The sequence below is a fragment of the Lygodium microphyllum genome, chromosome 2 (assembly GCF_053477565.2).
Source record: "Lygodium microphyllum isolate KBCC chromosome 2, Lygodium_microphyllum_v1.1.10, whole genome shotgun sequence".
NCBI classification, from domain to species: Eukaryota; Viridiplantae; Streptophyta; class Polypodiopsida; order Schizaeales; family Lygodiaceae; genus Lygodium; species Lygodium microphyllum.
Window position 1 is genome coordinate 149,391,750 of NC_141136.1, and position 72,089 is coordinate 149,463,838.

A 72,089-nucleotide genomic window follows, 5' to 3' on the forward strand; every position below is an offset into this window, starting at 1 on the left:
ATCTGAACTGGTTTTTATTTATTAAAAATCAAAAACAGTCGAAAACACTAAAAAATAACTCAAAATTATCATAAATAAAATTTTATAAAATTACTGACTGAAAATTTATAAGTTCTGATATTTTTCTTATAAAGCTTATGAGTCAGGGAATTTACTGAATTTCTATCAAGATTTTTAAAGATGTTTTGTTATATTTAAAAATTAGAAAAGAGTTATATTTAGGGAAAAAGCATAGTTTTCCTTTACGTAAAATGTGTTATTTATTGATATAAACTATGGATTCTTAGTGAAATATTGGAAATAAAATCTTTGATTGGTTAGTGCATTTTTGTTGTAAGGGTTAAAGTAAAGAAATAATGATTTAATAATATTTTACTTAAGAAATGCTCGTATAAAGATATGGTGTTTTGGTTTTGAAAGGAGAGATTATATGCGGTGTGAACATTTAGGAAACATTGGAAATTACAAATAAAAAGTTTGACAACACTTTATAATGATTTATAATGTTAGGTTGCAGTTATAAAATTTAGTTTAAATTAAAACCAAAATAAAATCAAATAATTTAATGATCGGATGGCATGGGGGAAAAAAACCTCAGCATCTATATTAAATTTTTATATGTTATTCATTTTAAAACCAATTTCTTAAATACACGGAGTGGAGGGCTACTAGGACTCATTGATAAATTAAAGGGTGATTTGGGAATTTAAAATAAATTATGAATGTGGACATGTGAGAGTATGGAAGAACTTGTTTTATTCTGGTTGATGTTTAATAATAGAAAAGAAGGAAAGGACGTTATATTCGCAAAATGAATTAAGTACTTAAAAACTAATAAGCAACGACGAAATTTATATACGGAGTGGGAAACGTCTACCAAGGGAGATTAAAATTTAGGGGTTTATGGTATGTCAGAAAATTTGATTTGAATGTTTGTTTAAAATTAAACAAATAAAAAGAATTAATTTTAATCAGGTGGAGAAAAACATAAAAAGGAATTTTAAACGGAGAGATACAAATAGATCTAAGAGATCTATATCCCTGAAACAACCTTTCCAAAGTCAAACATTAAAAACATTTCCTGGATAAACCGCTACTAGCATGGCAGGAGAACATTATGAGGAGCTGCCTCTGAGAGATGGGGAGAAACCATAGTTATCTTAGGTTTAGCAATTTAGTGCCCAGTATAATTTACTGAAGTTTAGAATCTTTGCAGTTGGACTACTACAAACAACGTTGTAGATTTTAGGGAAGGCTAAGTTGAGTCAAATTAAAACAATTAGTGAAATAATCACTTGTTTAGTGCAACAACTCTTAGGAGTTGGCTTGTTAACCTGGGTAAAAGTGGCTTGGTCTTTGGCCAGTCACTTTCACCATGGCAATCTCCCTCTCAAAAGTGTCAAGAATCACATGATGGGGGAATTTGCTTGAGCTGCTATGCCAAACACACACTGTATACACAAGAGGAAGCTCACTCAAGAACACAAGAAGAGAGATGGAAGCCAAAACGTTTTCTTGCTGGTTTCTTCTTCTTCTTCCACACCTTATACAATGTACACAAAGTATAGATAAGATATAACATAAAGGAAAGTGGCCTACTAAGTCAAACAATGCATAACCGACTACACTAATCGACTGGCGCTATATCTTTTCCAACTATAGGTAGGTGTAACAAACTAAATATAATAATTGATAAGTCAGTGGCCATGTGAGTATCATAATGACCACCAACGTGCTAAGTGTAGACGTGCGGACTCATCTAGCCAGGTGGTCCATCATTAATGTCTGCATGTATTGAGCTTACCATCTCAACAAAAAGTCCAAGCCACCCTACAGTCGATCACTCCTCATAATCTCCTAAGCTCTCTTGTACCCGACGTTAGTCAATTGACTGCTCTCTGTAGCTTTCTCATACTTAATAGGCCTGGATATGCAGATGCCTTCTCACAAACATGAACATGGCCAAAAGCACATTGATTGCCATAGTTGATTATCTCAATCAACTGATGGATTGCTTCTTGAACTAGCTACTTTTTGCGATGATTACAACCCTTAATTAGATCACAAAATTGAGCTTTTCATCATTAGTGACATCATGTTGATAAAAATGATCGAGTGTACATTCATACCCTGCTAGTCTCCATCTTTGTTTATGATTGTACTGCTATATTCTACTTTTTTCACCCAAAAGATGGGTAAATCCCCCTTCACATCCATCGCTCTCCTCCAAAAAAACTTGTTTCTCCTGAGCGCCCCCTTATGATCATGACACCCCCCCTCCTTTCCTCCTTGCCTTTACAATGTTTTTATGTTGATCCTCTTCCCAAAAAAGCTCCAAGCTTTTTCCTTTAGAAAAAGCTTAAGGCTATTAATAGCCACTGCTCTTTAAATAATGCCGCTTTCACTATGATATAGCAATCCACATTGAATGAGTAAAATAAATGGTTACCGTTGCTGATAGGATATATATTCAATGCCACAAACCCCCTTCAACTCATCCATCATCTTTTCCTGCCTCTTCATATCCTCTTTTCCTCCTCTTTGTTGAATATCACATTCAATTGCCATTCAATTTGGACATTCCACAGCTTGATTGCTTGTAATTCATCAACCAATGTTGTCAATCTGCTCTGCAATGTTGCAACCTATACTAATAATTTCTTTCTTGTTCAATCAGCTCTCCCAATGAATCCAAGTCATTTAGAGACGTACTCCAAGATGGATTTTTACTACCAAGACCAGTTGGCCGATTATCAAGAGAATGATCAAATGGGTTGATGTTCTTCATCAAGTTGATAGGCTTCTCTTTTAGCCCTTGTGTTCAAGCTTCTTCCTCCACTGTATGTTCCACTAGATTTGACTCCTTATCTTCTTCGTGTGAAAACTTTGGACTAGATCCTCAACAATAGAACAAACAAGCACTCATATAAAATACCACATAAATAGACATACGGTTATTTGCGCCTGAGTACTACTTAGAAAACACAAAAGATGGAATCAAGCAATCAAATTTTCAAACTCATAGTTCAAACTAAACAACAAACAAAAATACACACACAACGAAAAACAAATTCCTAATGATGCTGACTAATGAGTTCAAATTCCTGGTGAAAAACTCCACACCCTCAGATTTGCAGTGGTGGATGCACAACGTCATGACAAATGCATATACATACATAGATTATCTTAATCTCTAAATTCAAAACAAAATTGAAAATGTTGACATTGTTGTAGAGAGGAAAAAGAATGTGAACATTACATAGCTAAAGAAGAAAGAGTAAGAAATACCTCTTGCAAAAACCTCACTTCCTTTGAGAGTCTGGAAATGCTCTTTCCTCTTTAGCCTTTGCAAATACCAAACATTAGAAGAAGAAGAATATGAAGATAAAGAGAGATGAAGAGGAGGAGAGGAAGAATAGAAAAATAAACTTACCTTTGTGTGAGGAGAAGAATAGAGGGCAATATGCTCCTCCTGTGATGGCTCTCCTCCATGGGAGCTCATGCTGTTATCTAATGTCTTGTCAATCACTCAATCAAAGCTCTCAGCTTGTTCATTTTGTCATGAATAGCTCAAAAGAAGCTTAAATTTTGAAATGAATGATGTCCAATTCAAAAAATTGTGTGTGTTGGTAGTGCATTTATAAGCACATGAAAGTTGGAGTAAAAATCCACATTAGCTAGCACATGTGCATGTTTACAATAGTAAAAATTTTCTCACTTTAAACAGCATGTTGTATGCATCCATGTTCCTTACTAGTCCCCATCCATAAATAGTTGGGTACATGCATTATACCAACACACATCAATATTATGCATGGAAGCCTTGCATATTCCAAACCATTACTAGTTTGAGGTGTAGTTAGCTCTACGAGGAATTAGAGATTGGTGCACTTTAAATACTGAAGGGTTATTATATGTAGTTTATGAGCATGCTTTGAGGGTTTTTGGCCCTTTGAGGGTTTCTAAAGTTTTTGAGTTTTTTGGATTTTTGGTGTCTTCTTTCTTGGATTCCTCCTTACTTCTACTCTCCTCCATGTTATTATTCGAATCTAGATCATTGAAGTAAGATTTCCAGGTCTCGCTAGCCTTTTTGATGGAATTTGTAGACTTCTTCCCTTTGATACATTCTATGAGACCACATTTCTCTTATAGTTGATTTAATTATGTCAACTAATTGTAATGTCTCCATATTTGTGGTAGCCATGATATACCAAAGAATTTTGATCAAGCCCCACACATAAAATGAGTAAAGAACACTTATGGTGTAATCCATTGCAAGAGGATGTGGAAATTCACATTGTAAGTCTCCACACATTGATCTTCTTGGATGAGACTCTAGAAGCTTTCCACCCTCTATGCATACACTTTATCTAGCTGCCAAAATTGGCCCAATGATGTCACTCAAATAATCCATTATGCATAGGTCGAATTATTTCTAGTGGTCCTGGTCTTTAAATTACTCTTTACATGGCTTAAAAAGAAGAGGAGATAGAATGTAGCTTGTATAAACCCTAAACCCTTTACCAAATACCGTAAACCCTTGACATTTAATAGACCCTAAACCTTAAATACCAAATTCCAGGTCTTAAACCTTAAACCCTAGACTCTTTACCTTAAAGCTAAAATCCTAAAATTTTCACCATAAACCCAAAAACCTACACTACAAGGATATGGAGGTATAGCGACAGCACTTTGCGATGCAAAATAGCGGTGTCGCTATTTGTGAGCGACGGTACTCAGATGAAAAAAACGCGGGCCAAAACCTGAGCGCATTATTTTGCACGCATACACAAAAGAGAGAGCGAAAGGGAGATCGAACATCTTTCATTTGAGAGGGAGAGGGAGAGAAAGAGGGAGAAGGAAAGCTTCTCGCCGCTATTGCCGCCGTTTGCGAAGAAGAGGAGGAAGTGTATGGAGGGCAAAGAGGAGTCACCGTTGTGAAGAGGAGCCGTCGAACCCTTCTTTGAGCCTTTACAATGAGTGTGTTGTTCCTTCTTGCTTTGTTTTTGTGTTTTCTCTTTCTCTTTTACTTGTTTTTGTTAAAATTCATGTGTATTGAGAGAGGGAGAGGAAATGAGAGAGAAAGAGAGGGATAGGGAAAGGGAGAGAGAGGAAATGAGAGAGGGAGGGAGAGGAAATGAGAGAGGAAAGGAGAGGGAGAGGACAGAGAGGGAGAGGGAAACATTAAACATAATAGGAAAAGAGAGAAAGAGAGGGAGAGGGAGAGGGAGGGAGAGGAAATGAGAGAGGGAGAGGAAGAAAGAAAAAACATTAAACATAATAGGGAAATGGAGAAAGAGAGGGAGAGGGAGAGGGAGAGGGAGAAAGAGGAAATTAGGGAGGGAGAGGAAGAGAGAAAAGGAAATGAGAGAGGGAGAGGAAGAGAGAAAAAACATTAAATATAATAGGGAAATGGAGAAAGAGAGGGAGAGGGTGAGGGAGGGAGAGGAAATGAGAGATGGAGAGGAAGAGAGAAAAGGAAATGAGAGAGGGAGAGGAGAGAGAAAAAACATTAAACCGGTTTAGGGAAAGAGAGAAAGAGAGGGACAGGGACAGGGACAGGGACAGGGAGAGTAAGAGGGAGAATGAGGGAGAGGAGAGAGAGGGAGAGGAAAGAGAGGGAAACATTAACCATAATATGGAAAGAGAGAGAGAGGAAGAGAGAAAAAACATTAAACATAATAGGGAAAGAGAGAAAGAGAGGGAGAAGGTGAGGGAGGGAGAGGAAATGAGAGAGGGAGAGGAAGAGGGAGAGGGAGGGAGAGAAAAGAGAGGGAAACATTAAACATAATAGGGAAAGAGAGAAAGAGAGGGAGAGGGTGAGAGAGGGAGAGGAAGAGAGAAAAGGAAGCGAGAGAGGGAGAGGAGATAAGAGTAAAAACATTAAACATAATAGGGAAAGAGAAAGAGAGGGAAACATTAAACATAATAAGGAAAGAGAGAGGGAGAGGAAGAGAGAAAAAACATTAAACATAATAGGGAAAGAGAGAAAGAGAGGGAGAGTGTGAGGGGGGAGGGAGAGGAAATGAGAGAGGGAGGGAGAGGTTGCTATTTTCTTGTTTGTTGTAGTAGTAGTAGTTTTTTTTCTTTTCTTGTTTATTGTTGTTTGGTTTTCTTGTTTTTTGTTGTTGTTGTAGCAGTAGTAGTAGTTTTTTCTTCTTTTCTTGTTTATTATAGTGGTAGTGGTAGTGGTAGTGGTAGTGGTAGTCCTGGTCATTGTCATGGTCATAGTCGTAGTCGTAGTCGTAGTCGTAGTCGTGGTCGTAGTCGTAGTCATAGATATGGTTGTAGTAGTAGTGGTGGTTTTTTTGTTTGTTATTATTGTTGTTGTTGTTGTTGTAATAGTTTTTTTAATTTTCTTATTTATTGTTGTCTAGTTTTCTTATTTGGTATTGTTGTTGTAGTAGTGATAGTAGTAGTAGTTTTTTCTTCTTTTCTTATTTATTATAGTGGTAGTGGTAGTGGTAGTGGTAGTGGTAGTGATAGTGGTGGTCATGGTCATGGTCGTGGTCGTGGTCATAGTCACGATCATCGTCGTAGTCGTAGTCATAGTCGTAGTCGTCGTAGTCGTGGTTATGGTTGTGGTCATGGTTGTAGTCGTAATCGTAGTCGTGGTTGTAGTAGTACTGGTGGTTTTCTTGTTTGTTGTTGTTGTTGTTGTAGTAGTAGTAATAGTTTTTTTTTGTTTTCTTGTTTATTGTTGTCTATTTTTCTTATTTGTTGTTGTTCTTCTAGTAGTGGTAGTAATAGTAGTTTTTTTTTTTCTTTTCTTATTTGTAGTAGTAGTAGTAGTAGTAGTAGTAGAGAGGGAGAGAGAGATGTTTGGTTAAAGAAAATGAGAGGAGGGGAGGAAGAGAAAAAGGAAGAAGGAACGAGAGAGAGGGAATAAACATACAACATAATAAAGAAAGAGAAAGAGAGAGAGAGAGAGATGGAAGGAGAGGAGATAATGAATGGATAAAAAACAAAGAGAGAGTGGTGGCGAGATCCGGTGTAACACCACAAGATGGAAAACACTCCGACATACGTTAATCTGTGGATGGGTGGGTGGAGACTTTACATACGTTAATTTTTGCTGAGTTACAAGAGAAGAAATCCCTTCTCAAACAATTTAAAAAAGAAAAAAAGAATGATAACAAAAATAAATTGTTTGTTGTAACGTAGACAAAATGGAAAATGATGAAGGTCTTGATGTTCAAGATCACGAGGCGTATTTTAATCAGCGTGTCCCATGTCCTTACTCTCAATGTAAACTGGCAATTAGATGAAAGCATCGATTGTCTATAGAACACGTACGCCGCTTTGGCGAGTTTCACAATCTGAGATCATTGATCAGGCGATCTTGGATTTTCAGCAAACGGTAAGAAAAGTTAATATCAATCATTCATTGTTAACACAGGCTAATTGAATACCATATATAAAAAGATTAAGTATGGCTGGCAATGTGATCTCTCATCCCAAGGAGGAGTACATCCTTTGTAGCCAATTAGAAGAGTTTGTGGACGTACGATGGATGGAGTGTCTGAGCCAATCCACCACTTGGAATGTACTACACAATCTATACCGTCAATACTAGAGGAAACAAACAGCCTTTGAGACTTACCTACAATCTTGGAGCCTGAGATGGAGGAAATGATTGATGCATTGATTCCCATGGATGTTGAGACTTCTGATCCGCTTAGAGAGGAAGCATCCATACCATTATATGATGGGTGCTGAGTATCTCACCTGAAGACACTGCTTGCACTCCTAAGTGTGCAAGAAAAATATGGGTGGAGCGATGCGAGTGTGACTGAGTTGATCAGGTACCTTATATGTACGCTTCGTTAATTTCTTTTCGGCACTATCATTAAAAACATTTGTGCTTTTTCAAGGTATTTTATGTTTTTTTTCAGATTACTGAAGTATCATATATTACCACTTGCAAATACCATGCCTGAGTCGCATGATGATGTACAACATGTTTTATAAAAGCTTGGCATGGACTACAACAGCATCCATGCATGTATCAACGATTGCATACTATTTCGAGGAGAATACGAGACTATGGAGACATGTCCAAAGTGTGGTTCTCACAGGTATCGATAGGACTTGCAAGGGCAAGGCATCCCTAAAAATTTTCTTAAAAACTTTCCAATTATCCCCCGCATAAACCACATGTTTCGTACGTCCGGCATGGCAAGCTTGACAACGTGGCATGCACAGAATAGATCCACAGATGGAGTTCAACAAATATCAGTGGATTCACGTGCATGGAGCCACATTGACTCTACCTTCCTAGGCTTTGCCCGAGAGCCAATGAATCTTCGGCTCGGTCTTGCAATGGTGGATGGTGTGAACCCATTCGGTCTGCGCTCAACTTCTTACAGTGTGTGGCCTATAGTCCTTATCAGCTACAATATCCCTCCATGGCTTTCTACGAAGAAATGACATCTCATCCTTAGCTTACTCGTCCCCAACCGCTACAAAGTCAAAAATATGGAAGTGTATCTTCATCCATTAGTCGATGAGCTTAAGATTTTGTGGGAGGAGGGGGTCACCGTGCAAGATATGAGCAAGCACAATGGTCGACGGTCCGCCAATATTCAAGCAATTCTCATGTGGACCATGCATGAGTTTCTGGGATTCGGAGAGTGCTCATGTAAATAGGCTTCCGTTCTCATTGGTAATATCTATCATAGCTCGTTCAAGTTTGTATTCACTGGATAGAGGCGTTGGGACATGTCTGGTTACCTCACGTTATCATGCATGTCCATTTTGCGGGCCACAGTTAGACTTCTGAAGGTCACGAACCATGAAGAAGATAGTATATCAAGGACACGCCGCTTTCTTGCCAGAGGGTCATGAACTCAAGGAAGGTTTTCTTGGATGACCACCAACACGTATGAATGCCCAAAGCTGGTACGAGCTGAAAATGGTCCACGCGGAGTCACATCCAAATAGAATGCAATGATTCTCAGCTTTCTACGAGTTGCCATATTGGACCCACTTACAAATCAACCACTTGTTGGATCCCATATATATTTTCAAGAACGTGGGTAGCTTGCTATGGGAACACATCACAAGAAAGAGAGACACTATAGGGACACAAATGGATTTAAAAGAGGTAGGTAAGATGGAGGTACTTTGGTCACAGTCGAGTGTGCTAATGGTCGCGTGCAACTACCTCGTGCTCCTTGGGTTTTGTCCACTAAAGAAGAGCGCATTGTGAAGCAAATAGTCAAGTCTATCCGCACTTCGACGGGTGTGATGTCTTCTCTCAGGTCTACGTTTTCTAAAGATGACCAATTATCAGGGCTAAAATCCCATGATTGGCATAAGATATGTCAGGTTTGTACTATGAATGGATTGTAAGTGGCCTGTGCATTTTGCTATTTGGAGTGTAGTCATTGTTCATAATGCTTTCTCATTTGTGGCAGTTTGTACTACCGATCAAGATCACAGGATGCCTTACTCCAAAAATACGTGGGGCCATTTACAGGTTGTTGACTTTAGTGCAATGGATCTCACAGAAGGAGATTAAAACGTCCGCTATTGAATCTGTGAGGCAGGGAGCAGTGGAGACGGTCTGTCTCTTTGAGAAATACCTACCTACCAACATGCTCATGATACAAATCCACCTTCTTGTGCATCTTGTAGATAAAGTGGAGATTGTTGGACCTGTCCATACATGATGGATGTTCTTCTTGGAGCGCTTCATGAAAACCCTGAAAGGCTTTGTGCGACAATGAGCTCGGCCAGAAGGTAGCATGGCTAAAGGTTGGTTGGTGTCTGAGGCGCTAGTGCATATTTCACAATGGCTACCGACGGTGGATCCAGACAACAGTATGCTATGGTCACTAAAGGATGATGATAGACTGACCGGAGATGTGGTGGTTGGAAATAGGGTAGAAAAAAGAATGGATGCTACAATGGAGGAGAAAGTGAATCGCTTTTGTATATTGCACCATGCCTCTATGGAGACGTGGCTCGCCAGGTACCAACAAGCTAGGCAAGATCGAGAGGAAGCGCGATCTAAATTTTGACGTAGTACGCACCATCGATCGATTTGATATCCCAAGGGCATGGAGGAGATTCCACGGTTTATGTCAACGCGATGGTTGCATGGAGCTTTGACCACAGTATCTCGTGAAGGGGCAGAGGTCTCAACTGAGGAGTGGGAATTCTCGAGGGGATGTAGTCCAAAGGTGATTATGTGTTTAGGGTTTGTAGTATCTATATTTTATATGCGACAACTAATTGAGTATTTCAATGTACAGTACAAAATATATAGTTCAGCTGGTCGCGCAGATGGCGTTTCCGTGTGGAGCATATTGACAAAATGCACTCCACAACAGAATGTGGTATCATGGCAAGGTTTGAGCAAGAGAGTTGACTATGAGTAATGGATCCAAACACGGTTATAGATGAGATGGAGTATTTTGAAAACTTGCAAAGTATTGTTACAGTGGATTACTGTAGCTTCTCCATGATACTATTCGATGTGCAGTGGTTCAAAGTGGTACTTGAAGGAGCTAGAGCAAAAGTTCAACGAGGTCCATCTAGATTTCTCGAAATAGATTCTAAAAAAAAATGGACAGATTTTCACTGACATCTTTGTGTTGCCGGCCCATTGTGAACAGGTACATAAACTCATTTATTTGTTAATCGTATTACGACATTGTACATGTCACAATAGTTAAATCTCTCTTGTACGTGTTTGTGAATAGGTAATCTTCTATCCAAACCCCCTGTTAGATATGATCAATGCCCCACCCTCATTAGGTACTACCAATGATCCATGGTGCTCAAAGTTGTAAGGCCCCCATTATGAGGAGAAGCCAAGTGTGAGCCCGGACATTGGTGGAGTCCTGACTTGTATATCAGATGAGGTCTATGTGACCGGATGGCAAAAAGGTGACCATTGTGGGTCTAATCTTTGGGTTAGACAGAGTGGTTAAGCTGGTAGCAACTCGAGGCACATTGCATTGAGTTGCGTAGTAAGGGAGTTAAAAGGGGCCCCTATTGTGGGGTCCGGGGGCCGCGGAAGCGGCCCCTGGCTGGGGGGTCCCAGGGGGGCCAGCGGCCCCCCTGGCGGGGGTCCGGGGGCAGCGCCCCCGCCCCGATGGTAAAGGGAATATTCCCTGGAATATTCCCTGGCCGACTAGTGGAGGCTCATATGGTAGGTCGGTCAGCAGGCCGACCTAACGACCTACGCGGGCTATAAAAGCTAAACCCCTTCGCAGCCATCTCACACTCATCTTTCACCCAGTCAGAGTTGTTGTTCCAGCTAGCCTTAAGCTCTTCACCTATCTTCTGTCTAGATCGCCATCTAAGCTTCACACAGTGGAAGCGCACGGGTGGACAGAGCCATCTTTGTATCAGTTGTTTGGAGTTAAAGAATTTTACTGATTCTCCTCTTATCTGTTGTGTACTCTCTATCTCTTTCTCAGATTCTGTTCGCTGCGCCGTGTAATATTTTACATGGTATCAGAGCCCAGGGGGCTCTAGAGATCGGAGAGCGTGCAAGAGGCAAAGGCTTCAACAGCAAAGAGAAACGATGTCGACTCCGGAAAGCAGTTCTGGCGCATCAGGAAGCAGTGCAGGAGGTGGTGCTGCTGTACCGGCTATTCAAACACTGAGGATTCGTCCACCAACCTTCAGCGAAGGCAAGTTAGATGGTACAAACTACACCTTGTGGAAGTTCAAAATTACAACTATCCTTGATTCTTATGAGCTTCTGGAGACTGTGCTGGGGACTGACGCAGAACCACAGCCTATCCCCGACCCATCAAATCCTAGTGTGATGATTCCTCCGAATGCAGATCTTCTACGAGCTTGGAAACGAAGGAATGCAGATGCATTGTGTGCCTTAGTTACAAGCTGTTCTGACAGTGTTTTGACTCTGATTCAGCATACAACCAAAGCGTCAGAGGCTTGGAATGTACTAAGGAGTCAGTATGAAACACGAAACCAAACAAGGATTCAAAACTTGGAGAATCAACTAGCAGCGGAGAAGTTTGCTGAAGGAGAGACGGTTGAAGCATTCATCACTCGGATTAAGAATCTGCGCGACCAGATGGCTGGCGCTGGGATACAAAAGACTAGCGAAGAGCTAGCTCGGAGGTGTCTTCGGATTTGTCCACAAAAGTTTGATGGACTAGTAACTGCCCTTAATACTCAGGTGAGACCTCAAGCTTTGACTTTTGAGGAGTTTTGTGCATTATTAATGGAGGAGGAGTTGAGGCTGAAAGCCCGAGAAGGAAGCAACAATGGAGATGCTGCATTCTCTGCCAATGCAAAAGGCAAAGGTGTTTCCTCCACCAAAAATGATGGTGACAAAAAGAAAAAGGGCGGCAAGAAGAGGTTTCAAGGAGAGTGCTTCTACTGTAAGAAGAAAGGACATGCAATTGCAGATTGTCGTGTCAAGAAGGCAGATGAAAAGAATGGTACCCTTAAAACTAAAGGGAAAGAGACAGCCAATACGGCTGAAGCAGAGTTGGAATTATTCATGGCAACCATTGAGGAAGTGTGCTCCTCGGCGCAAGAAGAATCTACCACTGACTCTTGGGTGTTGGATAGTGGGGCCTCCCGTCACATGACCAACAAGAAAGGTCTATACAGTTCTATGCAGCCTCTACAAGAATCCATCACTGTGACGGTTGGAAATGATGCTAAATGCCCTGCTGCGGGCACAGGTACTATTTCTTTTGTTGCTGCAAATGGTGAAGTAAAAAAGCTTTCAAATGTGTTGTATGTTCCCGAAATCAGGAGAAATCTCTTATCAGTTGCTGCCATAACTGATCTTGGTCATGAAGTGAGGTTCAAGAAGACAGGTGCAGAAATTATTGATAGTGCTGGCACAATTGTTGGCAAAGGAGAAAGAAGGAACAACCTGTATGAGCTAAGTGCTCTTACAGCCACCGCTGGAGTGGGCACAAGTAAGCTTTGGCATGAAAGGTTTGGACACATCGGATTTGCAGTATTGAAGGAGATGCAAAAGCAAGGTATGGTTGCTCACCTACCTACAATAACTGAATTGAAGGAACCATGTGAAGCTTATATGATGGGCAAGCAACAGAGAAAGGCATTTCCACAAGAAAGCAAGAATAGAGCACATGCTCCTCTAGAGTTGGTGCATGCTGACTTGTGTGGTAAGATGCCTACACAGGCCTTGGGGGGATCTTCTTATTTTATGTTGATTGTCGACGACTACAGTAGGAAGATGTGGGTGTACTTCCTTCGTGATAAGGCTCAAGCTTTTGGTAAGTTTAAAGAATGGCTAATACTTGTTGAGAATGAAACAGGGAAAAGTGTGAAGAAATTTAGAACAGATGGTGGTGGTGAGTTCAACTCAAAGGAGTTTGAAGGCTTTTGCAAGAGCAAAGGGATCAAGCGTCAATTGACGACGCCTCACACACCTCAGCAGAATGGTGTTGTGGAACGCAGGAATCGTACCATTGTGGAGATGGCAAGATGCATGCTAAAGGGCAAGGGATTGCCTAACCATTTTTGGGCTGAAGCTGTTAATACTGCAGTCTACATTCTAAATCGGAGCTACACAAAGGCTCTCAAGGGAAAAACACCTCATGAGGCTTACACTGGTAAGAAACCATCTGTTTCACATTTCAGAATTTTTGGATGTGAATGTTATGCACATGTTCCAGATGAGAAGAGAAACAAGTTACAACCAAAAAGCAGAAAATGTATCTTCTTGGGTTATAGTGATGAGCAGAAGGCTTACAAGCTATATGACCAAGAGGCAAAGAAGATCATCGCGAGCCGTGATGTGGTGTTCAAGGAGGAGCCGCATACAGTGGAGGAGGAGAAGGCAAGGTCTTCCACTTTATCATCAAGCGAAGAAGTAGTCCACTATGAACCTGTCCCGAGAGCTATCCCTATCCTTAAGGAGGAGGAAGCATCATCTTCAAATGATGAGGAAAAAGTTCACCAACCTGACATCACCCCACCGGAAAAGCCATTGCCGCGCTGGGTGAAGCAGCTCTATGACCACAATAATCCTATGCCTGCATCTGTTGAGGAGAAGGCAGACGGACCAAGGAGGTCTCAGAGAATAGAGGAGCAAAGGAGGGCTTCTGCTCACATAGTCAACATGGCCTTGATGGTTGAGATTATGAGAGAGGTAAAGGAGCCAACTGACTTAGAAGAAGCACTTGCAGATCCATCATGGAAGGCTGCTATGCAGGCGGAGTATGACAGCATAATGAAGAATGACACTTGGGAGCTAGTGGATCGGCCAGCAAAGCGGAAGATTATTGGCACCAAGTGGATCTGGAAGGTAAAGTACAAGGCTGATGGTACCTTAGAAAAGTACAAAGCTAGACTGGTTGCCCAAGGATTTTCACAAGTTGAAGGGTTTGATTTTCAAGAGTCATTTGCCCCAACTGCCAGAATGACCACTATTCGCACGGTACTTGCAGTGGCTGCCCACAAGAAGTGGCCAGTGTACCAAATGGATGTTAAGTCAGCGTTCTTAAATGGTGACCTCAAGGAGGAGGTGTACGTGGCTCAGCCACCAGGGTTTGAGGCCCCCCATTCTGAGAACAAAGTGTGTAAACTAAAGAAGGCATTGTATGGGCTGAAACAAGCCCCTAGAGCATGGTACCAGCGGATAGATAGGTTCTTTTTAAACCTAAACTTCAAAAGATGTGCCTCAGATGCTAACTTGTATGTTTACAGGGATGGTAAAAAGTCTGTAGTGATTGTCCTATATGTGGACGACCTTCTTATTACAGGTGACTATGAAGATATGATCAACCAAACTCGAAAGGCTTTGAGTTCTGAGTTTGAAATGACAGACTTGGGCTTGCTGCACTATTGTTTGGGGATTGAAGTCTGGCAAGAGCCAGGAAAGATCTTCATCTCTCAGAAGAAGTATGCATGGGAGATCTTGAAGGCATTTGGCATGACCGAGTGCAAGGAGATAGCTACACCTATGGAGGTGAATGCAAAGTTATCCGTCGAGGATACATCAGCATTAGCAGACATTGGGAGGTATAGGAGGTTGGTCGGCAGTCTGATCTACTTGTGTAACACCAGACCAGATATCAGTTTTGCTGTTGGTGTTTTGAGCAGGTTCTCAAACAAACCTCATGAGAGTCATTGGAAGGCTGGGATGCGGGTGCTCAGATACTTGAAGAAAACTCTTGACTATGGTATCACATACAGTTTCGGAACTTCTCTTGTGGGGAACTGTGACTCAGATTGGGCAGGAGACATTGATTCCAGGAAGTCAGTTTCTGGTTATTGTTTCTCTTTGGGTTCAGGAATTTTCTCTTGGATTAGTAAGAAGCAACCAACAGTGGCATTGTCTTCTACCGAAGCAGAGTACAAGGCAGCTTGTTTTGCTGCATGTGAGGCCGTATGGTTGAGAAGGATTCTATGGCATATGGGAGTGCAGGATGAAGAACCAACTGTGCTGAGATGTGACAATCAGAGTTGCATCGCCATTGCCAAAAATCCAGTGTTTCATGCACGCACCAAACATATAGAGATCCAGTATCACTATGTGCGTGATTTGATGGAGGATGGGATAGTGGAATTGGTCTACTGTCCAACAGAGGAGAATGGAGCAGATATCTTCACCAAAGCACTTACGAAGGATCTGCTTCAAGTTCATCTTCAGAGACTCGGCATTGGGCCAAGGAGATAGTTCACCTATGGGTGGACATTGAGGGGGGGTGTTAGATATGATCAATGCCCCACCCTCATTAGGTACTACCAATGATCCATGGTGCTCAAAGTTGTAAGGCCCCCATTATGAGGAGAAGCCAAGTGTGAGCCCGGACATTGGTGGAGTCCTGACTTGTATATCAGATGAGGTCTATGTGACCGGATGGCAAAAAGGTGACCATTGTGGGTCTAATCTTTGGGTTAGACAGAGTGGTTAAGCTGGTAGCAACTCGAGGCACATTGCATTGAGTTGCGTAGTAAGGGAGTTAAAAGGGGCCCCTATTGTGGGGTCCGGGGGCCGCGGAAGCGGCCCCTGGCTGGGGGGTCCCAGGGGGGCCAGCGGCCCCCCTGGCGGGGGTCCGGGGGCAGCGCCCCCGCCCCGATGGTAAAGGGAATATTCCCTGGAATATTCCCTGGCCGACTAGTGGAGGCTCATATGGTAGGTCGGTCAGCAGGCCGACCTAACGACCTACGCGGGCTATAAAAGCTAAACCCCTTCGCAGCCATCTCACACTCATCTTTCACCCAGTCAGAGTTGTTGTTCCAGCTAGCCTTAAGCTCTTCACCTATCTTCTGTCTAGATCGCCATCTAAGCTTCACACAGTGGAAGCGCACGGGTGGACAGAGCCATCTTTGTATCAGTTGTTTGGAGTTAAAGAATTTTACTGATTCTCCTCTTATCTGTTGTGTACTCTCTATCTCTTTCTCAGATTCTGTTCGCTGCGCCGTGTAATATTTTACACCCCCGATAACCTCGATGGTGGTATGTTATACCTTCAACTCCCTGAAGTGCGAGAGTATATGATCAAAGCGATGTTCCAAGCATAGATGAAGACAATATGCAAATAGAGGGGTCGATATTGCAAGGGGTGGAGGCCACCGAAAGCTTGGAGCATGTAGAGGAGCCACCATCGGTAAACAATGATGGAAATACAAGAGTCCAAGAATTCTTTGAGAACGAGGTGGACTCATCCTTTTGTGGTGACATGTCTATCGACCTTCTAGTTTATGCCGAGTTGTGCCAGGAGATTAACATGGGACCATAGGATACTTCATACTTGGAGCATCCACTTAATTTGTTGACTAATCGCTTATAAGGGTACATAAGATATGCATTTTAAGTAAGATCATTTTTTAAAGATTTATATTACCATGCTTTGTATAATTTAAATTGATTATGCTAACATCATTTTTTGTCTGTGCAGGTGAACTTTGTGGATACTTAGATCATCAGGATGAGTCGAGGGATGAGTGATGAGGATTTGCAAGATATCTTTACGCGCATGTCTCCAGATCAAATGGCAAGATTTAGAGACATGGTGGACCAGGAGCTGTCTTGAACATCGTCAGGCCGCTCTATTAGATCTACTTCGATGGGATCAGATGCTTCAATTTTGAGCAGACAAGGTCGACGCTCCAGACTTGGGTCAGACGAAGGGAGTGCTTCAGGGTCAGGGGGTGCTGCAGAGATACGAATGCAGTGAGCCCATGGTCGGCTCAGAATACAAGTGCTACTCCTCGCTCTCATGGCGGTTCCAAAAAGCGTGGCTTAATTGGTTGCTGTAGAGGCACAGATGCAATGTCTCTGTCTCATCGTTCTGCTGGAATTGCATCACCTGCGAGATTTTTCACACATGTGGGGATGTCTACTCCAGTCACTTTGGCTTTTTCTCAATCGTCCACAAGTAGCACCCCTATGGGTGCTACTCCGATAGATACTACCCCGGTCGGTAGAACATATGTACAAGGGTCTCCTGGATATGCCCAAGAGCGTGGTCGCAGGTGGGAGAGGACCCATCTTAGGTATACCCTAGAGGGGTATGCCTACCTTGTAGATGATAGATCAGGAACCATCATCATGAATGATGAGGGGAGGAGGGTGATGGTTCGCATGAGAGAGTTGTGCCAACAAGTTTTTTGGCACAACGTCTTGGATCATTGGAAAAACATACCGGAGGGGAGCAAGGACTACATAGTAGCATCCTTGCACAAGGAGTTTCCAGTACCAGTGGCAACAAATAGATTTCCTATGGGCTGGATGATGGAGTGCATGTGTGCATATATGTCACACAAACGATCATACGCACACAAGGAACTCAAGAGTGGGGCTACAGAGCCCGAGTGACTAGACGCGAACGACTAGCACTGACTAAGGGAGGAGGCTACAAATTCTCCAGGACGTTGGAGACAATAGTGCGAGGCAGTAAGGGCACGACTAGAGGCTGGAGTGGTCCACCATCTTGGAAGTGGCGGCTACAAGACATATCTGGAGGACTTTGTAAGTTTTTCTTTTGTTTTGCTTGCTTATTTTTTTGCAATATCCTTTTTACTGACAATCGTGTTTCTAACAATTAGTATTTTGTTTCCTTTGTAGCACTCCATTACAAATCGTGATCCGACTAGCCTTGAGACTCAATATGTAGAGAGGCATGGTCTCACTGCATTGATCGATCGATTGTATGGACGCGGCAACCCTGTAAGTCACTCATCTTTCTTGTCTGTAGTTACCATGTTTAATTAGAATGCATTATTGTATGGTGGACTGCTGTGTAGTTGTTTCGTTTTTTGCAGAGTCTGTTCGATGCTCCTTTGCAGCGGGACAAGCTTTCGGATGGCGATGATCTATAGCTCACCCTTGGATGCATGGAGCTCACACACCCTTCTTTTTTGGTCACGTGATCTGTGTAGGCATTTTCTATGTAGTAGTGATATCTTGCCATGATTGTACTAGTCGCTTTCATTATGTGATCATGTATTTATTTCATGTATCAGTGTTATGATTTAAGTACACTTTGTCTTTATTTACATGAGCATTGTACACAGTGCAAAAACTATTTTGTACGGCCCAAATAAAGCACATAGTGCTGTATTCTGCCCTACCACAAATTTTTTTTCCCTGTTACCGTTGCTATTAGCGTCGCAAATTTTCATGCACGCATCATTATTAGCATCACAAAGCATCTTTATCAGCGTTGCTATTTGCGTCGGTATCAATATCGCAAATGCGACGCTAATACCGACGCTGATAACGATGCTAATACCGACTGTTCTATGGCATCGCCAATAACGATGCTTTTTGCGACGGCGATGCAAATTTCTTTATTTACATTTTCGTCGCTTTTAACATCGGTATAAGGCCTATATCTTGTAATACTAGATTGTGACCCTAAACCCTAGTACCTATATCCTAGACCTTGGTAGCTATACCCTAGTACTTATACTTGCACCCTAGGGCCTAGTACCATAGATGTGTCATAAATAGATGAAAAGCCTATGAAAAAAAAGGTGGCATGTGCTATATTTTAAACCTTCGACTCCCTTGCTCATTAATCACAAAGATCTATAGGTTGATCAAAGTCAAGGAAGCATACTTGAAGTACTACCATTACAAAATTTGGTACCTTTAGGAGACATCTAAATGGTAGACCTTCCAAAGTGAATGCATGCACACACCTCTAGTGATTGTCCTTTATCCATGTCTTATGAAATGTCAATGACAATACTACCCTTCACTTAACAACCCTCGATAGTTGTATATGAAGGACTTATCTCTTTTGTACTTGTAAATAAAGATAGTTTCATATTTGTTTGCTTGCGATATATATGATTATATGTTTGTTCTACATTTTGATTGACTGGCCAAAGACCAAGCCACTTTTAACCAGGTCGGCAAGCCAACTCTTAAACGTTGTTGCACTAAACAGGTGATTTTTGCTACTAATTATACTAATTCAATTTAGCCTTCCATAATATTTATGACGTTTGTTTGTAGTAGTCCAACTATAGATATCTAAACTCCAGTAAACATACTTAATCTCACACTTCGTTGCTTTTAAACTTTTAAAGTTAGGTCTTTATATTGGGCACTAAATTGCTAAACCTAGGATAACTACAATTTCCCTCCATCTTTCAGGAGCGGCTCCTCATAAATTTCTCCTGCCATACTAGTGGTGATTTATCCAGGAAGTTTTGATATTTGACTTTAAGAAATTTGTTTCAAGGTATAGATCCCTTGGATCTATTTGAATATCCCCATTTAAATTCCTTTTTATATTTCTCTTCTCCAACTGATTAAAATTAATTCTTTTTATTTATTTAAGTGATAGCAAACATTCAAAATAAATTTTCTAACGTAACATAAATCCATAATTTTAATTCCTTATAACGTTTCCCCTCTCCGTATTGCAATTCATCGTTGCTTTCAGTGTTTAGATAATTAATTTGTTTTGTGAGAATAACGTCCTTTCTTTCTTCTTCTTTACTAAATACCAATCAGGATAAAAACATGTACTCTCTGCACTCTAACGTAAATACATACATAGTTTATTTTAAATTCCCATATTTTCCTTTAATTTATCAATTAGTCCTAGTGGCCCTCCACTCGTAATTCTTTCAATCATCCAATTTCTCTAAATGTAAATAAAATGTAGATATTTAATATAGACGCTGAGACTTCATCTCATGCCATCTAATCATTAAATTATTAATTTTTATGTTGCTTTTAATTTACACCAAATATTTTAGCTCAAATCTGACATTAGTAATTATTACAAAGTATTATTAAGCTTCTTATTCTTACCTGCCCATATTTCATAAATTTTCACACCACAAATAATCTCTATTTATCAAAACCAAAACACCATATCTTTATGCAAGCATTTCTTTAAGTAAAACATTATTAAATTGTTATTTCTTTCCTTTTAATCCTTACAAAAATTCACTAACAACTCACAAAACTATCTTTTCAGCCTTTCACTAGGAATCCATAATTTTCATTGATAAATAACACATTTTATTTAAATGAAAACTATGATTTTTCTTTAAAATTAACACTTTTTGAAATTTTAAATATATTAAATAGTCCTTAAATATTATGAAAAAATTTCAATAAATTTCCAAAGAAATAGACTTTATAAAAAAGTTATCATAAATCATATTGGATCAACCAAAAATTTTGTAAAAATTCATATATGTCAATTTTGAGCCATTTTAGAGCATTTTTCACTATTTTTATTTTTAGAAATTAATTTCAGGTGCACATAAAATTAGACAATCATTTAGCATAGGAAAATAGGTTTCAAGGCATTTTTAAAAAATACTAAATTGAACATTTACTCATACTATATCATTTATTTTAGATAAATGAATTAAGATGCTTACGTGTTAAACCGTGGGTTGTCGTCACGTCTTTGCAGACCATGTCCTCCTGTAGTCCAGCCAAGGGTATCCTCCAGCCAACCATCTCGATCGTGAGCTTATACTATAGTTTTTTTTTTCTCCTTCGATCTCTCGCACTCTATTGCTCTTTAACTCAATATAAACCACCCTTAAAGGGTTTAGAAGGATTAAACTCTTAATGAAGAGTTAATTTTATTTTAGCTATGGTTTTAAGTTGAGGAGGCGACGACTTATGAGGGAGATGGAGACTAATTCAATATCTTTTTAATCTGCCCACCAAATCCTGTGCGAGTTAGAGCAATTTGACGAGAAGAAATTCTTCTACCAGCCTATAAGCTCAGATCATGTGGTTACATTGATGCTCCATTTTGGCTATTAAAGAGAAAGCATGGCAATGAAGGTAGATATGAAGGTTTTGATGTTGTCTTTCTCCCCTGGCTTTGCCTTAATGCAATTAAGATCTCCCTCTTCACTATCAAATTGATTTTGGTATCTTCTATCTCTTCCTTTCATGGCTCCAGGAAGGTGCCTTGTCTTCCATTGGCTTTATTTCGCCTTCTTCGTCTACTCTCTCTTCAATCTCGATCTGTATGGCATGGCATGGGACTCATTGCCATCCTATGTCTCCTATACGTCGACCAAAAAATTGGTGCCTTTTCTTTCTCATGCCCCCCAAGATCACACGCTCCCTCTTCACTTCTCTTCCTTCAACGGCCTTTCTCATAACCACCTTTGGGCATGCCCATCATGGGCATACCTCTACTGAGCTTCACTCCAAACATAGGATAGTCCTTATCAAACTTCTCAAATATCCTTGCATAGTCAACCTATCCAAAGCATGCTAGCTTCATATACAAGATCTAAATATGTTGTATTAACACCACCCTTTTTCACCAATCTTCAACTACACTTATAAATGTGATTAATCATGGAAATATATATATATATATGCTTTGGGCCATCTACAAAGGTAAGTATTTTCTAAATCCACCCTCTAGCGCAAAACTCCTTCAAACCAGGATTTTCCCCTTGCCAGACTGTAGAGACAGGTCCTCCAAAACAGCAACAACGAGCACCGCATCTGTAGTAAATTAATGTAAAAATTTGGTAATAAGGTGTCAATTGTATACAAATTTGCCAATAAACTGTTGCAATATAGGTATTGTTTTTAGGTGTTGTCATTGATGAATGAGGATCATATAATCTATCTTGACATGCACTAAGAAAACATTTTTGCACATGTGAGCCATTGTCATCCAAGAGAAGGCAACTCAACAAATTGACTCTATCTTTGAAGTACACATGAAATCTTGCCAAGGAGTGAATTATAATATCCTTACGTAAGATGTGTGGAAAATTATTCTATACAAGGGTTTGCTTAGCTCAAGAGCAATTGAGTAGGATTGGGTTCTTGGGTGTGCAATGGGATATAATGGCAATTTGGTGTTTGCTTTGCCATGGAGTGTAGTCTTCACATTCAACACTCTGCTTCAACATGAATGCCTAGTATGGATCATCTTTCACAATCTCCCTACTTGGTTGGATAATGAATGTGAGGCTTCAATAAGTTCACTTGGAAAAGTATTATATGTATCCACTCCCAACATTAGTTGTGATCGATGCACTCAAACTTGAGAGAAAAGCATGTATTCTTTGGATCACAAGGTAGATTCCCCCCCCCTTGGTCCTCAAAACTTACTGGAGAGAACTTAAAGATACTAATAACTTTGAGATTGTCCTATAGGTCAAGTTTGGGACTTTCCCTCTCACATATCACCTTAGCAAATAATGTATCCACTTTGCAAAGGACCCCCTCAAAGCAGGAGAGAATACTAAATCATAAACTCTAAATCCTAAACCCTAAATACCAACCCATACATAAACCCAAACCCTAAACCAAGCCTGAAGGGGTTCACTATATGTAAACCCTATATATCACATGCGTTCAAGGCCTATTGAAAAATACCCTTACATGTGAATTTTTGAGAAATAAGACATACCCCTTTTCTATTCAATCTATACATGACCTCTTCACATGGCACCCTTTTGTATGTAAAAAATATGTAAAAATTACATTTTTAGAATCTTTTATTTAAACTCACATGATATGCTTACATATTTGTGAGTGGCTCTTCTCTTCCCCTCAGTGAAAGAACCAAGCCCTAACCTCTAAACACTAAACCCTCTCACACGTTACCTTGGCAAACAATGTATCCACTTTGTAAAGGACCACCCATTGAAGCACATGAGAATATGAAATCCTAAACTCTAAACCCTAAACCCTAAACCCTAAATCCTAAACCAAGTCCTAAATATTAAATTCTAAACACTAAACATTAAATCCTAGATACTAAAACTTAAACCCTTAAACTTAAATGGTAAAGAAAGCCCTGAACTCTAAATGTTGAATCCTATTCCCTAAACCATAAATTCTAAACACTAAGCCCTAAACCCTAAAGATTTGATGGATAAATTGTAAATGTATAGAGAGTGCCTGACCTCCATTAAGTTCCTTACCATGATTTTCCTTGGAAGTTTAGGATCTACTAGTACCACAACTGTATTGCCATATGCCCATGATTGAATGTATTAAACTTGAGTAGCTTATATTTATAAATATATTTATGTAAACTTACTTGTAAAGACTCTTTTAAATGTGTTTTCAAACTATCTATTAAAGCAGTGAATAAAGATATTCTTTAATGCTTCTATAAATGTGCAAAACATATACATATAATTGTGATACAAGCGAGGCTATAGTGTTATGTTTTCCATTCTCTATATCTATAAGTATGCATTCATAGGCTCATGTAGTTTCATGTAAATCTACACCTATCTTTACCTACGCATATACAAACTCTTTTCTACATGAATTTAACCATGCCACGTGATGGATCTGGTTATATACACATTTAATTGAGATATGTAGATTCTAGGTAGCTCACACATATAAATGTGGTCTTTTACTTATAGATTCGGACACTTGTAAATGTGCAGCATGCACCCGCATCTCTATTTTGATTCTTTCATAGTGTACATAAAAACGAGCTATAATACAAGGACATGCTAGCAAATATGGATTATAACATGGGATTAAGTAGCTGATTAGTGAATATTTCCATTTTGCAACTAATACAAAAATAATAATGTAGGTTTCAAAACAAAGTAATTAATGTAGGAAATATATTATATAACTATTTCTAATAATGAAATGTGAATTATTGATATATTCTGACATTTACACATTATTAAACACGTACATAATTAATAACATTGAGCTCATATGGTTAAACTATAAAAATACCCTCACATTTTGAAATAGACCATTTCATGTCTTAATCAACTCATTGTATTGATTTGCCTCAAAAAATTAGTAACTCTATGACTTTACGACATGTTAATTTGATACGGTGAGCATAATAAGCCTAGACTACAAGAAATATTAAAAAAGGTTCTTTTGATGCAATAAAATAATGGAAGAAGAGAAAAGTATTTACAAGTGAAAATTTTGACTTTTAGTAAAAACAGAGAGGCTAAAAACAAATTGATTTTTTGGGGAGAAGGTGAAATCCACAATTCTAAAATCGAATTAAAGTAATAAAAAGGGAGAAAAAAGGGAAAAAACATATTGGGCTCCCTTTTCCCCTTTGTTTCTCAAACATCCATATAAACCCTTCCCTTTAGGCAAGAAACCATGGGTTCTCCACGATACAAGAGAGAATGAATCGATGGAGATGTTTGACCTTGAGGATGTGAGGATTCTTCTAGTGCAAATGCGATAAGGAGCCTAGTGCCTTTTCTTGATCATAGCATGCTGTAGCATCCCAATATATTAGTGCCTTCTTGTTATCAATCACTCTTTCATATCCAATAACCAACTAATGCTATACCTCTCCTAAATTATATTTATACCATCTCTTTCTTCCTAGTAACTTACTCTAGCCCTTGTTTCTACTAACAAAGCTTCGGAGGTGATCTGAGTGCCAAAGCAACTTTGAATTATCTTCGAAAAATTCATGAGTATTACTATAACCTTGCTCTATCCTTAGCAAAATTAGACTCAAGTTTAGATGTTCCACATAATATTCGTGAAATTTGCATCCAGATGACTATTTTCAATGGCCCAAAGAGATATAGGGAGAAAATCATGAGGTTGCCACAACCTAAGGAGTCTATGGGACCCATGAAATTTTAAAAGGTATTGGGTGGCATACCAACCTTGTAATATCTTAGGATATTAAAAGCAACTACTCACGAAGTTCATAATTCATGGGTCTCAATGATTACAAGCATGCATATAAAACTTAAAGGTTACTCCGTGGGAAAGGGGGCTAAGAGGATAAGAAAAGGCCTTATAAGTCCTAACCTTTAAACTAACTAAAGAAAAGAAAGAAGATAAAAGGGTTGTTTCTCTTCAACGACTCAAGTCCACGTCACCATGATTCCTAGTACCCAACGCATCGTGATGATGGATGAACTGATCAATGTGCGCCTTGATCCTGTCGATCAACTCCAATCCGATCAAGTCATGAATTGCCATGAATCGACTCCAATTACATCGAGTCGTGAACTACCATCGCGAGACTTGGATTAAGCCACGATTCTTGCCTCAACCATTATTCTCTTTGAGAAGGGGTTTGTTGAGAGAGAGAGAGAGAGAGAGAGAGAGAGAGAGAGAGAGAGAGAGAGAGAATAGAGAAGGAGAAAAGAAGATATTTTTTATTGTCTCATTAGTTGCCACCACTCTATCTTCCCCTCCCCATAAAGCATCATTGTCTTCCTCCCTTTACTTTAAAACCAAAGAGAGTGAGCCCTGAAGTGGAAGCATGGAGTGGAAGCAAGAGCTATGATGGAAGGAGCAAGAGTAAGAGCTATGGTGGAAGGAGTAAGAGAGAGAGACATACAAGATTTGGGAACTCCAATAGTCACAATATGTGACATGCCTTCCCTTTATTCAAAATATCACTAAAAGAATAAAGAATGAAGTGACAGTGATGGGTGCCTACCACTTGTAATGTACAAGTGTGCGAGTATGTGGGTACTGTTGGTGTAACTAACACCTGGGCAGCTAGGCACAGACACCTTTATTCCCAAAAAAATTTCACTTAAAGGCAAATGTATTTCTAATGAATAGCACTCATAGAATCCAAATGCAGTGTAAGAACCACATCAGTAATGCCCACGAGATAGCTTAACTGGAGAGTCTCCTTGCAAGCCTTAGTGGCTACAGCATACTCTACCTCTATAGTAGATAGGGCCGTGCATTTTTGCATCCTACACATCCAAGAAACATCACCTCTAGTAAAGGTGAAAACATAGTTAGAGTTGGACTTTCTACTATCTGCATATCCTGCATAATCAAAGTCATTGTATCTTGTGACTCATGTATCCTAGCCACCATAACAAATACACATAGCTATTGTGCCCTTTAGGTATCTCATGATACCCTTAAGGGGACCTCAATGCCATCAGCTAGGTGTAGCCATATAGCATGCTACAACTCCCACTGCAAATGCTATGTTAAGGTGAGTGGCTATTGTGGCATATGTCAAACTGCCAATTGGATTTCTGCTCATCAACAACAATCGGCCTGACTAACCTTCACATGAGAAGGTAAAGGACATGTAATAGGCTTAACATCTTGTAGATGAAACCACTCAAGGACCTTCTAGATGTACTCCTTTTATGAGACAAGTAGAGGAGCCCCTTAGAGTGATAACACGTAATGCACATCCCAAGAATATGTGAGGCCTGTCACATGTCCTTCATCTCAAAGCTCTTGTTGAGCTAATCTTTCAGGGCATCTAGCTCATCATGAGCACTCCCAGCAAATCAACTTATCATCCACATAGAGGGTCAAAATCATAAGAGTGCCATCAGGAGCCTACTTTGTATATAAACATAGATCCATATCACTAAGAGAATATTCTTGTGAATGCATAAAGGTATCAAACTTGTGATACCATTCCCTAGGTGTCTCCTTAAGGCCATAAGGACTCTTTTGCAATCTACACACTAGGTGTTCCCTACCAAGGTCTACAAAACCCTTAGGCTACTCTATGTAAATATCATCATGCAAGTTTTCATGAAGAAAAGCTATCTTGATATCCATCTGATAAAGATCCAAGTCAAGTTAAGCAATCAAAGCTAGTACCAGTCACTTTCACAATAGGAGAAAAGACTTTATCAAAGTCCATACCATGTTCTTGCTTGAAGCCTTTAGTAACCAATTTGGCCTTGTATGAAACAAGGGAAGAATAGTACCCTTGAGTTTAATCCCTTGCGAAGTCAAATGACTGATAATGGAATGAAACTCATTTAAGTGGATTGACATAGAAGTTCCCTTCTTCATGCAAATGTCCATGAGTTTCTTCAGCTAATGCATCTAAGAAGCTGGGCTCTGCTTATTGTAGACATTGAAAATATTTTTTCATAATTCCAATGTGGACAACCCATTAAAGATAACATTATAGAGTTGGGTAAGTTACTCATGAATATATATGTGCATCACGTGGGTTCAAAATAAGGTATTTTTAAAACACCAGGTTTATACATTTTTTACATATAGAAGGGTGTAATATAAATGGGTCGTTTACAGATTGAATAGAAAAGGGTCATGTTTTATTCAAGAAAAATTCATAGATAAAGATATTTATAAATAGACCTTGAACGCACGTGATGTAGAGGATATATATATATAGTAACTTCTCTAAGATTATAGAACACTTTCGTAGAGAGGGATAATATGATGGTGGACTTACATAACTCGTCTAATTTAGCCCAATTATTTGTATCAATAAGTTTGGACTCGACACCCTTATGTTTCAAGGACCTAACCTATATTTTCTACACTAGAACTTTCTAGATTTGATCCTTTCAGTAGTAGTTGTAGTTGGTGCCACCACCCAACTTGTCAAAATTAAAGATAGCACTATCAGTTGAGTTATTAGCCATAAAGAATGCAAACAAGTACAAACATTGTTTAAGTAAGCTATTGTAATTACTATAAGTAGCCCTAAAACCATTGCATATCAAGCTAAAAACAAGGGATATTGGCCAAGTAATGAATCATCCACAATAGTCAATACAGAGAACTGTCAAATGAAGGTGACTACTCACATAAACAATGCAATAAATTACAATTACATCATGCTGAAAATGAGGTACATAATTAAGAAATCAGTGCATAAGAGGGGCAATCATTGATATAAGACAAACTACAATTGCCAGAGAATAGCTCCATATAGTGGTGAGAGTGAATATGCAACTGGCATTGAGAAATATTGAAGAATCAATGTGTCAGATTGAGATAGATCCCATAAGCATAACCATCAAGCATAGAGTGGGTGTCATAAGTAATAGAAGAGACAAACTAGAGGCACAACGAACCAAGAAATGTAATGAAAGCTTAGTACATAACCAACTAAGATGCATATATCACTAATAACAACATTGTGACAGAGATAGGTACTAGCCCAAAAGTAATGTCAAATCAGTCCATTAAGCATTAATTATGTACATAAAGAATGACAAGAGCATGTATATGTAACCAATTCCCACAGTCTCGGTATAAGACCCTTAAGCTCAACTGCATAAACAAATTCTCAATTTAATATCCAAATGTCAAGATATATCACTAATAACATAATGACAGAGATAGGTACTAGCCCAAAAGTAATGTCAGATCAGCCCATTAAGCATCAATTGCATACATAAAGCATGACAAGAGCATGTATATGTCACCAAGTCCCACGGTCTCATTATAAGACCCTAAATCTCAACTACATAACCAAATACTTAATGTTATATCCAAGTGTCAAGAAGTGACTCCCATTGGAACGAAAGTTAAATGCTAGATGAGTAAAAAGAGCTCAAAATATAATGTGGATGGAGCCCCAAAAGGAACACCAAGAAAATGAGATTTCTACTGTAATGAAATCTATCTTGTATCATCAATAATCATCTCTTTCATCTTTTATGTAATCAAAACAAAGAAAAGAACACTAGGAACAAGAAATCTTCACACAGCTTCATAAAAACAATTCTCCCACAGCTTTAATTTCAACAAAATCCATCATATTCTTCATAGAATTCTTCAATAGACATGGAAAACACAAAATAATACTCCACTTTGAATAGAAAGATATCACATATGATTCATCTTGTTCAAAGATTTCATGAATTTCTCTCACAATCTCTCTTAGATAGAATTGGCTATCTTTGACTCTCTCTCTTTCTCTCTCTCTCTCTCTCTCTCTCTCTCTCTCTCTCTCTCTCTCAATAGTACATCATCTCCTCACTAAAATACTCCATAATCACTCACAATAACCCTTCTTTGGTCGTGAATACTCCTCCTAAGAGACGTGTCTGATATGAAAGGTCACCAGAGCCACTACAATGACTCTTCACAGTTCATCACTAATGTCACTTCACTCTAGTCTTCTCTTGAGTTTTCAAAGCTACTTCTTTCACTTCCTTGAGCTCTTTTAAACTTTCATTCACCTCTTTTCAAGACTAGAAAACTTTCTCATACTACACTCTCATACAACAAAACACATATAGAGGTATACAGAATAGAATAGAACAAAAACAGAGGCTCTACAGAAGCTCAATAGAGGGTTACAAAGGATCAATAGAAAGCATCCAACTCAAATTAAATCATTCAAAAAGCTTTAAAACAAGCTCAAACTTCATCAACATCATTCCATGCTTCCATATAGAAGGAAAACAAAACAAAACAGAAGCTATTAGAACCAATCAGAACATCAACAGAACAACCTATTAGAACATCATAGAGCATCATATCTCTATTGAAAGATATCATGAGCTTATCAAAACCATCCCACCCTATCCAAAACACTCTCAAACACTTCAAAACAACTAAAGATCACTCAAAATCCATAAAAAATCAATCATTTAGCCCTCAAAAACAGTAAAAATCAACTAGAAAACACAGATCATTTCAACATTCAACATATCCCCACACTTAATAAGGGAGCATCCTTGCAATGGAGAAAAAAGAGAATACAAGTTCATCAAAGAGCTCGATATCAGAGCCATGAATGGGCTCACTAGTGGAATGCACTGAAGAAGAAGACTTGAAGACTGACTTGAAGGGCTGGAAAAAGAAGAGGACTAACTGTCATTTCCATCAATGGTCACACAGAGGTATGCATTGTTGAGCATTGGATTCGTATTGCTTGAAGGAGGAATTGTGGCTTGGTGAGGAGCCTTCCAAGGCTTGATTGAGTATTAATGTGGGCCCTATCATGATCATGATCATCAAATGGTGTTGTTGTACACTCCTAATAGACCTGCATGTTTGCGCCTGATGAGGGCATGACTCCTACTGAAGCCAAATCGACATGAGTGCTATATAAGAAGTCATCGAATGCTTGTGAGCATACATTGGAAGGTAGTTCAAGGTTACAAGAAGCCATTGCTTGTGTTGGAGCTCTGTTATGAGCTAAAATCAAAGTACACAGACCTGGGACAAAAGGTTGAACTGCTCTATATAGAGTATACATAGAATATGCAACACTTTGGAAGAGCCTAGGAGCACTCTGCAAGACATATGTATCAGTTCTCATGCCTTTGAGCTGAAATTCCTTGAAGAAAATACTCAGATCTGGAAGTGTAAATAGGCTGGAAACCTATCTCAAAACAGTGGGCAGCAAGCATTAGCTTCCATTGAAGCACTACATAACACTTGGCTGGCATTTGTCATCTGTATGACATGGGATATGTCTGCTGGAGGTTTTATGGATTGAGTTGAGCATTAAGTGATCATGGAAGTTTAATTCTAAGGCTGGTAATTATTGCGTGACATTGTCTTAGTGGTTGCAAGCAGTAAATGCAATCTATGACTTGGATTCATGAAGACAGGATGCCTATAGTTACCCGAATGCTCATGTATTGAACCTAACACTTCAAAGTGAATGTTTGATATGATTTGAGGTTGTTTTGGAGCTAGATAGACTTTGGTTTACTGAGAAGTTGCTAATTGCAATTTGTAAGCAGAAGGTTTGACACTTATACCTGCTATTTATGCATAGACTTGTGCCCCGTTGGTTATGCTTGGACTGCTACATGTACTAGCAGATGTCTATGAAGGTTTGGGACATGTATGACATGTATATCACTTAGTTTTGGGCTTGAAATTTCTGGTGGTTATTCACAGAATTACACTTTTCAGACTGCATGTATGTATCCAGGCAGTGAGGTTGGAAGAGTTTCAATTGAAGTAAATACATTGCATCTGTATTGACTGTTTTGCCTACAGGTTAGGCCACTTGGTTGTGGATTGTTTTGGATTGTCAGTGGGTTGAAATAACATATTTTGTTACTGCAATTAATTGCAGAAAACTTTCATAAATAGTTGCGGGCTGAAGTCAGTCAAGTTGACTTATTGGTTTGCAGGTAGTCAGGCAGTGTCTATAAAATGGCAAATGCAGATAGAATTGATAACATAACCCAGATTGTGGGAGAAAAACTTGATAGCAACAATTATGCAATATGGAAGTTCCGCATGGAGAACTTTCTGATAGGCAAGGGATACTGGGACTTAGTGACAGGTGTTGAGGCTGAACCTAAAGTTCCAGAAAGGAACCCTACAACTGATCAAAGACGAGCGCATCGAGCTTGGAAAGAGCTCGCAGAGTTTTGTTGAGTTGACAAGCTCAACACATGCAGACATTGATGATGGACTGCCTAATTAGATGGGTCCACACATCTACACTTAGCATGTCGGTGGTCATTATGACTCTCACATGGCCGCTGACTCATTACTTAGTATATTCAGGTTGTTACACCTATTTATAGCTGGCATAGTTATAGCGCCAGTCGACTAGTGTAGTCGATTATGCATTGTTTGACTTAGTAGGCCACTTTCCTTTATGTTGCATCTTATCTATACTTTGTGTACATTGTAAAGAGTGTGAAAGAAGAAGAAGAAACCAGCAAGAAAACGTTTTGGCCTCCATCTCTCTTCTTGTCTCTTGAGTGAGCTTCTCCTTGTGCATTCTATGTGTGTTTGGAGCAGCATCTTGAGCAAGCCCCCCCACCACACGATTCTTGACAAGTTTTACATTGGCTATCATTATGTATCTCGAATGCTATGGTGATGCAGATCATGAACTGTAAGAGCCCAGTAGATGCATGGAACATATTGGTCAAATACTATGGCACAACCACAAGTGCCAGGAAGATACAGTTGAAGCAGAAATTCAACAACATGGAGAGAAAGAGCAGATCCATACAGGATTATGTCACAGAGGTTAAGGCCATAGTAGATTAGATGGCATCTGTTGATTCACAGGTTGAAGATGAAGATATGGTTGCAGTGACCTTAAATGGCTTGGATCCTGAGTACAAGTCTTTTGACACTTCAGTGGCTGTGCAGGCTGAAATGCCTGACTTTAATGAGTTGGTTGCATTATTGATTCATGAAGAGGTGAAGCTTGGCTTAGCTATAGGGTCAAGGAGTTCAAAGAATAAGAATGCAGTTTTTTACTCGAATCAGTGCGGCCGTGGCAGGGGTTACGGATCTGGCAGAGGAGGCTAGCAGAATGCATCCTATGGTAATAGCAATCAGCAGTCATCAAATGCAAGAGGTGGTGGAAATTTTTGAGGTAGGGGGAGATCTAACTCCCATGGCAGAGGCTCATGGCAGCAACAACGTTAGTCGGACAATCCAAATAAGGATAAGGATTGTCATTATTGCGGAAAGTATGGGCATATTGCAAAGGACTGCTGGAAGAAGCAGGGACACTAGAAAGGTAAACAGCATGGACACTATACTACGTCCAGTCAGGCAGATGACTCTGGTGATAGACTATTTGCCATGCAATATGTCAAAGATAAGGCTGCTGAAAAATCATCTGATGATGTAGTGTGGTACATTGATTCAGGGGCATCAAACCACATGACCCCTCACGGTGACTGGTTCACTGATATGGTGGCTGAAAAGCATGGCTGTGTATGCACAGGTGATGACACGCAGCATAGCATTGAGCATAAAGGCAAAGTGCCTCTTATGGTTCATGATGGCAAGAAGAAAAATTTGCATGATGTCTTGCATGTCCCTTCAATTACAAAGAACTTATTGTCTGTCAGCTATGTTTATTGAATCTGACTGCTGACAGACAATAAGTTCAATAAACATAGCTGCTTTATTGAAGAGTTTGGCAATGGATGCAAGTTGATAGCTCGTGGTCACAGGAATGGCAGAATGTTTACTCTTGATGCTTCTTTGCCAGAGCTGAATTCAGCTATGTTTGCCCATGGTTCTGGCACTGTTAGGGATTTGAAAATATGGCACAAGAGAGTGGGGCATGTCAATTTGCAAAGGCTGCAAATTATGCAAAAGAAACAGCTGGTTACAGGTTTACCCAAGTTCTAATATTTAGGTATTGGTCATGTATGCGAGACTTGCCAGTTTGGTAAGCAGTCACGATTGCCATTTGTCAGGCATGTAAGACAGAGTACACGTCCATTGCAGTTAGTGCACTCTGATGTTTGGGGGCCAGCTCATAATGTATCTATGGGAGGTTCCAAATATTATGTATCTTTCATTGACAACTACAGTCGCTATACCTGGCTTTACATATTGAAAACAAAAGATGAGGTCTTTGCTATTTTTTAGCAATTTAAAACACAGGTTGAGAAGGAGTTTGAATGCTACATCTCTTACTTGAGATTTGATAGTGGTGGGGAGTATGTATCAAATAAATTTGATGATTTCTTGGTTGAAAATGGCATTCATAGGCAGCTCACCTGCAGCTACACTCTGCAGTAGAACGGAGTAGCTGAAAGAAAGAATAGGGTTCTGATGGAAGCTACTAGGACCATGAAGAACGAAAAGCATATGCCATTTTTTTATTGGGCAGAGGCTGTTAGACAGCCTTATACATTCTGAACAGGACTCCCACTGCAGGTATTCATAAGATGACGCCGTTTGAGAGGTTGTATGGCTATAAGCCGGATGTAAGTCACATGAAAGTCTTTGGCTGTCTTGCTTATGTGCATATCCCAAATGAGAAAAGAAAGAAGTTGGATCCAAAAGTGCATAAGTGTGTTTTCATTGGGTATTCGCAGGAGAAGAAGGCATACAAATGCTATGATCCCTCTACCAGGGAGACTTTGGTGAGCAGGGATGTCATCTTTGATGAGATGGGCTCTTGGTATAGATCACCAGTTGCAGTGCCATCGAATATGCATTCCATTAATGTATCTACAGTTGATTTGCAGCAGAGCACTACTATGACTGGACCTAGTAGTCAAACAGTATCCTCATGGACAGGGAGATTGAGGAGCTCACCGTCCACTGACACCAGTATGTCAGTGAGGGGAAGACATGATGTCTTGGACAGCAAAGGAAAAGAGAAAGCTACTGAGGATGCATTTGGTATGATGACACCTAGCAGAATGACTTCTGGCAATGAGTCTGCTGATACTTTGGACAGCAAACTTGGTATTCTGACTATCTATACACCTGGCACAAGGCAGAGCAGGTATATTCTGCCTCATGAGAGAGGGGAATCGAGTAGTGCACCACAGCTTAGATGCTTGCAGAGGGTCAAATACCCTGTTGATAGGTTGACATACAGTGGATACTCTGCAAAGCATTATGCTTACATGACAAAAGTGATGGAGATTAAAGAACCAGGTATATATGCTGAAGCAGTGAAAGATGAGAGCTGGTGTGTAGCATGGACAAAGAAATGAATGCCTTGGCTGAAAATAAAACATGGGATTTAGTGCCACTGCCTGAAGGGAAAAAGACCATTGGCTGCAAATGGGTCTACAAAATCAAATGCAAGTCAGATGGCAGTGTGGAGAGATACAAAGCCAGGCTGGTCGCAAAGGGGCATGCCCAACAATATGGACTTGATTATGAGGAAACATTCAGCCCTGTTGCCAAGATGGAAACCATACGCACTGTGATTGCCTTGGCTACTGCTAAAGGCTGGAAATTGCAGCAGATGGACGTTAAGAATGCATTTCTTAACGGTGACCTAGCAGAGGATGTCTATATGGTTCAGTCAAAAGGGTATGTTCACCCTGATTTTCAGCATTATGTATGTAGGCTGAAAAAGGCATTGTACGAGCTGAAGCAGGCTCCGAGATCTTGGCATGCTAGGTTCAATAACTACTTGCAGAGATTGGGTTTTGTTGTTGGCAGGGCTGATCACAGCCTATTTACAAAGAAGACTGGCAGTGGCTTGGTAGTGCTGGTCATATACGTTGATGATTTGATAATCACTGGTGATGATGACTTGGGCATACAGTATGTTATGAAGATGCTGAAATCTGAATTTGACATGAAAGACCTAGGAGAACTGAAGTAGTTCTTGGGCATCGAGGTAGTTCCAGGCTGAAAATGGTTTATGGATGATTCAGAAGCACTATGCCATGGAGATGCTGAAGAAGTACGGCATGGCAAAATGCAAACCGTTGGATACACCTCTTGATCAGAATGTCAAGCTGGACATGAACATTGGGGTTGAAGTAGAGGATGTGACTATGTACACAGGCAGATGGTTGGCAGCTTGATTTACTTGACCATCACTAGGCCTGACTTGAGCTATGCTGTAAAGCTCATAAGCTAGTTTATGCAGAAGCCTAGAAAGCCGCACTTGGATGTAGTTAGACGCATTATGAGATATGTTAAGTCCATTGTAGAGTATGGGCTATTCTATGTCAAAGATAAGCCCTTGATATTGACTGGATACACGGATACAGATTGGGCAGGTTGCTCATATGACCATAGATCTATGAGTGGATATGCATTTGGGTTTGGTAGCGGCATGATTAGTTGGAGCAGCAAGAAGCAGCCTACGGTTGCTTTGTCGAGTACTGAGGCAAAGTACAGGGGTGCTGCATTGGTAGCATGCGAGATTTCATGGTTGCTCAAACTTATGGCTGATTTGGACATAGAGGTAGATGCTCTAGTGAAGTTACTATGTGATAATCTGAGTAGTGTACTCCTGGCTATGAATCTAGTCTATCATGCCAGGATAAAACACATAGAGGTACACTACCATTTCATCAGAGAGATGGTTCTTGCAGGACAAGTTGATCTTATGCATGTAAAGACAGATGACCAGGTTGCGGATATCTTTACCAAGTCCTTGGGTAAAGATAAGTTCTGTGGTTTTAGACAGCTACTTGGAGTACAGATGTTGTCTTGATCTTGAGGGGGAGTATTAGAATATCAAGCTCTTTCATGTGTGTTTAACCAACATGAGCCAACATGAGCTCAACACAGCTAGTCTGGCTAGATCAGTTAGGTACATTAAATAAGTCAGTTCTACTTCTACCGTGAATGGTCTTTATGACCTTAGGTTGTATATGCACTAAAGTGTGTGTTGAATGAATAATGAGAAGAATGGAGAGAGGAAGCATGTTGCTTCACTCTAGGTTGCTCTCTTTTCTACATCCATGAAAATGAACACTTCGTACTCATCTTCTTTGACGATACCCTAGTTTACTTAGAACAGGAAGAAGATCATGAACCCTAGCTTTGCATTGTTCTCGAAACAATGAGGGCACACAAGCTTTATGCCAAGAAGAAGAAGTGTGCATTTTTCAAACGACAGATTGAATACCTGGGATTCATTGTATCAGCAGAAGGAATTTCAGTAGATTCGGCTAAGGTCAGAGACGTTCTGGAGTGGCCAACACCAACTTTTGTCAAAGAAATACGTAGTTTTCTTGGATTGACAGGATGGTACATGGTCTTTATCAAAAACTATGCTTTGATTGCAGCGCCTCTAACTGATCTACTAAAGAAGCAAGTATCAATTGTATGGTCACCTGCTAAACAGTCCAGCTTTGACAAACTAAAGCAAAGCTTGGTATCAGCACCCATCTTGAAACTTTTGGATCTTAGTAAGAAGTTTGAAGTGATAACTGATGCTAGCGCACTTGCCTTAGGATGTGTGCTCATGCAAGAAGGTCATCCCATAGCATACTCTTCAAGGAAACTGAAGATCCATGAAAGGAACTATGCTACCCACGATCTAGAACTGTTGGCTGCCATCCATGCCCTCAAACCTTGGAGACTCTACTTTCTGGGTAACAAATTTACCCTAGTGATGGGCCACAAGTGTCTTAAATGGATTTTCACCTAGAATGAGCTCAATATGAAACAACGTCGATGGATTGAAGTGCTGAAAGAATATGATCTTGAAATCAAATACCAGCCTGGGAAGGAGAATGTAGTTGCCGACACACTCAGTCGCAAGGCATTTCTAAATTCTTTGATTTTGCAAGATCCATCAACAGCGAGATCTCTAGCCACAAAGGTATCCATGCCAAACAACCCAATTCTTGAGCTAGCTAGAGAAGAGTCATGTCATGACCCAACCTATCAGAAATTGCTAAGGGAGATCCCCATCAAGGATCAAGACCTGAAGCTACAAACAAAGTATCAAGAATTCTCGATCAATAGTGGGCTTGCCTACTATAGGATGAGATTATGTATATCGGCAAGCCAATCACTCAAGCAGAAGATACTTTGGGAAGCCCATGACTCCCCTTTCTCAAGACATCCTGGCTATGCCAAGACCCTCAATGCGGTCAGGAAGAGCTATTATTGGGAGAGGCTCAATAGTGACGTTCTCAAATATGTCACGGAATGTTTGTCTTGTCAACGCATTAAGGCCGAACATGTCAAAATGCCATGGAAATTGCAACCACTTGACATACCCCACATGAAATGGGAATTCATTAGTATGGACTTTGTTGTTGGCCTACCCTAAGTTCAGGGAGGATACAAATCCATTATGGTCATGGTGGATATGCTCACCAAGGTTGCACACCTTATCCCTATTAAGACAAACTATAAAGCCTCAGACATCACAAGGTTATTCATGAAGGAAATATTCAAACTGCATGGGTTACCCAGAAGAATCATTAGTGATCATGACTCTCTCTTCACATCACACTTTTGGAGGGCTATCTTCGAGGCCATTGGGACTCAACTATGTTTCAGTACAGCTTACCATCCCCAAACTGATGGTCAAACAGAACGAATCAACCAAGTAATTGAAGATATGCTTAGGGCACACTACTGTCGCAAACCCAAAAAGTGGATTCAATATTTGCCTCTGGTTGAGTTTGCCTACTATGCTTCTTACCAACAAAGCATTCAGATGACCCCTTTTCAAGCATTGTATGGGCACAATTATCGTAATTCTTTAGACTTTTCAGATCCAACCTTGAGGGTTGAAGCTTCAAGGCAGATGCTGAAAGACATGGATGACCAAATCAAGTCAATAAGACAGGACACCCAAGCTACCAAGGACAGATAGAAGGCTTACAGAGACGTGAAATGGCAAGATAGATCCTTCATTGAAGGTGATATGGTCTTCATTCACGTACGTCCAAAGAAGATTTCCCTATCCTTGGGTGAATGCAAAAAGCTAAGTCCAAGGTATTGTGGACCCTATAAGATTCTCAAGTGCCTAGGGCCTAATGCTTATAGACTACATATCTCTGAAAACCTAAAAGTTCATAATGTATTCCATATCAGTCTATTGAAAAAGTATGTGCCTAACCCTAGTGAGAGTGCTTGATGATTAACAAGTTGTAATGCCTAGCCAAGGAGTCCTTGAGCTACGGCCTGATAGGATCTTAGATGTTAGGGAGAGTCATTTGAGATCCACAACCTTGAGAGAATACCTCATCAAGTGGAAAGATTATCCCGAAGAGGATGCCACTTGGATGGAAGAAAGTACTCTCAACCAACAATACCCCCAGATCTTCTTGAGATGAGGACATTGTGATTCCTCTAAGGGGGAGAGAATGTAATATTTCCGCAATGAAACAATTGAAGATCCTAAATCTCACACAAAAGCAATTCAAAGCAACTTCCCGCAACAAAAAGACCCTAGGCTAAGTGCTCCACCCTCGCGCAATAGCAAAATGTAGCTCTGTGTTGTGTATAGGAAGCCATGGCTTGTAAACCGCGAGCCACCGTAGGCCTCCGTGGGAACACCCCTTCTTGGGACAAAAAGATAATGAATTTGTGTAATTTTTTTAAAAAACTCCCCTCCCCTTCAACCGTTGCATGGCGGGGGAGAGGGAGTGTGAGAGGAGCTTGAGTGTGGAGTAGGAGAGCATGGGGGGGAGGAGGCATGCAACTTGCCACGTTTGTGGCTGTCCCCCCCCCCCCCTTCAATCTAAATGACCCCCTGCAAGCTTGAGAGGGAGGAGAAGGAATCGTACTGCCGGCAATCACCCTGTGGAAGCCGCCGCCTCTGTTGTGCCCGCCGTCCTCACCATCATCATCATCATAATCATCATCGTCGTCATCTTTACCTCCATCCTCACCATCTCCCTCATCATCACTCTCTCTCCACATCATTCAGCCCACAAAAGCTTAGAAGCTTCTATTGGAAGCTTCCATTAAGGCTTCCATAAGCCTTATTCACCCATACCCCTCGGGTTTTTAAAACCAACTTTGTAAGGCCCAATTCTTGCAAAGAGGAGTAAATTCGTGGGCAGAAGGGAGTTTTGGAAATCGGATAAAGGGCAAGGAGAGTTTACTGAGTCGAGATCTACATCATCGATGGCTCCTAAGCAAAAGTGGTGAGGTGCACACGCGGGAGCTTCCACCTTGAGTATGCGAGTGGACAACGCCCCGATTCCTAATTCCCAGGTTCCTAAAATTAATTCCGCATGACAAGGATGCACTAGGCATGTTTAATTCTCATAGGAAAGTTTAAACACATTGGAAAATTTATTTGCTCATTTGATCTGCAAAAATTAGTTGCATGTCGAGTATTTGCAATTGCTTGCATTTCCATGGTCAAGGGTAACTGCAAATTCTAAATGCATGATGCATAAGTAAAAAGATGGAATTGTGTAAAGGCATCTTTGTTGCATCGCGCATAGGACAGGGCATATAACACATAATGCATAGTTGCGATTCACATATAAAATAATCATAGACGCCCATTAAATGATGGCCGAATAGTTGCAATGCATGGAAAGGATTTATGTACTTTGTGAATCGCATGCGATGATAATTACATTCTAGGTTGGGTTAAGAGCTAAAGGAAGGATTAAGTCAATGATGGACTCATGGCATTCGCTCAAGTGTGGAGTTCCTTATCAAAGTTTGAATGCATCTTCATTAAAAATATTAAAGCTTTGACTTCGTTGCATCAACGTAGGGTTTATAAGAGTTAGCTCTAAATGTCAATCATTATAGTTTAGGGCAAGGAAAAGAATAATCTCTAAGCTGCATAAAAGAAAAAGGTCTATGGTTTGAAGCTGCATACTCGCATGAAATGGTGCATCTCACCTATCCTCCAGTTATTTACATATTTTAGGGGAAAGTACTTGAAAATTTAGAAGAATGTGTTTGCATATTTAAAGTGAAGATCATCTTTACTCGCAGCTTGGATGGATCAACTAAGTAATCCGCTTATAGTTGAGTAGCTCACATGAAAATCATAAAGGTACGATTAGATTACATATGATGATCACCTCAAAGTGCTAGGTAGGGTTAAGTTACATTAAAATTCTGCCTAGTATCGCACTTGAGTTGCCGACCTAATATTTTCGATCCCAAAGATCCTACCCACATTCTCAAAAATGTTAGGATTGTCAGATCGACCGTGCAAGAATGATCGAGGGTTCTCACCCTAGTGATTGGATGACCAAATGCTAGACTTCCGCAAGGAAATTAGGAACCCTAGGGCTAAGACGTTATCAGCCTAGTAGGGTTAGGGTTGTGTTGGGTCAAGAGGACTCCCAAGCTCTTATCTTGATCAAAGGTATTCTTGATCAAGAAAGACCGTACGAAGAAAGATATAATCCCACTAGTCAAATGCTGACACCTATCTCGTGCAATAAGCTGCGACGCCGTACGATTTTGTGTCAAAATCACAAAATAATATTTTTACTCCTTAGAACAAGGTTGGCGGGTTCTAAGTACAAGTCTAATTTTCTTGAGGATGAGTAGTCATCTTGCTACATCACCCTTCCTTGGGGCTGATTTGCCAAGTTAGGGTATTTGTGAATTGCCTAGCAAGCAATTGACCAATCAAGTGAGGTCAACGAGGTTGCCCAAGATTTATTTTCTATAATTTAAGGATACTTAAGGTAGTGACAATTTGGATCAACAGGGTATAAACCCTATCCCAAGGATAAAGGGTAAACAAGCAACTCAGCTTACAAAACCCTTGGGATCTTGCCAAGTCAAAATTGATCCAGGATCGAATGCTGGGAGTATTCGAAGAGAAGGATTCACACCTTAGCAATTGGCCATATAAATGACCACTGGAGTGCTTGTGTTTGTACATTTAGAAGCACCGTTTGTATTTCTTTGCTCAAGGAACTAATACCGAAAAAATAACAAATGCTTCAGGTTGAAAGCCTGAAGGGAGAGGCAGCATCAGTTACCTCTGACTGTCTCCCTAACCCTATCCAAGGGGGTTGTTAGCCACGCCGGGTACGTGGACTGAACCCACTGCGAGAGATCTCTCCGTGGGTACTACTTGGAGCAAGAGGACGCCTGGGTGCCAGTGGAGGCTCTGGCCGTAAATCCCTTGCCTCCGGATCTTGCATAAGAGGCTGATGTGACTCGAGATTGGATCTCGAGGCCCGTATACTAGTCAACAGGCAAAAACTTGGAATAGCGATCCCTGAGGATTACTGGATTAGCCTTCGAGCTGGATTATATGATGTATTCCAAAGATTGATAAATAAAGATCAAATGTTGAAAAGGAACTTGCGTGACATTATTTTTCTGTGTCAATGCCTAAGTTAGGTGAATGAACCAGTGGTTAATTGGTTAATTAAAGAAGCTATTTTTGCTTGTTAAACTAAATGTGGTAGGTAATTAGATAATTAAAGCAACCCGAGGAAAGTGTGGTGGATGTGACCTTGGGTCCATCCTACGAAAGGGTGGCCCCGGTTGGCTGGGAACTTTTCTCAAAGAAATTGACAGCGAGGTAACAATGACCTAGAATCTATAGAGCTAGAGTCCCAATTTATGTTGTTTTAGGGGAACAGAATGGGACTATGCCTTACGGGTAGAGAGGTCGAACTTTACATCCCTCTCATTTTCCATTTTCCTTGAACCAAGTGTAGTATAAATCCGCTTCGACCCTGATGTTTCTGTGTAAAGTAGTTCGTCTGGGGCTGGACACTAGTTACCTTCTAGGAACTTAACCATTAGGAAAACCCTGATTCAGGTCGATCCTAAGTGGGAATGGCCGGAATGCTTCCGCTTTATGGCAGACTCGGGAAGACCTAGATCACAAACCCAGTGACATTCCTTGGGAGTGCCAGGCGGCTCTTTCTAGACTCTCTTCCCGATGGGCTGCTAAGACGTGTCCTGCAAGTGGACAAGGGGACACGTTACACAAGCTAGGTTGCTTGTTTTCCCTTTATCTTTGGGATAGGGTTTGTACCCTGCCAACCCTAATTACACTTACCTTAGGTCACCTTGTAGGATAGATCATGGGCAACCTCATCGTCCTTGGTTGGTTAACTTGCTGGTTATCTCCTAGGTCCCTTGTAGTACCTATGTACCATTCTGTTTGATCTTAATTGATCAAGATTGTCTATCCCCTTCACCATGGTTGGTCAAGATGGTTCTGTTTAGAATAGTTTCTACTCCGTCTTAAGTGTAATCTTCTTAAGCCCTCTTAATAGGCGCTTAAGATTTTACATATCCCTCTTGAAGTCACTAAGGACTTTGACATGGGACTTATGGATCTCAGTCCCATTTGGTGAATTACAAACAACGTTGAATTTTTCCCAACAACTCTAATGCATGCAATGTAATGCCATGCCTTCATTTCAATGCTTATAATTTTGATATAATCCACATGATATTTTATGCCACACATGCGAATGTACTTTCCATGCATGCACTCTTAACATTATTCACTATGTGATTATTTACACGATCTATAACCTTCTTCAAGGATCTAACTTTATCTGATCATTGTATGAGGCTAGCTGCACTTAACCTTTTCTGTAGATTATTACATGTACCTTAGAATCTTTCTTGCGATGTGGACATGCACTTTGTCTCTTTCAATGTCCTCCGAGATGCATTTTAAGCAAGAACTTGTGCAAGGAACAATGCACTTTATGCAGGAATTCTTGCAAGTTGTTTTTGGCAAATTATGGTGCAATTATCTAATCAATTTCACCTATTTTGATGCCATCTTACAAATTGAAATTATCTCACTCGTTACATACATCACAACTAAGTTCATACCTAGGAAATTATCAAACACGCAATTTAATGTGATGCATGTGGATATGATTTTTTGCTGTGATAATTATAACATATGATTTAATAATGGAACAACCTGGGTTTGGAGTGATGTCATGATTCTAGTGGTATTGATGCCTGATGAACTGTTTGCGGTTGTGATGCCACCATGTTTTGAACCTCCATCCACTCTTGCAAGGTTTCTGGCCATCTTTGTGGAACTACACTTTGGGGCCATACTCGAAGATGTGTGTACGATTGATGGGATTATCACACTCTCCTAGTAAAATTCTCGCCGCCTCTCCTTGAGTGGGGAAATAAAATAATGAAGGGGGAGGGGCGTATCTTCAGGAATTCTTCTTCTTCTTCTTCTCTTCTTCTCCTCTCTCTCTCTCTCTTCTTCTTCTTCTTCTCTTCTTCTCCTCTCTCTCTCTCTCTTCTTCTTCTTCTTCTTTTTCCTCTCTTCTTCTCCTTCTCTCTCTCCCTTCCTCTTCTTCTTCTTCTTCTACTCTTCTTCTCCTTCTCTCTCTCTCCTCCTCTTCTTCTTCTTCTCCTTCTCTCTCTCTCCCTCTTCTTCTCCTTCTCTCTCTCTCCCTCTTCTTCTTCTTCTCTTCTTCTCCTTCTCTCTCTTTCTCCTCTCTCTCTCTCTCTCTCTCCTTCCTTCTTCTTCTTCTTCTTCTTCTTCTTCTTCTTCTTCTCTCTCGCCCTTCTTCTTATTCTTCTCTTCTTCTCCTTCTCTCTCTCTCCCTCTTCTTCTTCTTCTCTTCTTCTCCTTCTCTCTCTTCCTCTTCTTCTTCTTCTTCTCTTCTTCTCCTTCTGTCTCTCCCTCTTCTTCTTCTTCTCTTGTTCTCCTTCTCTCTCCCACTTCTCTCTCTTCTCTCTCTCTCTCTCTCTCTCTAGGAGATCTGCCGGAGGATTCTTGATCTACATCGATAGCAAACTGAGATCCGACGACACTCGACACATTGGATCTCAGACCTCCAGTTTGCTCTTTCTCCACCGCCGATGTACCACATCCTGCATCCAGGAGGGATCACCTACTATTAGTGACTTTGACCACTGCTACTACATCCTAGGATAGTATATCTCCCTGCATCTGTTACATATACACATCGCACCACTTTATCACAGCCGACAGTTGTTTCCCTATCACAACCAACATTTGTTCCCCTTTTGTAGCCATTATCTGGAGTACCAGAGCTACATACGCACATACACATACACGACACTTATCACACTCACAGCACCGTATTTTCAGTTTCCAATTTTTAGCTTTTCATTCAGCACTTTTATTTTGGATAGCTAGACCTCATCAGTTGTATCACAGTTTGTCTCATAGGCTAGTTTTGTCAAGATTGTGGGAGTCAAGGAAGGAGTCTCACGCGTAGCTTTCTTGCTTACACAATGGGGGAATACACACATGGGTGGAGGCTGAAAACAGTTTTTCTCTTCTTAGTTGTGGAAGCCAAAAGAACTCAAGTACAAAGAAATAGAAGAACCCTATATATGGGTCTCAAACCAAACTCAACTAACTAAGGTGGCATACTAACTGAGCCATGAACTAGAGTAGATAAGGATAGCTATCATGTAGCTATTATTCATGGGCGGTGTATCAACCGCGTCTGCAACTGACAAGTCGGTGACATAAATACACAACGGTCACCCTGGCGTATCATGAGTGGAGCTCGATATCTCAACACTCCCCCTCGAGCTCAATCCCAATTCTTGCACACCAAGCAAGTCTCTGAACTTGCGCAGCTTCTCTGCGCCCAATGCCTTCGTGAATATGTCAGCTACCTGATCCTCTATGCTGACATAAACTAGATCAATAAGACCTAGTAAAACCCTCTCTTGCACATAGTGATAATGCACCTCAATGTGCTTTGTTCTAGCATGATAGACTAGGTTATTTGCCAAGTGTATACTACTCATGTTGTCACAATAAATGACAAATGGCCCATCTGTAGACTGATGCATATCATAAACTAGCTTATGCAACCAAGCTACCTCACATGCAACCATTGCTGCACCCCTGTACTCAGCCTCTGTGCTTGACAAGGCAACTGTAGGCTGTTTCTTGCTGCTCCAAGTGACTGCAGCACTCCCAAAAGAGAACACATATCCACTAGTAGATCGTCTATCAGAAATACTACCAGCCCAATCAGCATCAGTGTATCCATGCAACTATATCTGAACCCCAGTCTCATAAAATAGTCCATACTGCAATGTGGACTTCACATACCTGAGTATGCGTCTAGCCGCATCCAAATGTGGTTTCCTTGGAGCCTGCATAAACTGACTTACCAATCCAACAACATAGCTCAAATCTGGCCTGGTAATAGTCATATAAATCAAACTTCCTACTATGCGTCTATACATAGTAGGGTCTTCTAGAAGCTCACCTGCATCTGTGCTCAGCTTCACATTCTGCTCCAAAGGAACTGAAATAGGCTTACAGCTTGTCATCCCATATTTGGACAGCATGTCCAATCCATACTGCCTCTACAAGAGCTGTATCCCACTTGGTGATCTAATCACCTCAATGCCCAAGAAATAACGCAGCTCTCCCGAATCCTTCATCTCAAACTTCTGCTTCAATAGCATTTTCACATGAAGGATATCTTCATCACTGTCACCTGTCATAATCAAATCATCAACATAAATAACAAGTAGCATAATACCTTTCTCTGTTTTTCTCACATAAAGTGAGAAATCTGCCTTGGAAATTTGAAAGCCAATAGTGACAAGATACTGTTCTATCTTGTCAGACCATGCTCTAGGTGCTTGCTTCAAGCCATACAAGGCTTTCTTCAACCTGCAAACAAACTCAGGATGAACAGCATGCACATAACTTGATGGCTGCTCCATATAGACCTCTTCTTGCAAATCACCATGCAAGAAGGCATTCTTTACATCCATCTGATGTAAAGACCATCCCTTTGATGCAGCCATATCAATGACTGCTCTTACGGTTGCCATCCTTGCAATTGGACTGAATGTTTCTTCATAGTCAATGCCATATGCTTGTGCATACCCCTTGACTACTAATCTTACCTTGTATCTGTTCACAGAACCATCTGCATTGTGCTTCACCTTATAAACCCACTTACAGCCAATTGCATTTTTACCTTTAGGCAAAGGTACCAATTCCCATGTAGCATTTGCTTCCAAGGCATCCATTTCTTCATCCATGGCTTTCTCCCATTTTTCTTTTCCCATGGCCTGCTCAAAAGAAGTGGGTTCTGGCTCATGTATCACTTTGACCATATATGCATAGTGAATGGCTGTAAATCCATCATATTTCAGCCTATCCACATGATACCTAGCTCTTGTAGACCTGCGCAAAATAGGTTCACTCCCAGGTGCTCTCAAAACATCCTTGGTCTTCCTTACTCCAGGTGTAACAATAGAAGGAATACCCAACTCATCATCAATGCTCTGTTCTGAGCCACTGGATTCACCATCCACATAAGAGTGACCTGCATTCACATCAAACATGGGCTGATCAACCTTCTCTTTTCCTTTTCGTGATACCTGCATACCACTATCTGCATTGCTTTGAGAAGATTCTCCTGATCTCAATCTACCTGTCCATGGCGAAGAATGTGAACCACTGCTAGAGGATGCTCCAGGTCCACTAATATTTTGTGACTGCTGCTGTGAATTCTGTGTAGCATTATCATTTTGTGCATCTACATCATCAATCACATTTACTGGTTTATACCAGCTACTCATCTCATCAAAAACAACATCTCTGCTCACTGTAAACTTACGAGTAGAAGGGTTATAGCATCTATACCCTTTTTGCTGCAAAGAGTAACCAATAAAGATACACTTCTCAGCTTTTGGATCCAACTTGGATCTCAACTCATCTGGCACATGTACATAGGCAATGCAACCAAAAATTTTCAAATGAGAAATATCTAGTTTCCTACCAGTATACCTCTCCTCTGGAGTCATTCCATGTATTGCTGCAGTGGGAGTCCTGTTCATTATGTAGACTGCTGTAGCAACTACTTCAGCCCAATAAAAATCTGGCAAGTCCTTTTCATTGAGCATGGCACGAGATACCTCTCCAATATGCCTGTTTTTCCTTTCTGCAATTCCATTTTGTTGTGGGGTATGACTGCATGAATATTGCTGCTTTATGCCATGCTCCTGCAGGAACCTTGCAAACTCATTTGAGAGGTACTCTCCCCCTCCATCTGACCTTAGGCATTTTATCTGCAGGCCTGTTTCTTTTTCAACCATAGCTTTAAGAGTTTTGAAATGCCCAAAAACTTCACTTTTCTTTTTCATAAAATACACCCAAACTTTTCTGCTATAGTCATCAATAAAAGTGACAAAATAATGACAGCCTCCAAGAGATGCAGCTTTAATAGTCCACACATCAGAGTGGATTAATTCCAATGTCTTCTCACTCTCTTGAACATGTCTAGGAAATGGTTTCCTTGCCTGTTTTCCAAACTGACAGGCTTCACATACCTTATGCATTTCTGCAACCTTGAATTTGGGCAATCCTGCAATAATATTTTGGGCCTACATTGATTTAAGTCGCTGTACATTAACATGACCAATGCGTTTATGCCAGATATCAATATCTGCAACTACACCGGTCCCATGTGCAAACATTGCTGCACTCAATTCAGACATGTCTGCATCCAATGTAAACATTCTGCCCTTCTTCTTTCCTTTTGCTATCAAGCGACCTTTATTTTTCATATCCTCAACAAAGCATCCATGAGGATTAAATCTGACCTGCAAGCCCTGCTCAACCATTTGACCAACAGAAACCAAATTCTTGGTGATATTGGGAACATGAAATACATCGGACATGTATTTCTTTTTCCCATCCTGCATAGACAAAGGAATTTTTCCAATCTGTACAATAGGATGTGCAGTATCATCACCAGTCTCCACAAATCCCAGTTTTTCCATTTTCCTTGCATCCTCCATCCATTCTGCATGACCTGTCATGTGGTTTGATGCACCTGAGTCAACATACCATACATCATTGCTTTCTTCTGCACTTGTCACAGAATTGTTCATATGCTACACCATAAACAAGTGCTCATTTCTGTCATCACCTTGTCTACTAGAAGATGCATAGTTCCCTTGTTGCAGTTTTCCATTCATGATGTCATTCTGCTTTTTATAGCAGTCTTTAGCCATATGACCCATTTTACCACAGTAGTAGCATTCAACATTACTATTTTCATTTTGGCCTCTTTGCCATCCACCATGACCTCTTTGGCTCCCCCAGCCTCTAGAGTTACCACGTCCTCCTCCATAGGATTGGTTTTCTTGAGTTTGCTGCATATTCTGATTTCTACCACGGCCTCCAAATCGGCCTCCTCTACCTCTGCCTCTACCTCTTCCAGCATTTGAGTAGAAGACAGTTTCTTTTGAAGTTCCTCCTGAAGAAGATGCACCACCATTTCTTTGCTCCTCAGAAATTAGAAGAGCAATCAGCTCCTCAAAATCAGGAAATCTTTCACGAACTGAAATGGATGTCCGAAACTGTGCATAATCCTTTCCTAGACCATTCAAGGTCACAGAAACTAAATCATCATCTTCCACTGGCGACCCAATGGAAGCAAGTGCATCTGCAATCTTCTTCACCTTCATGTGGTAGTCATTGATGCTCATATTTTCTCTTTGCACATTATGCAACTCTTGCTTGAGCTGCATTTTCCTGGCTTGCGTATTTGTGCTATACATTTTTGACAAAGTATCCCATGCCTCCTTTGGCGTACTTGCATCCTGAATATGCACAATCATAGAGTCTGAAATGCTGATAGACAGCCAATACATAACTTTCCTGGCTCTCTCATGCCATGCTTTAAATGCCTGCATTTGCTGTTGATTGGGAACATCAGGAAGAACTGGTTCTTCTTCATTTCCTGCAACAAATTCCCAATATCCTTTTCCCATGAGGAAATTCGTCATTCTAAACTTCCATGCTTGGAAGTTGTTCTTGTCAAGCTTTTCAGTGACAATCTGTGAAAGAGAATCAGACGCCATTACAGAACACTGCAAAAATTCTGTCACTACAAAAAACACAGCTTCACCCTCACAAGGGCAAATCTGCAAAACTGGGAAAGTGGTATTTGACCACACAATCACTTCCTAGTGACGATTTTGCATAAACAGGAACCAAGGATGATTCTGTAACTTCCAATGTCTCTGCGCACAAGCATACGATGCAATTTCTACAGTAACTTTTCACCGACCTGTAGAATAGTGGCTGCACAGCATAAAACTAGGCCTTTTCCTAAGTGCGTGCAGAAAACTTCCGCCTCCAAAACAGGCCCCGGAATGGCCTCAAATCAAAAAAACAAGGTCGCCGAGGGCTAAAGCCCCTGCCCCAGCATATACTGCCCTCTTGCTTCACCGCGAAGGGCGTCTCAACCTGAGACAATGCACTCCTGCACGTTCCGGCTGTGCTACCTGCAGAGATCTACTCCCAAAACAGAAAATGAAAGCAACACTGCTCCTCTTACCAGAACACCGCGAGCTTGGCTTGCTTTCTTGAGCTCCTTACCACGAACAAGGCTCTGATACCATGTCAAGATTGTGGGAGAGAAGGAAGGAGTCTCACTTGTAGCTTTCTTGCTTGCACAATGGGGGAATACACACAAGGGTGGAGGCTGAAAACAGTTTTCCTCTTCTTAGTTGTGGAAGCCAAAAGAACTCAAGTACAAAGAAATAGAAGAACCCTATATATGGGTCTCAAACCAAACTCAACTAACTAAGATGGCATACTAACTGAGCCACGAACTAGAGTAGATAAGGATAGCTATCATGTAGCTATTATTCATGGGCGGTGTACCAACAACGTTTGCAACTGACAAGTCGGTGACATAAATACACAATGGTCACCTTGGCGTATCATGAGTGGAGCTCGATATCTCAACAAGTTTTGGTCTTTAGAAGACGTTAATATAACTTTCTTTCTTTCTTTTCTCCCCCTCTCTCTCTCTCTCTCTCTCTCTCTCTCTCTCTCTCTCTCTCTCTCTCTGTGTCATGGCCAGGGGGGATGCGCCTACTAGAGACCATGAGGGGGGGGGGATTTTCTGATGATGAGGGGGGGTAGCCTGTTCACAACGGAGGAGGCTGCTTTCGTTGGAGGGGAGGGCGCAATCCACGAGGAAGGGGGGTACGATAGCAGGCTGACGAGGGAGGGGGGCTATGCTGCAGGAGGGAGGGGAAGGCCCCCCTTTTAAAGAGGGGGGAGGAGGGTGGTATGGCCGCCACCCCTCCCACCTGGGGGGCTGCATGCCCCCTATCTTCCTCTTACTCACTCTCACTCTCTCTCTCTCTCTCTCTCTCTCTCTCTCTCTCTCTCTCTCTCTCTCTCTCCCCACCATGCAGTCGGTAGGGGGAGAGAGAGGGAGAGTACATTTAAAAAAACAAAATTGAAATAAAGGGGGGGTTCTTATGGGGGGAGGCACGAGGGGAGCACGAGGGGGGATATGACATCCTCTCCCCCTTAGAGAAATCGGGATGTCTTCATCTCGAGAAGACTTGGGGGTATTGTTGGTTGAGAGTATCTTCATCCATCCAGGTGGCATCCTCTTCTGGATAATCCTTCCACTGGATGAGGTATTCTCTCAAGGTCCTTAATCTCAAATTCCTCTCCCTAACATCTAGGACTCTATCAGGCTGTCGTAGCTCAAGGACTCCTTGGCTAGGCATTACAACTTGGTGATCATCAAATACATGATTCGGATTAGGTAGATACTTTTTCAATAGGCTAACGTGGAATACATTATGAATCTTTAGAGTTGCGGGTAGCTGTAGTCTGTAAGCATTAGGCCCTAGGCACTTGGTGATCTTATAGGGTCCACAATACCTCTGACTTAGCTTCTTGTACTCTCCCAAGGACAATGAACTCTTTTTAGGGCGTACATGGATGAAGACCATATCACCTTCAATGAAGGATCTGTCTTGCCATTTCAAGTCAGCATAAGCCTTCTGTCTATCCTTGGCAGCTTGAATGTCTTGTCTTATTGATTTGATTTGATCATCCATGTCTTCCAGCATCTGCCTTGAAGCTTCTACCCTCAAAGTTGGGTCTGATAAGTTCAAAGGGGTACAACAATCATGCCCATAAAATGCTTGAAAAGGGGTCATCTGAATACTCTATTGGTAAGAAGCATTGTAGGCAAACTCAACCAATGGGGTAAATATTGAATCCGCTTTTTGGGTTCGCGACAGCAGTATGTCCTAAGCATATCTTTGATGACTTGATTGACTCATTTTGTTTGTCCATCAATTTGGGGATGGTAAGCTATACTGAAACAGAGTTGGGTTCCAATAGCCTCAAAGACAGCCCTCCAGAAGTGTGATGTGAAAAGAGAGTCACGATCACTAATGATTCTTCTGGGTAACCCATGAAGCTTGAATATTTCCTTTATGAATAATCTTGTGATGTCTGAAGCTTTATAGTTCGTCTTGACAAGGATGAGATGTGCGACCTTGGTGAGCATATCTACTACAACCATAATAGAGTTATATCCTCCCTAAACTTGGGGTAGGCCAACAATGAAGTCCATACTAATGAACTCCCATTTCATTTGTGGAATGTCAAGTGGTTGCAATTTCCTAGGCATTTTGACATGTTCTACCTTAATGCATTGACAAGACAAACATTCTATGACATATTTAAGTATGTCTTCCTTGAGCCTTTCCCAATAATAGCTCTTTCTGACCGCATTAAGGGTCTTGCCATAACTAGGATGTCCTGAGAAAGGGGAGTCATGGGCTTCCCATAGTATCTTTTGCTTGAGAGTTTGGCTTGCAGGGATACATATTCTTGTCCTAAAGTAGACAAGCCCACTATTGATGGAGAATTCTTGATACTTCGTCTTTAGCTTCGGATCTTGATCCTTGATGGGGATCTCCCTTAGCATTTTCTGATAGACTGGGTCATGATATGCTCCTTCTTTTGCTAGCTCAAGAATCAGGTTATTTGGCATTGATACCTTTGTGGCTAGAGACCTTGTTGTTGATGGATCTTGTAAAATGAGAGAATTTAGAAATGCCTTGCGACGACTGAGTGCATCGGCAAGTACATTCTCTTTTCCAAGCCTATATTTGATTTCAAAATCGTATTCTTCCAGCACTTCGATCCATCGACGTTGCCTCATATTGAGCTCATTCTGGGTGAAGATCCATTTAAGACTCTTGTGGTCCGTTACTAAGGAAAATTTGTTGCCTAGCAAGTAATTTCTCCAAAGTTTGAGAGCATGGATGACAACCAACAGCTCTAGGTCGTGGGTAGTATAATTCCTTTCATGGCTCTTCAATTTTCTTGAAGAATATGCTACGGGATGACCTTCTTGCATAAGTACACATCCTAAAGCAAGTGCGCTAGCATCAGTTACCACTTCAAAATCCTTACTAAGATCAGGAAGTTTCAGGATGGGTGCTAATACTAAGCTTTGCTTTAGTTTGTCAAAGATGGTCTGTTCAGCAGAGGTGACCATACAATTGCTACTTGCTTCTTTAGTAGATCAGTCAACAGAGGTGCTGCAATCAAAGCATAATCTTTGATGAAAATTTTGTACCATCCTGTCAACCCAAGAAAACTATGTATTTCCGTTATTTATAACGAGATGGCACGATGGCCATATTCAGGAGGTCTTACATGCTTCCCACATGGGGGGGGCGAGAGTACTGTAGATTATCTGCTCGGACCGATCGATGGGATGCATACTATCGAGTCCTTCAGCCTTGGGAGACTTCCACTCAGTGCCGATCACACCTTTATCAGTTTCTCACTCCTCACCTCATTACCATCACCACCTGTAGATATCATACCCCACATGTATACTACCATACACTTCACTCATGAGCTCTCACATGTTTACTCACAGCATCTGGAGGAGCACATCACGTCACTTGATCCATACGCACCCCTTGATACACTAACCACTGATATCACACGCATTTTGCATGATTCTGCTACACTCAGTTTTCCACATCACACATACACGCACCCCCCTCGGACCGGTACCATGCCACAGAACAGGTGGTATGATGATGAGTGCGGAGATCTACGTCAACAGCTACGTGATTTGGAGGCTAGAGGAGAGATCACACACAGACAGGCACAGAGACGCATGCACCGCTTGACCCGCCGTAAAAAGCGGGAATGGGAGGAGGAGAGATATTGGGATATATACCACCTTCTCATGAGCAGAGATTGTGCAGAGGCATGGAGGCAGATCAGAGAACCATGCTCACCCACACCGATATATGACCCTATAGTATGGCATGGATACGCACAGAGTTTATATCATGTATCCGCACAGCCACTGATACCCACACCATGTACACCGAGACCGGGTATTTCATCATTTTTCACCACTAGTATGGTGAAACATGCTATCTCACGGTTATAGATGGCCGCGCTCGAGACCAGTTTGATCTTCAGGCAGAGCATATTATATATGGCAGAGACACATTGGCTCCACTCATTGCTCACCTCTTCAACCGTGCATTGTCTGAGGGGTTCCCTGACTCGTGGACAGAGCACACCATTGTACCTATCCACAAGTCAGGGGATCCTATGGATCCTAACACATATAGGACCATCATGATTGGGCTAGTTTTGTCCAAACTTTATGGCACGGTGATGGAGGAGGAGCTCAGCACGCTGGCAGAGAGAGAGTGCATGCGCACACCTGGACAGGCAGGGTTCAGACAGGCATTTTCTACCATAGACCACATCTTCACTCTCCGACCAGACACGAGTGAAGAAACAGATATTGTACTGTTGCTTTGTGGATTTCCGCAAAGCCTTTGACATGGTTCGGAGAGAGAGAGGCTTTTCAGACGCCTACTTGATCTGGGGGTGGATGATGATATGATGTAGGGTATTTATGCACTATATGAGCGGGTTACTGGCAGAGTCAGATGTTCGGGAGGTATATCAGATCCCCTTGTGAGCACCATTGGTGTGAAGCAAGGATGACCACTCTCACCGACTCTATTTGGGCTATACATTGATGAGATAGCAGAGTTTATTCAACAGCGAGCCGGTGGAGGTATAGATCTCAGTGGAGCCACAGTTCATATCTTACTATATGCAGATGACATTGTGTTGGTCTCAGACTCAGCTCAGGGATTACAGCATCATTTATTAGCATTGGATGATTTTTGCATACAAAGAGGCATGACAGCGAACCTTGGTAAAACCAAGGTTCTTATATTCCATACATCAGCTCAGATACGCAGACAGAGTATTTTCATGGCAGCAGGAGAGAGTATTGAGATCACTGGATCATATGTATATTTGGGAGTCACCTTTACAGTAGCTTCAGGGACTTTCTTGATGACACAGGCAGCTCGTGACCGCCTCACTAGAGGATACTCAGCATTGGCTCTTATGGAGCGAGTGTCATCAGGCACATTTTCAGGAGCCCCGCACCAAGGGGTGGCTCTTTGATACTCTAGTCACTCCAGCACTGATGTATGGAGTAGCTATATGGGGGCCAGGCCTTTCCAATTATGTATGGACATTGATGGAGAGACCTCAGGTGATCATGATATCTAGATTGATTCACAGCAAGGCCTCAGTCCCACATGACATTGTGCAAGCAGAGCTTGCCACACCGCCCATGCTAGTCGAGGCATTATTTCAGACAGTCTGCTTCCTACACAGATTTCAGGATATGGACAGAGATCGCATTGCATATAGAGCATATATGGCATCTTAGGAGATGGCTCGAGCGGGGGATACCACATCATGGTATGCACAGACTAGAGCTTGGTTTGACAGACATGGGCTGGACATTGATAGACTCCCACCTCTTCTATATGATACTCAGGCTCCCACTTACACCCTCTCTCTCTCTGAGAGGAATAGAGTCATCAGACAGGAGATATGGCATATTTATATACAGAGGACATGGGTCAGCCTTGCACAGCCACTGCCATTGAAGATGGCACATTATTATACACAGTTCTTGAGTATATCAGAGTAGGGATTCATAGAGATTCCGAGATATATGCAGATCTATATGCCACATTGATTGAGAGTTCTTATTGGACAGCTCAGGGTATCATCACATCAGCTTATGATTGAGAGTGGTAGAGCCAGTGGCATCCCACGGGAGGAGAGGATATGCCCCCTTTGTAGATCAGAGGTGGAGAGTGAGGAGCATTTTGTTCTCAGATGCCCGGCATACTCAGTGTTGAGATCTAGATACACATTGAGCAGCTCACTTCAGGGATATATGACTGATATGGATCAGAGATCATTTGGCCATTTTCTGGGAGAGGCATGGCACATTAGAGAGCAGAGCACACAGTGGGTCCCAGTCAGAGAGGGGCCCACCCAGACGACTATTACACAGTTCTTTCAGACAGACATAGTGAAAGCTACTGTACCAGCCTCGCTCACACTACAGCAGGCTGAGGACTAGCGTAACCGACGCCGCACGAGGATCCGTGGGTTTCGGACCCCACAGCCACACCGACAGGAGATCCTGAGGATTCTTGATCTACATCGACAGCAGACTGAGATCCGACGACACTCGACACATTGGATCTCAGATCTCCAGTTTGCTCTTTCTCCACCGCCAATGTACCACATCCTGCATCCAGGAGGGATCACCTGCTATTAGCGACTTCGACGATTGCTACTACATTCTAGGATAGTATATCTCCCTCCATCTGTTACATATACACATCGCACCACTTTATCACACCCGACAGTTGTTCCCCTATCACAGCCAACATTTGTTCCCCTTTTGTAGCCATTATCTGGAGTACCAGAGCTACATATGCACATACACATACACGACACTTATCACACTCACAGCACCATATTTTCAGTTTCCAGTTTTTAGATTTTCATTCAACACTTTTATTTTGGATAGCTGGACCTCATCAGTTGTATCACAGTTTGTCTCATAGGCCAGTTTTGGTCTTTAGAAGACGTTAATATAACTTTCTTTCTTTCTTTCTTTCTCTCTTTGTGTCACGGCTAGGGGGGCGTGCCTACTGGAGACCACCGTGGGGGGGGGGGATTGCCTATTCACGACGGAGGGGGCTGCTTCCAACATGGAGGGGAGGACGTAGTCCACGAGGGAGGGGGCACGGCAACAGGCTGATGAGGGAGGGGGCCTACGCTGCAGGAGGGAGGGGAAGACCCCCCTTTTAAAGAGGGGGGAGGAGCATGGTATGGCCACCACCCCTCCCACATGGGGGGATGCATGCCCCCCTATCTTCCTCTTACTCACTCACTCTCTCTCTCTCCCCACCATATGCAATCGAATGGGGGAGAGTAAAAAAAAAGAAAATTGAAATAAAGGGGGGGTTCTTTGGGGGGGGAGCACCGGGGGGGGGGGGGGGGGGGGGGGATATTACAGTATGATACATTAGGGTTTACATGAGGCTCATCACCATTTGGCTCCTCCACATAGTGGATTGGAGTATCGCTTAGTGGATGGGTTACATAGGGTCCTGGTGGTCTAGGGATGCCTGTAGGGTTTATCTCCATCCTAGGGATGGTTGGCTTAGCGTCATTAGGTGCTTAGAGGGCCAATGGGTCTCCCCTTCCCAAGAAGTCTGGTGGCCTGTTCACAAGGTAGGGTTGACCATAGGGCTACGGGTATGGGAGTCTCCAAGGTAGTCCATAATGCATGGTGTCATGGCCAAACCTACCGCAATTAGCACAAGGTTGTGACCTAGGGCCCTAACACTCGATTGGCAAGTGGTTCCCACTGCAATGCATGCATTAGACCTGTGCATGCATTGGTCATCTCATCATCTCCTGTAGGCGGTCACCCATGGTACATTTCTTCATGCTGCTCTAAGAGGGAGTAGGCAAATAGAGATAAGACTGAACTAAGATACGTTGAGTGTGGGATCACTCATCTCTTTTTTTATTTCCCTAGATAGAAGCCATCCTCTAGTTTGGAAAATGAGCCATCAGTTCCATTGGGATTGTTCCATGTCGAGACACTCAATGGGGAGGCCACACCTATCCCATTGCATGTCATGACCCGCATGTAGACAAAGCAAGCTAGTATATCATTGCCAAGGCCTAGCAACCTTAACGCAACCTCTGTTGGAAAGAAGAGTTAGAGACAAAGGAGGAAAAGGTCAGACACTAAGGTCACTCTCAAAACTAAAAGTGCCACAACACTGCTTACGTGTCAGAAAGAAATTCATTAACGTACAGGCAGAGACATCGGCTCCATGGACAGTTGAGAAGGGGAGTGCTAAGGTTGGGGAGTACCCCAACCCAAAGCACCAAATTGAAGCCATTGAGAAAGTGAAGGAATGGGTGAAGAAGGCCCAAGAGCACGGAAAAGGCACTGAGCCCATACTAGAAGACGGGATCAATGATCTCTCAAGCATAAGCATGCCAGTATCTCCCCCATGACTAAAATTGAGGGATGCGACTACACCATTAGCAGTGCCGCTTAGACAAAGTCTAAGTGCTATGGGCTAGTAAACTAGTCAGGGCCATTGGCCAAAAGCTACAGAATTAAGAGAGAGGCAAGCGGCTAGTAATCTCCTTAATGCATTGGTGACCACCCCTGTGACTTTAAGCTTAGGCGACCTGCTCAGGTAGCATCCAACGCCATGGCAAGAGCTGAAACAGTGGGTCAAAGAATCAAATGAGCAAGTTACCATAGAATTTCCTAAGCACGATGAAAAAACACAAATACTAAGTTTGACACTGCACTCCTACCTAAATCCTTGCACATCAATGCATTTTGGGAAGTCTATGCCAATTGACCTAGATGCCATCTCCATCATGCTAAAGGGTGATGGAAAGATTAGGAGATCCTATGGGGGCCTTAACCAAGTATATCCCATGCCCTAAGAGGATGAGCAAGAGTGGACCATCAATTTCCGTTCTCGGACAATGAGGAGTATGAACAAGCCATCAAAGCCAATGGCAAGCCCAAGGACACACCTTAGAAATCGGTCTACATGATAGCTAGAAGCTTATGCGGAAAGCCCAACCTTGTCACATTCTAAGTCCCGAGCAATAAATGAGAGCTCCTAGAAATCCTAGGATATCTAGCTGAAAAGTTAGATAGCAATCCAACAACTAATATCAGGCCACTCCACGATCTCTTGGATGAGCCTGAATGGAGGTGGTCCAAGGTGCACAATTTAAACTTAATGTACAATTGGGCTTTAGTCCCCGACTAGCAAGAAGAGACATATTATAACTTGGAAAATGATGAGCAATCAAACAAAGACAGCTCTCACGAGGAATATGAAGACTATTGTTCCTTCAGTGGTGAGAGCGAAAGGAAAATTAATACTATAGAATACGACACAGGGGAACATGTAATAGAACAAACACAAGTGGACCCCAGACCACACAAGCAAAGCACCCTTAAAGTAAAGAAAGAAGTCATGCACAAGGACTGCGATCGAACTTGGTTGGAGCACATGGGCGCAATCGACTACGAACATTCAGGCCTAGCCCAACCAAGTGAAACACCACTACTAAGAATGGACTCACCTCGACCACCAAGAAAGGCCTCCTCTTCTAGCAAAGATAGAGAGTTTGATTCTAAGTTAGAAGTCAGCTTCAATAGTGACCTTGAGATACCTCAACCTTCCAAGACTAGACTTACCAAGAGGGACATACTCATCCACCTAAGACGTTGATGGTTAAGGAAGGAATGAAGTAATTTGCCTAGGGAAATGCAAACAGAAGAGCAACAAAGACCGCAAGACCTACCAAAGCAATTCAAAAAATTCAAAAAATGAGATAGGGTGGTATTATTGCTAGGAGCCACGACAAGGGCAAGCAAGTGAACCAATCGAAGGACCCACCAAGGTCAAAGAGATTAATTTAGCCAGGGAAGGGGAGACACCACAACCCATCCTTATAACCAATGACTTGACTGAGGAAGAGGAAGCAAGTCTCATTACTCTCTTATGAGCATATATAAACATCTTTTCTTGGTCCCTTGAAGAACTCAAGGGGGTAGACCCGAGTGTAGTGACTCACAATATACCCATGACACATGACGTAATTCTAGTCAAGCAGCGACCGTATGCCCACACCGTCAAGGAAGAAATTGACAAGCTATTGAGAGCAAGATTCATATACAAAATTGAACACACGGACTAGGTTTTGCCTATAGTTATCATGTTAAAGAAGAATGGAAAGATTAGAGTGTGTATCAATTACAAGAAGGTAAATGCAGATACAAAGAGAGACAACTATCCATTGGCGTACACTGAGTACATGCTCAAGAGAGTAGTTGGCAAAGAGACCTTCAATTTTTTGGATGGATTCTCTTGATACAATCATGTGCAAGTGTATCCTAATAATAGACATAAGATTGCATTCACCACTGAATGGGACGCCTTTGCCTACACAATCATGCCTTTTGTGTTGATTAACATACAAGCTACCTTCCAATGAATGTGCATGATATTCAAAGACATGCTTAGGAAGGAGAGCTAGAAGTCTTCATGGATGAATTGTGTGTTCATTCTACTTGGAGGGAACACTTAGACTGTTTTTGAACGGTGTCAATTGTATCATCTCTCATTGAACCCCTTGAAGTGCCAATTTTGGATTAAGCATGGATAAATCCCAAGACACGTGGTGTTGAAGAACAACATTGCCACAGATTTCTCGAAGATTAGGGTCATTGTCAAACTTCCACCCCCAATTGATTACAAGGGTGTCGAATGCTTCTTAGGCCATACAGGTTATTATCGATAGTTCATGTTGAACTATGCATTGATTCCTAGATCTTTATACAAGTTGTTGATCATATTCGAATGGACAAAGGAATGCCAATGCATGTATGAGGAACTAAAAAAGGCTCTGACCACAGCACCAATTCTACGAGCCCCAAATTGGACACTCACATTCCATGTGCACATTGATGCTTCAAAATTTGCCATAGGAGCTATGCTATGCTAGCCTGGTGAACACAACCTAGATTACCCAATGAGCTTTGCTAGTAGACAACTCACTTAGACCGAAATAAATTACTCAAAAACAAAGTGAGAGGGCTTGGCCATGGTGTTTGCTATAAAGAAATTTCGGCATTATCTTTTGGCTACGCCTTTTACCTTCTTTGTTTACCATCAAGCCTTGTTGTATCTTATTAATAAACCTTGCACTACAAGACACATCGCTAGATAACTATTTCTGCTTTTGCAGTTTGACTTCTCCATGGTGGTACATAAAGGGAAGCAACATTACATGGCTGACCATATGTCTCACATCCCTACAGGAGAATCTGCTGGGCAAGGCATTGTAGATGAATTTCCAGATGCACATTTATTTAGCTTTTGTCCAACGAAAGGGATTTGTTTAGAGCTAGCATGACATGGTATTGAGCAGATGACATAGTTTAAGTACTTGAGCACAGACTACCTAAACAACCAATAGAAAAGGCTCGACTTAGGCAACTCATCTTGAAGGTCCAACCCTATGAGTTGATAGTAGGCCAAACTCTACAGGTTGGGGCAAGATGGGTTGCTCTACACATGCATATGTGAGCACAAGATGCATGACGTACTCACAAAGGCAAATGGTGAAGTTGTAGGAGGACACTTCAGCGGAGACATGATAGCCCACAAGGTGCTGTAGTACAACTATGGTGGCCTACACTTTTTCAAAATGTAATACAATTTGTGAAACATTGTGATGAGTGCCAATAGGCTAAAGTCCCTAATCATAAGGATCACATGGATCTAACCCCAATTATCGCATGACAACCCTTCAAGAAATGGGGGATTGACTTCATCGGATCCATTAGTCCTGCACCACAGTATTCACAAGCCAAATACATCATTGTTGCCATTGACTATCTAACAAATGGGCGGAAGCATGAGCTACGAGAAAAATTAATGCTAGGACCACTGCCAAGTTATTATGGGAGCAAGTGATCTCATAGTTCGTCGGTTGCCCCATCAAACTAGTTAACGACCAATCTTGGGGAAGTTCTATGTATATCCTCAACTCACCTCCTATCTAACTTCCTAATCATCCATCGGAAATCTTCGCCTTATTACCCTCAAGAAAATGGACAAGCTGAATCCACAAATAAAATCTTGGTAAACATCTTGATGAAGGCCATCTTTGCTTTTGCATAGTGATTGGGATAACAAGTTGATGGTGGCCTCATGGAACTACCATACGACTTATAGGATGAGACTCCCTTTAGGTTGACCTATGGTATAGAGGCAATTCTACCCTTAGAGTTCTTCATGCCTAGCCTCTATATTGCCCTTCAAGAGAGATGGGACGGGAAGGAGGCATGGATAGAATACCTAATTGAGCTCAAACACATCAGAAACCCAGCTTCTAGCCACCCACGTGCTAATCAAGACACAAATGTTGGTTTGATGAGCATGTCAAGCAACACATCTTTGAATAGGGTGACTTAGTACTATTGTACTTAATCAAAGGACATAAGCAAAAAAATAAAGTTTCAGGGGCTAGGTCCTTTCAGGATTCGAATCATCAATCAAACTGGCAACGTAGAACTCAAAACCCTAGAAGGTGAGGGCATAGGCTTCTTCAATAGCAATTGCATAAAGAAGTACTTCCCTCCCACTCACCCATTGCATGAGCCTCCAATGCTAGCATCCCTTGTCAAAGTACAAGTAGCCACTATCACTGAGGTGTACGATGAGGATGAGGAAGCTGTAGAACTAGCTTACCTAAGCATAACGATCACTGCCAAGCACACATGCACCATCAATGCATTGATCGATGAGGGAGCTGACTTTAGTGTCTTAACTCGTGACCATTGGACCCAAATTAGCAAACCACAATTACAGCCCACTAATGCTAAGCTCAGCCCATATATGGGGGCCGATCATACACACTTTTGGAAAAGTGCAAGGTTGTAGTTTCTATTGAGTTTGAAGGCATGTCGATGATCTTCTATGTGTTGCCCAACACTAAAGATGCAAGCACAGAATCACTGTTAGGATGAACCTTTAAGAAGCAAGTTCATTGCAATGTCCACTACAAATCGCGGCATATCCACCTAGCCATGGGAAACATCAGCATAGTTATAGCTTTTAGCAAGGGCGATGTGATTCCTCTCAAGTCTGCAAATCCACCAATAGATACACCGACTGTCAAGTCAAAGGAGGGGGGTCGTGACTCGTCACAACCTGCCAAGCCTCAATGCCAACAACCCGTTGAACCCAATATGGAAGCCCATGAAACTCAGTTCAAGTGGATACTTAAACACCAATGACCACCACCTAGAACTATATCCCCATGATCTCACAAAGCTAAGGACCCACACTCGAAACCTAGGAGGCATAGTAGAAGCTACTGATATCGACAAATAGCCAAGCCACAATGGATCCCAAAGATCTTATTACAAGCCCAAGGCTACTATGAGGGTAACAACCATGTCTATGTACCTAAGGCCAAGATGGCCAACAGCATTCCCCAAAATCCACCCTCAACCTTAACCACACGAGCAATCCCGATAAGTTTGGTACTTAGGCCATAGGAGAATTAGGCCACTAAGTCAGTAGGACCTCCAAATCCTAGAGCAGCAAGGCCAAAACAAATATATCATCCAAAACCATAGCCTCCTACTACCAAATCCCCCAAATCTAGTCCCCCTTATGCCCCTCAAATCTCAAAAGCACCTAATAGTGTGATACCCGCAACTACAACCAAACCCATCAAACATGAGGCCAAGCTACAGCCTCAAGAGCAAACCAAACAGCAACCCATAGCTGTTGCCTCTATTACCATCAAACCTCAACCACTTATATTGTCCTTACACCCTCTTATGAGTGGCGATCAATTCTAACCTTGAGCGTGGACCCAGTTGAAAATACGGGGACGACTTGGTTGCTTGCCTAAGACACTTGGATGGTACCTTCATGATACTGGATAAAAGCTACGATCAAATATACTCGGGTCTCTTGGAAGAGCCTATAGCAACAGAAGTATGCATGCTCCCTTGCTCATGGGAAGAGTCAAAATTTGTATTCGTAAAGGCTTCTGAAGTAAAGAGTCAAAATTTGCATTCGTAAAGGCTTTCGAAGTAGTTGAGGAGTTAATTGCAACTAAGATATCCAAAGTACAGGCAACCACACAGCGTCTCATTATGTCGTATAGTAGAACTACAGTCATGGCCACAGACCAAGAAATCGAGCAGTTGCAATAGCTTGCTGACAATGAATCCTCCTTCTTGTGAAAATGGTACACTCTTTGATTGCAATGGGAACTAGAGGGATCATGACCAACATTGAGCAACGATGCACAATCAAGTCATTGGAATACCCAACATATGTGGCTTCAGCTTCCTAAAGGGTGTTGACTACCATCTGTAAAACCGACCCCTAGAAGAACACATTAAGGGACATCCCTATTTAGATCACATCCTCACCGAGGAAGAGCTACACATCGCTAGCCGAATGGACTCCAACAACTTCTTGCTCGATGCCCTCACTTATGTTATGCATGTGATCATATGCCCTTTGGACATGGAAAACTATGCTAACTTAGAACATAACCCAAATATCTATGCTTGGCTTATGCACAGGTAAAACACTAAGACTATGTGCTAAAAACCCTTCACCCTCTAACTCTTTAATCCTAGGAAGGATTCTTCTCATCTCAGGTAAGTGAGGTGAGGTGAATCAAAATCAAATTATACACCTAAGAAAACAATAAAATGAAAAAAAAAACTTAAAAACCTTAGCCCACACGTAAGAATAGAAAAGGACGGAAAACATTGGATAGTGATCGAGGAACATGTCACAAACTTGGAAATAAAGCTTGGAAGGAAAGCCTATTTATGTACTAAAAACGTTTTAGTTCAGCAAGCATGAATTTTTTTCTTCCAGCAAGTAACTATTCTGAAAAGCACTAATGACAAACCATGGCTTATGACAGAAGCTGAAGATGTCGCAACAAGACTGAGCCCATTGCCTCCCCTTCATGGAAGAGGAAAGAGAAAAGTATGGCCTCTCCCTTCAGAACCATGCATATAGCCAACTCAGATTTAGGAGCATTCACAACATTGAAGAGGTGGTGACTAGTGAGGAGGTCATCAAGAGGATCGCAGACTAGTGCAACCTCATTAAGTACATCAAGAAGTTTAGACCACACTAAGTGCATGGAATTCTTGACAACATATGACCCCAACAAGGAGTGTGGGACAATATCCTTGGCAAGCATAGAAGGAATCATGTAGGTGCAAGTCTCGCTCAGCAAGGCCTTGGTGGAAAAGGCATTGGGATTGGAACCAAAGGCAGAGAAGAGGCAGACAAGAGACATCTATGCCATGCCTGGAATGAGGAAGAAGAGCATCTTGATGAATGATGGCATAACCATCCATGACATTCCCGACGCAGAGGTCAGATTGCAGGCCAAGGTGATCCATTCCCTCTTCTCCAGCCAAAGATACAATTTGCTCATGCATAGCATTAGCGTGCATGTGCTAGAGAGTGTGGTGGCTCAATCATTGGATGAGGTAGATTGGAATGGCTACATCAGGAAGACCAACTTTCCATAACACTAGCCCTTGGAAGTAGACCAGTGGGTGACCATAGACCAATTTTCCATAACACTAGCCCTTGGAAGTAGACCGGTGGGTGAAGAGTCCCTAGCATCAAAAGGAACCAACAAGAAGAAGCCCTCAACCAAAGCCTCATTTATAGGGTATGGAGGAGTCCTGAACACCCTTATCCAAGAGGTGATAAAAGAGGCACAAGACAGAGAAGAGGGAATAGACAAAACACCTGATAGGTCACCTCCTCGGCAAGACAAAGAAAAATCAAGCGAGAGGATGGTTAGTGAGGAGAAGGGAGAGTAGGAAGCTCAATCTAGCAAGAAGAAGGCAAGGATTCCTAAGGAGAAGATGATGCATAAAATACGGGAGGAAGAGAGGAAGAAAAATACGGAAGCAGACTTGCGAAAAGCTAAGAATGAGTCAAAAAGAGCTAAGTAAGAGAGGAGGAGAAAAGCCACAGAACAGGAGGAGAAGTTGAGGAAGAAGGAAGAGGAAGACATTGAGCTAGCCAAACAAAGATCAATGGAGCAGCACAAGGGTGAACATGACGGGATGGACACCTTGAGCCCAAGGAGAGAGGAAGGCCCAGGCTCAAGCATTCAGGTACATGAGGGCACGCCAACCTCAATGCAAGAGGGCAAGGGCAAAGCCCCTATGGATTCCATTCCACCCCTCATGGTACCTACCCTTACAATGAGAGTGCCCACACAGAGCACCCCACCCATGGTCAATGCCACTAATCTTATCGCCTGGGTGTAGTATTTTGTTAGCAAATAGCTAGTTTAGGCAAAGAGCACGAAAGACTCAATTGTAGGGCAAAAGAGACTGACAACAGTAACAGATGATGAGTCAAGGCAGGACCCTAAGTGACAAAAGGTAGGGGCCTCCACAACTCCCATCCCCACAATTGTGATGCCACATGCTAACTATGATGACTATGTTACGGAGCTACTTTCTCAACTAGAGAATGCCAAGGAGGAAAAATGAATAGAGGTGACTAAGTTGGAAGCCGAGAAAGAGTCCGGTGGCGGCCTTCCAACTAGAAAAAACTCAGCAGGTGGACACGTACCAAAAAGAAATTAATGAGCTAAAGACCAATCTCAGCGCCAAGGAGAAAAAGGAGAAAACCTAGAGGCAGCAACTCAAAGATGAGAACCAGGAGCTGGTGGCACTACAACGCGAATATAAAACCTTGATACTGTAGCACCACGACCTAAAAGCTCAACTGCAAAGAATCCAATCAGGCATTGAAGAGCTTGCTGGAAGAGAAGCAGAAAGGAAGCAGGAACAAGAGGAGCATCACCGAGATGTCAAAGACCTTGTATTCAAAGTATTCTTGAAAATAGATGAGCAGGAGAGCTTAGAGAGAGAAATTAAACACTTGGAAAAAGAGGAGGAGGAGCTCACCCACAAGGGGAAAGAACAAGAGTCAATCATAACATTCCTAACACACATGTAGGGGGAGAGCTTTGAGGAGATGATGAAGAGAGCTAAAGAGTGTGCAACCCATAATGAAGGGAGGGTAAGAACCTTGGTGTGCCACTTGGCTCAAGTAGAGAAAGACAAAACACTTGCAAAAAGCAGAGCAGAGGCTGCCTAGGTGAGCTTCTAAATGCAGCAACTCACCTTCGTGAATACCCTATTGGATGTCACCCAGGTAGAGGAAGGAGAGTCCATAGAGGCCATAAAAAGTAACTGGGAATGACTCGTAGAGCCAGGGCTTGACAAGCGCAGCAACACATAGATACCTTTGCAGAAAGAAAGCCAGCACTGAGGGAAAGAAGAAAACAAATGGTGGAGGAGACAATATGAAAATGGTATGCCAAAGGAGTGAGGGAACCCCAAGCACCTATCCCACCATGTGAGGATGATTCCCCACCAAGCTTCCACGCCAACCTTGTAATCTAGGAGAGGCAAGAAACAGCTTTGGCTTTAATTTCCAATCCCCACAACCCTACATAGAGTTTTTCCCATCAAGGTGGTGGAGGAGGTGATTAACATCAGAGGCAAGATTGGACAGAAGTGGTTGAAGGAGAGAGAGTAGAACCCCACACTATGGGGCACTGAAGATGCATAATTTTGGCAAAATAATTTTTTTGAAGTGCCAAGGTCAGTGCCTGGCTACAAATGCCAACCTACATGGAGAAGAAGGGTCTGCGGCACCAACATGGATACTTGGATGGCCTTCTGCAACACTTAACCCTTCGAGCGGAATGACCCAACTTTTATACCCTACCCTCAAAGGATGGGAGTGGATTTTGACTTGAGTGTCCACGCTCGCTATGATTTCCCAATAATTTATAATCCACATTGTATTACATATGAAGATGCCCTCATCTTTACATTAGAAAATTTTTATGATACCCTAATTCACTTCACCAATGAATTCTCTTTGTGCCCTGACCTCACCTTTATTACCACTTGTAATCACCTTATATTTCTTAGATACTCCTTACGCAAGACCCCACTCTACAAGAGCGCGGCCTACCAATCCTCCATTTTGATCCTAATGCTCTAGATAGTTGCGTGATGGCTATCTCTGGAGGATATGAATTATAGCCACTTCACCCACATTGTAATCATCCATTCCTCTCCACCACCACTCTTCAAGTCTACCTAAACCTCAAGGGGTATCTCCAAAGCTGCCAATTCCTTAACAAATCTATTAAGCCCCCTTCTCTGCCTCACTTCGATGACGAAGACTAACTTCTGTCATGACTATGTGACTTACCAAAAAAAAAGGAAAAGAAAAAGAAAAGAAGAGAAAAAGAAAAAGAAAAAAACAAAGAAAGAAAAAGTGGAAACAATGGACCCCCCCCAAAGCATCTTGACTACCACAATCACTACACCTAGGGATTCCTACGATGGCCTCAGGCCACATCAGGGGACAGGACACACCTAAGGAGGTAACACTCGCCCATGGTTAGACCTATCACCCTAAGCCGCATGCACCGCACCCCCCCTTATGCACCAACTAGGTCCTCAAGTGTGGGACACCACCGAGGGCTTACCCAAGGTTAGACACATCACCCAATTCCACAAGCACGTGCACCATGCACCACACGACAAAGCAAACACCCTCAAGAAGTGCGCCTCTTTCTCATCAAACCTTCATAGCTGAAAGCCAGAATGTCTCGAAACTAGCACCCACCTAAGAGAGGGGCCATCTTATGTGACAACATTCACATGTAGGCCAACCAATCAGAAAGTGAATGAAGAAGCTCATTTGGAACAACGCAAGAGAAGGTAGCCACAAAGGGCCAAAAGACGGATCCGTCTAACACCATCTTAAATTTCAAAGATGGATCCACCCACCATTCTCCAAGTAAGAATCCATCCAATACCATATTCAATTTTAAATATGGATCTGCCCATGTGCCTCTCTCCACACAGATCTGTCCAACTTTATCTTCAATTTCAAAGGACAAATCCCCTCAACACCAGTATAAAAAATGAACCCACCCCAATTACATCTTCAATTTCAAGGTCCAGTCCCCATCCAACACCATCCCTCATAAGGGCTTGTATACAAACTCAAGAAATCCATCTGGCTACACCCATCCCCCCTTCCAACCACTTTGCATCAATGCCATGGGACTAGCACTTGCCTAGGAGGGGGGTAATGTTACCCCTCAGATGAACAAGGTGGAAAATTTCAATTACAAGACAAGGCCAAGGCAAAAGTGAAATGGAAGACAAGGTGCACCAAGAAAAATATGGAAACACAAGAAGTGCAGAAAAGTCCTAAATCAAGGAGAAAGACAGATAAGAAAAAGTGCAAGTCAATACTTTTATAAAAGAGTGCAAGGCACACCGTGATTTATTTTAAGAGCGCCAGACTCTCACCCGTGCAAATTGTAAATAGGTGGACTTTAGGCGTGGTTGCATTGACATTGCTTTCATCGAAGAAAAGATTTCTTAGTCTAAAGATAGCTTGTTTTAAATTGTCTTTCTTTGACCTTGAAAATCTTGAAGGGACCTCAAATGGGCTGGCACTGGCTATGGCACTAGCCGGACCTCATGCTCATAACAGACAAACACGCACACACGGCCTCGCAGGCCAGGAGTGTCTATCTGCTGCTAAAGGACGAACTATCCTAAAACCTGATCTATGCGTTTTTTGTTTTGTAGTCCAATGTTTCCCTTTCTATAAACTCCACTGAGGGAGAACCCATACACATTGGCAATAAATGCCATGATAATCACATACATGGGAGGCAACCTCTTGGTGGAATCACCGCGGCCCCACTCCAGCTCCCCTATATCGCAGGGATTGGCCCCTTGATACGCTGCTCAACATGAGGAACAAACGAACAAACTCCACTCTTTCATTTTAAACGTATTCCAGGAGATACCATGTGTCCTTACCAAATAATCCCCCAAGAAATGAACATCTATCTTACGGCTTAGGTTGCCTTTCCACACTCAAGCATGGGTCATCGTCATCGAAAACAGGTGCTATGCATCCAGTCCTTTGTATTCTGATACCATGGTTGACATGCACATGCAAAAGTGGATGATCCTAAAGTGCTCAAATATAATTTTCAATCAAAAACATATTGTGCACAACCAGGCTTTCCTATGCTCATTCACTAACTCATTGCAGCGATGTAAGGATAGCATCGAGACACCACTCGTGCTACTATCCTCTTAATTGAAATACAACAAACTCTATGTCATGATATGCATCAGAAAATCAGCAACAATTAGCATGCAAATCGCACCATTCAAACATCCCACCCCCTACATTTAGGTACTGCTTTCGTTGCATAGGTGTAGAGGTTCATTTTGTCATGTTTTGATGTATGAAGAGCGGTAAATCACAAACTTTGACAAAGAGATAGGGAAAACTGGGGCTAAAACTCATGCTTTGCCACTACAATACATCCACAAACACTCATTATATTTTTCCTTATTTTTGTAAGGCATACTTCTATTTTTCCCCTTATTTTTTCCATTTTCTTGATTTATTTGTCAATAAAATATGGATTTTTTTAATTTTTCTTATTTCAATCACTTCAACATACTAACATTCAATTTATTTTTCATTTCCCCCCCACAGGAACACATTTCACCCACCCGAAACAACAAAACTATCATTTTACCACTTAAAAATCGCATTTCGGGTTTTGCAGGAATTAAATAGCGCATGTAAATCATTGCAAAATCAGAACTTTCTGATAAACAACAATTAATCATGATGCAACCAGCACTCAAACAAATTTTCATCCAATAAAAACATCATTTCTATCATAAAATACCAAAAAACCTTCATTTCCTTCATAAAAATAGTCATACCGTGTTTTTACAAAACCCGAGACACATTAAATGACTGCGTGACCAGCGAACGGAACCTCCATTGCTCTCAATCCAATTCTGCACATCAATCTTCAGCATCTCCATCAATATCCATCATCAGTTCCTTTAATCTCCTTCCTGATTCCTCCTTCAAGATAGTGCGCATGAACAGCCCATAGAGAGGAGAGAGAGGGAGGAGAGAGAAAGACTAGATTCTGATCTCCCCATTCAGTCAGCCATATCTCGCATGAAGGGCGGCGATATGATCAGGGAAGAAGGAGGATTTGCCGGCTATGATCTGTTGTATGTGTTATTTGGATGCTCCATGCTTGATTTGTGGAGCAAAAATAAAAGTAAGGAAGGTTGGAGCAAAAATAAAAGTGAGCATCAGAAAAGGATTAAGTGTCGCCTCATGAGGGCTTGGTAGGTTCTTGGGTACCGAGACAGGACCCGAGGCCGATGCCTTGTTCTCCTTGGGTCACTGCGTTCAGCTCCCTCCTTTTTACACACCCGAGTATGGAAAAATAAAAACCTAAAAGAAGAAATGTGCTAAAAGAAAATGCTTCTTGATCAGGCTATAGGAGTCCTCACTTAGTAGGAGCTTTTGGGTGTATTGTCCTTAGTTAGGTAAGTAGTTCAGACCCCCACTTACGGCGACCTCTTTGATAGTTCTTTTTAGTTTGGCCATGTTGGACCAGTTGGTTAGTGACTAGCTTCGGACCTTCTATCAGATTATGCTAGGCCTACTCCTTGTGGATTTCATGCCTTGGTTTTGTCAGGGGTAGGGTGAGCATTGTGTTGTGTTTTAGTATGTATCTATTTTGTATCAACTTGATGCTTCCTTTGGTTGTTTTGTGCAGATCTATTGTGGGATTCGATGGGCTGAGTCGCCCTATCCCGTGGTCGCCAATGAGAGCGGAGTTTTGAGCCCAAAATGTGCCTAAAATTTGCCAAAAAATCCGAAATTTAGGGGAAAAATATTCGACATCGAAGGTGGCAGCTACAGTTAGGACGATTTTAAGCACCAATGAGAGCAGAGTTTTGAGCCCAAAATGTGCCTAAAATTTGCCAAAAAATCCAGAATTTAGGGGAAAAAACTTCGGCATCGAAGGTGGCGGCTGCAGTTAGGACGATTTTAAGCACCAAGTGAAAGATGGCTTTCAAAAGGCACCCAAGCAACACTTATGGATTTTTCATAATTTTTCAGACTGCCATGCGGGATACTGAAAGCTGCCAATCAGTGCGGGACGCCGAGACGAACGCGCAGAATTTTTTAGAGGTCAAATCAGAGCCCGAACGCGAAAGTTGCCAGAAACTGGCCAAGAATGAAAAGGTGGACAAAAATTAAGGCCAAAGGGGGTGCCCTTTGGGAAGGGGCACCCCCACCCCCCTCATTTTTTTTCGTGGTGTGGTGGAAGCATGGTGACGCCATGATCAGCGCGCACAAAAAGTGCCCCCCCCCACAAATCAAGCATGGAGCATCCAAATAACACATACAACAGATCATAGCCCGCAAATCCTCCTTCTTCCTTGATCATATTGCCGCCCTTTGCGCGAGATATGGCTGACTGAATGGAGAGATCAGAATCTAGTCTTTCTCTCTCCTCCCTCTCTCTCCTCTCTATGGGCTGTTCATGCGCACTATCTTGAAGGAGGAATCAGGAAGGAGATTGATGGAGATGCTGAAGATTGATGTGCAGCATTGGATTGAGAGCAATGGAGGCTCTATCCCCACTGGTCACGCAATCATTTAATGTGTCTCTGGTTTTGTAAAAACACAGTATGACTATTTTTATGAAGGAAATGAAGGTTTTTTTATATTTTATGATGGAAATGATGTTTTTATTGGATGAAAGTTTGTTTGAGTGCTAGTTGCATCATGGTTAATTGTTGTTTATTAGAAAATTCTGATTTTGCAATGATTTACATGCGCTATTTAATTCCCACAAAACCCGAAATGCGGTTTTTAAGCGGTAAAATGATAGTTTTGTCGTTTCGGGTGGGTGAAATGTGTTCCTATAGGGGGGAAATGAAAAATAAATTGAATGTTAGTACGCTGAAGTGATTGGAATAAGAAAAATAAAAAAATAGCATATTTTATTGACAAATAAATCAAGAAAATGGAAAAAATAAAGGGAAAAATAGAAGTACGCCTCACAAAAATAAGGAAAAATATAATGAGTGTTTGT